This window comes from Saccostrea cucullata, unplaced genomic scaffold (genome assembly GCF_032062105.1).
Source record: "Saccostrea cucullata isolate Sc308-1 unplaced genomic scaffold, CSIRO_AGI_Scuc_v1 ctg274, whole genome shotgun sequence".
Taxonomy (NCBI): Eukaryota; Metazoa; Mollusca; class Bivalvia; order Ostreida; family Ostreidae; genus Saccostrea; species Saccostrea cuccullata.
Genome location: NW_026936286.1, coordinates 587,988 through 660,076, shown reverse-complemented (window position 1 = coordinate 660,076; position 72,089 = coordinate 587,988). Strand labels below are relative to the sequence as shown.

Here is a 72,089-nt window from a genome sequence, read left to right as displayed (position 1 = left end):
GATATGTATATATTAAGGGTAAAAAGCCTCCTTCTATATCCTCTGGCATACATAACTAGAAGAAGAAGAAATCGTCAAGTCGTTGACGAATTTCCACACTTTCCTCTCCATTTTTCGTGGTGAATTTTTGAGCGGTCAAAAGATCAGAGCTCACTTGCTGGATTATCACAGAGGATATGTGTCCCTCCTCTTCCAATCTCTTAAAGACCCAAAGTCGACGGTTGTTCAAGGAGTACCATTTTCCATCTTTCTTGCAAACTCTTATCGGAGATATTTTATCAATGACAAAACGATGCTTTTTACAGGCACTGAGAGTGGAATATATAGTATATCCTTTGTCAAACTCTTTTTTGATAGAATCTTGGCTGTAGAAAATTTCTGACGGCTTCATGTTTGGTGTACCTTCTATTTCAGACTATTTTCCATTTGGATTCCACGAAAAATATACACTCAACATGAAGTTTTTGGTTATATAATCAATTAGATTTGTTATTCAGAATAAAAATAGGCATTCATGTGAAGCTTGCAAAGACAAATAATAGATTTTCAAAAAATCTTGCTCGACTAAAGAAATTAATATCTATATAACATATATCAAGTAACGAATGTTTCGTTCCAATGTATGGTTAATATGAGATTTTAAAAAAACTGATTTGTATGTCCCAGTAATCGGAGATTTGGGCTAGAGTTCTTTTTTGTCTGTCCATCCGTTTGGCTGCCCGACTGTTCTCCAAAACATTAACTTTAGTCTTTGCTCTGAATTTTTCAATTAATACCAATAATTTGCCAAAAACCATGACCATGCAGTTTAACCTATTTTTAAAACCGTTAACTCTGGCCATATTTTCTTGGGCAGTTAATTTCTTGTAAAATTGTAAAAGAAGAATTATCTGTAGTATGAAAATAAAATAAAAACAAGAAAAGGCAGCAAAATGCTGTTTTATTAAGTAAACATTATACAAAAATTTTGATGAGAGGTGAATTTTATTTTTATAGGCTAATTTTACACACAGCATAAATCTATGTTGTACTGCTTTTATTCATTGAGGAAAGTCACCCTGAAAGAAAGAAATCAATATAATTGAATAATGATGTAGCTAACGAGTTCATTAATTTAAACATCATAATAGATTTATTTATATTTCGTTCTAAAAACTTGTTTCCGATCTCCGATCAAAACATTAAAATATGTTTTTAAAAAATTTTTAAAAATATATTCATTACATAGTATTTGCATAAAGTAATCAAGTCTGGATTTTTTGAAAAAAAAATGGTTTGGAAACACAAATATCTGTGAGCTAACTTTTCTGAAAAGGATAATGCTCTCTCTCTCTCTCTCTCTCTCTCTCTCTCTCTCTCTCTCTTGAAGTTGTCTTTTTAAAATCGAAAATTCAGTAAGAAAACATGCTCATTCCATTCATATTCTAACATATGCTACAGTTAGGAATCAGAATTCAGAATTGTAATATATCAGGATATTATTAGAAATATTCGTTTAACTAAATATTTTAAAATAAAAATAGTATTTTTTAGCACATGTAATGGATCCCGAGACAAGGTTTGGAAACCGCTTTTTCCGATTTTTTTCCCTTTTAGAATGGATGTAAATTAGAATTTCTTAAAGATATTCGTTAGCAAAACTACTCAACTAATGTTATGCAGAGTATTAAATCTCAGTGGGACAACTATAGGTTACCATTTTCTGTCATAGGGTCATTGCAAGGGGATCTTTATCGCATATGTTAACGCCATGAAATTTCTCTTTTAAAAGTTAGATATGGATATAATTGTTTAATTACTTCTAAGCAGCTTTAAGAGAAACGATTAATAAACTTACCATGTCTTTTACAATGGCAGCTTTCACATAAACAACAATAGTAACAATCTGGATGATATTAAAGCATCCACCATGAGCGCATAGAATTTGGAATTTTTAATGAACTGTTATAATAAAAAGAGGTTATTTAATCTAATATTTTATCAAGGTCCATACTGAACCTTTCATACTCGCACCTTCTAAAGTATAATTGTTGGTATATTATTACTATCCTGGTCTGTCCATCCGTATTTCATGTTTTCTTTCGGTAAATCCTCTCACAGAATCAGCCGTAATCGATTCGGTTTATGCAAGCTATTCCCACTTTCTGAAAATCAGGTAGAAAAAAGTGAAATTTCACGTGGAAGTAGGTGGAATTTTGTGTGAACAAATAATTAACAATGTTCTTAAATTTAGGTATTAAGTTGCTATTTCTTGTAAGATCTTTTAAATATTTCGAAAATCCAAAATAAATCATATTTTCTCATAGATGTATTCATTATTTTCTGTCTTTAAATGTACAAAATACAGGTAAATCTAAACATCTATTGTTATTTGCAAGTGGGAATAGGTGGAATTGAGATTTTCAAAAAGTGGGGTTGGGGAGGGGGGGGGGTTGACCCTGTCTATAAATCAGCACAGTTCTCTCAGCTATTGCATTTCCACTGTGGTCAATTTCTCATATGTGGGCGCGGTTCACGTGCACAAGCGGCACTTACACGTCTATCATCATGTAAATTATAAGAATTTACTGTCTTACAGTGGTCTTCTGATGTTTTCATAACTTCCATCATTAGATTGAAAAGAAATAGATCGTTCAACTTCTTTTTTCACTATTTTGGGACCTTTGTGGCAAGTGGATTGTTGTGTGAATTCCGACCCGAACATGTCTTATGCAAGGTATCGAAGAATGATCGAGGGAGTCTTGCATCAGGCATCCAAAGGAATATTCATTTTAAATGTTCGGCTTGCAATGGCGATTGAGCGAATGAATGTAATTATCTTCTATTAGAAGCAATGAAATATTTTCATAGTATCATTTAAAAACTGACAAATATCCCACCTAGAAGTTGAACAGTCTAAGTCATTAATTTTCGTCGAGAACGACGAAGAACAATGCAGTCTATAAATAGATCGAGGTCGTGAGTGTGCGTGAAGAAGCATGCCCTCTGGTTGGAGAAAATTGTGCAAATCTTTTTCCCAGAATTCCGATTAACGCAAGCGCACTTGCAGTTTCATCCTTACGTAACTAGTCATCCCGGGGGATGACTAGTAACATGAATTTACTTCGAAATCTCTGTTTGAATATTGTTTTTAAAAATAAAAAAGAAAAGCAAGAAGGCCAAAAGCCGGCGAGCCACACCGACATGCACACTAACTGCAGAATTGAATGTAGTTTTATGGCGACCGTGGTCCACACCATTTAAATGTTCAGACCAGCGAGCACAGGTCTTCAGCTTCATGCACACTAAATCATTTTCTTTAACAACTGCAATCATTATCCTTTTAGTAGTTTACAAAGTTTGGTTATTACGACCATCTTTAAAACTTATGCGCTGAATCGAAATTATTGACTACGGTATACATGTACGAGGAATATTATACATTTATTGACCTAGTTCGAGAGCAACAGTCATTTTGTCGACCTGCGAACCAAAAGGTCGAAGGTCGACAAAACTCATTTTGCCCGAGGACAAGGTCAATAAATGTTGTTGTTTTTTTTTTTAAATACCTTCATTTGCTTTGGGGTTTTTTACATGCATGTATCTTGTACTTCTAAGCAGCTTTAAGAGAAACGATTAATAAACTTACCATGTCTTTTACAATGGCAGCTTTCACATAAACAACAATAGTAACAATCTGGATGATATTAAAGCATCCACCATGAGCGCATAGAATTTGGAATTTTTAATGAACTGTTATAATAAAAAGAGGTTATTTAATCTAATATTTTATCAAGGTCCATACTGAACCTTTCATACTCGCACCTTCTAAAGTATAATTGTTGGTATATTATTACTATCCTGGTCTGTCCATCCGTATTTCATGTTTTCTTTCGGTAAATCCTCTCACAGCGAGCACAGGTCTTCAGCTACATGCACACTAAATCATTTTCTTTAACAACTGCAATCATTATCCTTTTAGTAGTTTACAAAGTTTGGTTATTACGACCATCTTTAAAACTTATGCGCTGAATCGAAACTATTGACTACGGTATACATGTACGAGGAATATTATACATTTATTGACCGAGTTCGAGAGCAACAGTCATTTTGTCGACCTGCGAACCAAAAGGTCGAAGGTCGACAAAACTCATTTTGCCCGAGGACAAGGTCAATAAATGTTTTTTTTTAAATACCTTCATTTGCTTTGGGTTTTTTTACATGCATGTATCTTGTACTGCGTTCCGTGATATAGCGTTTCTCTAGATTATCTACTACTACAGTGATGGCGGAGCAGAGAAAACACTGTGTTAAAATAATCCGCTATTTATTGGTGCCCGCAGTTATAATATACAATATAGATTACAATAATGGCGGAGCTGACAGAGACACGTCTGTACTCTGCAGCATGTAACAGAAAAGAGAGCGAGGAAAGGTATACGTCACGACAGGTGCTGTGACGTATACCAAGTGATCGGAGGTAGCAGGGCAATTCGTGCCCAGTACCTCCACATTCCTCCCCATTTTGAAAAAGGGCGTCCCAGCCCGTTACACAAGGACAAACTATCATGTACATAAAAATTCACAATTAAATCCTAGCGGGGCCTACATTTTTAAATTCAATTAAACATAATCACTATCATTTACATAGATAAACAAGCAAGCATATAATAATACAATATCAATATTACATGTATTTAAGCATTAACGCCATAATAAAAATTATAAAATGAAAAGAAATTAACAGTTAATATCACAGTTCACAGAATCTCACGTCTGTTCCTGGTCCTGGGCGCCTCTCGTCCGAGTCTTCTCGGGTCCACCACTGGGTCCTTCGGGGTCGTCCTCATCAGGTGGTTCCACGGCGACTTCTCCGGTCGGCATCTCCAGATCCGGACATCCGGGCCCAGGACAGACATGATGTCTAGCGTGACATCACGTCCACGACTCCGTCGCGAACGCTCAATCCCGGAACTGGCTCCAACGGATCCTCCTTGGAACTTCAATGGTATATAAAAATCAGGAACATCAAGGATCAATCATAAGCTCAGGGAAATATCCCTGTTTAATTAAAGGATCTGCTTCCCAAGCAGTAGGAACAAACATATATACAATCCAGCTAAAATTAAAATAGCTGCACATGACCCCGCATCCCTGCGGGACATAATCCTCCAAACTAGTCGCGACCAACATCGACGGGACTGCATTCGGGGCAGATATATTGAGGAACTGATTTAGCATAATCCTCACTAATACCCACACACCCAGGATGAAACCAGTCCCGGCAGCTGTCGCACTGCACCATCATCCCCTTGGGATTAGACTGCAAACAAACACAATATTTTCTTGTTTTAGTTCCCCTAGTGGCTCTAGGTCTTTGGGGCGACTTGGGCTGTACGGACTGATCTTGTCTTTCCCTAACCCGTTTACGAGTACCCATATACGGACCTGACTCCGCTGGCTTGGGGCTTACTTTCGGTTGACCCCTACTCCCCGGGCTCTCAGGACTTATTCCCGAGTCCGCGGTCCCCAGCGGTGCGACCACGTCATGTACAGGAGAACTGTCCCCATCTCGGGCTATTGACTGTCCGGGCAACTTATTCTTATAAGTAATCAACCATTTGGGGAGTTGCCTGGACTCGCATCTTTTAAGCTTGTCATGGTGCATAACCTTGACCTCGCGCCGAGATTTGACAACAAATATTGTGTCCGATTTGGCTTCGATTATGATCCCAGGACCCCTCCATACTGACTCTACCTTTTTTCCCGCATTGCGGCGCCAGTAAACCAAATCTCCGACCTTGAACTTGCTGGTACGAACCTTAATGTCATGCGACCTTTTCACTGCCTTTTTTTTAGTTTCCCGCGGGCAATGTCGTGCGCGCTTTGAACATTTTCTTCTAGGTCACGTACATATCTGTCGACCTCACCCTCCTCCCCATTTTGAAAAGACGTGGAAGGCGGTGGGGCGAACATCAAGGTTGCTGGTATATTTACTTCTCTACCCAGCATGAGACGATTTGGAGTATACCCAGTATGGCGGTTTACCGCGGACCGCAACGCTCCAGCCAATGGGCCTAGGTACTTGTCCCATGACTTGGGCTGGCCATCTACGTAGCAACGAACCGCGTCCATTAGGGTGCGGTTATAACGCTCTACCTGGCCATTCCCTGCAGGACGGTAGGGTGTGGTCCTGGCTTTGTGTATCCCTAACATGGCGCAAATCTTACAGAACAGCTCGCTTTCGAAATTACGGTCCTGATCTGTGAAGATTTCGTAAGGATAGCCAAATCGAGAAAAGAAGTCATTGATAGGAGAACGAGCGGTAACTTCTGCTGTTTGAGACGGAAGCGGAATACACTCTACCCACTTGGTAAAGTTGTCTACCATCATAAGAATGTATTCATTTCCGCTATCAGTTCGGGGAAGTGGCCCGAGAAAGTCTAAATGTACCCTCTCCATCGGGCTTCCGGCTTGATAGCTCTTGAGCTCGGATCTGTTCGGCAACGAACCTCGCTTATTCCTCGCACATAAATCACAAGTTTTGACATATAGCTTAATGTCCTTTGTCATGCGCCACCAGTAGAACTGTTGTTTAATGCGCTCCTTAGTTCTCTGGATTCCCTGGTGACCAGAGGACGGTATGTCGTGACATAAGTGCATGATCTCGGATCGGAGACTCCGCGGCACTAGGAGCCGACGGGGCGCATCCGGGTCATCGGGTTCTCGCCAAACAACACCTGACTCGTCGAGATAGAAACAGTCTCGCTCCGGAAGATAGCACTTCTCTTCCGGACTGCAGATAATTAAGTCACTTTCGGTAGGTAAATCCCCAGACTCTAAGTACTGTCTCAGGTATACTATAGCTTCATCATTTTCCTGTTTCCGAGCTATATCTGCGGAACTGTATGAAGATAGCGAAATTCCCGCAGCTTCACCTGTTAACTGACAGACTTGAGGACTAACTATCTCAATCTTGGGATCTAGACTCGACACCCCACTGACATTAATCTGGAAACTGGGAAGTGCAGACGCACTTACAGTCAAAGGAGTATCTTCCCAAGGACTAGAAACAATAGCCTGACGGAGAGTGGGATCTAACGAATCAGTTACCCCCCTCAGCGGACGGACTTTCCGCTGGCACAGGCGTTTCGTCAAAGAGTTGGGACAAAGGAATTACATCGTCTATTTCGGTGTTAAACTCATGCCAGCGCTCGTGGGCTCGGCGGCAATATCGGCACCCGCCGCAGGGCAAATCTTCGACCTTAATTCTCGTCGAGTACCCCTGGCATGAATCGGGTATGTCCCGGGACAGAGCGTCGGTATTCACATGTTTCTTCCCCCGGGCGAAGTATTGTACTGGCTCAGTTCCTCGAGCCATCGAGCGATCTGATTCTGAGGATGCTTGAAGTTCATTAGCCAGACCAGGCTATGGTGATCGGTCCTGACTGTGAACTCGCGACCCAGCAGGTAGTGGCGGAATTGTCTCGTAAACTTAATAACCGCCAGTAGCTCTTTGCGAGTAGTACAATACCTGCGCTGTTCTGCGGATAGCACAGCACTCCCATACCCTATTGTTCTTTCTTTCCCACCCTGGATTTGGCTTAATTCCCCGCCTACGGCATAATCCGAGGCATCAGTATCCAGGATGAAATGACCTGTACTGTTCGGTATCGCTAGAACTGGAGGTTTAGTCATTGACTGAATGAGTTCCTCGAAAGCATTATGCTGCTCGTCACCCCACCGGAAACCGCTTTTTCCGGTAACCGCATATAGCGGAGCCGCAATTCTGGAGAAGTGAGGGATAAAACTACGGTGATAATTGGCGAAGCCGAGAAAGCGCTCTACGCCCTTAACATCAGGCGAAACAGGCCAGTCTCGCACTGACTCAATGTACTGATCCCCCATCTCAACTCCGTGCTTGCTTACGGTTCTACCAAGGAACTCAACCTTAGTCTTGAACAGCTCGCATTTCCGAGGCTTGAATTTGAGACCATACGCTCAGAATCGCTCAAACACTTGTCGTAGTTTATCAAGGTGAGCTTGCGCCGAAGATCCTAGGACTAGGATATCGTCTAAGAAAGCTAAGGCTATCTTCCAGTTAAGTCTGTGCAACACCAAATTTATGGCCCTAGCGAAGGTCGCGGGGGCATTACACAGACCAAACCCCATTCTAGTAAATTCAAATAAGCCGTACTTTGTTATAAAGGCAGTTTTTTTCCGGTCTTCCGGAGCTATTTTAACTTGCCAGTAAGCCGCGTTAGCGTCGAGCTTGGAGAACCAGCGGTTTCCCGCTAGCGTGTCCATGCACTCCTCGATGAGTGGCAGAGGGTACGTGTCCTTGACTGTCACCTTATTCAGGGCTCTATAATCCACGCACCAACGGACGCTGCCATCCTTCTTCCGGACCAGAACTGGGGCGGACGCCCAGTCTGAAGAAGATGGCTGGATGACTCCGGCTTTTAACATCTTGTCAAGATGACCTTCCTCCTCCCCTTGAAATACAGCGAGGGTGCGCCGCATCCGCTGCTTGACAGGAGACGCGTTACCGGTGTCGATTCGGTGTTCCATCTCGGAAAAACTTCCGAGATCAAGGTCATCAGTAGCAAAGACGTCGGCAAATTTTGTGACTAGCTCCGCTGCCTGAGATCTGACTTCCACAGGCGCGGTCTTGCCTAATTGTTCTAGCAGTGGGGCAATATGCTTATTACTGTTTCCACCCTCGGCTGGCACACGACGCACTGTGGGATCGGTACCCTCAACTGACACCGCAGTGACGGCTTCCCCTAACTTGGCACCAGTCTTTATAATGTGGCTTCTGTCAGTCAAGTTTAGTATGCACAGCTTGGCTCCCTTTCCTGCAGCGTTATATGTCCGCGAGGCTACTATACCAGGCGGAAAAATGTTAGCTGGTTCCAGCATAAACTCTGGCATCTCGGAACTAAGGGTGCACTTGGGCAGTGTGCGGAGGGACCCGCACTCTGCGGACTGAAACCGCATCGAGTACTGGCATTGTTTCTTCAGAACTTAGGGCAAAATGCGTGTCTATGCCCTTGACCCTTAAAGTACCTGCTTCGCGTGAAACTTCTGCACCATGTATGCGCAGGAAATCAATCCCAAGAAGCATTTCATCTTGCAAAGGGCCAACATAGATTGGGTGATAAAAATCATAATCCCCAATGCGTAAGTTGAGATTTCCGAGGTACTGGGCGGTCATACCAGCCCCTTCGCCAGCTAGCCTAACATTAGTGTCTCTAACAACTTTGGGCTGCGGCCTCAAGGATTTATAAACATCACTTGAGATTATTGTGATGTCGGCTGCTGTATCTATAGTCGCTTTAATATGCTGACCTCCTATGCATATGGGGATGCGCCACGCACCTGAGCCTATGCTATGACTACCTGACCTAACTGAGGGAATAACATAAGTGGCCTTGATAGTTGGAGTATCAGCAAAGGTCACCCTATCACCACTAGTCGAGCGCTCCCTAGTCCTAGTCTCTGCACATTTTTTCAGACACGGGCACAGGGATTCCGGGTTGCTCCTACGCGGACAATTCCGCCGTACGTGCCCCGGTTCTTTGCACTCATAACAAACGATTGTCCCTGAACTCTTAGAGTGCCCTTGATTCGCTGATTTCCCCCCTATAGGCTTACGTGTAGGGCTACGTCCCCTACTTGATGACGGGTCCCTCAAGGACCCTCGCTCGGGACTTATTCCTCGGGTGCTGTCCTCAGTGTCTCTGGAATAGTATGTTCTATACGAGCCCACATCCAGCGACTCGGAACGGTCCCTGCTGGCACGATTAGAACGGTCCCTTGAGTCCGAGCGCCCTCTGCGTGCCACGTAAAGATCTTGACCTTCAGAATCTGATCTGGCCCGATAATAACCCAGATTTGACGACTGACTCTGGTCATTTTGACGGTCTCTAGATAGGGATCTTACCGCTCTCGGTCGACGGGCTAAAGCTCTGCGACTAAGCTGATAAGTTTTGACTCTCTTAATCGCTTCTTCTAGAGTCCCCGGGGGATTATTAATTAACTGCTGCCCCGCCTCGCCGTCATTACACCCCAGAGCAAATCGGACGACTATTTGCTCTTGGAAAACTTGCGGCGAAGTTCCGCTGCCGAACGCTTTCTGGGCAGTGTCCATTACGCGGTCCCCCCATTACTCTATAGCCTCGTCCGCCCGCTGGCAGATAGAATTAAATTCCAGCTGTGAGGCGGCTCTAAGGGAAGTTTTACCGAATCTCTCCTCCATCCGGAGAACGACCTCTCGGAAACTTAACAGCGCGCCTCGTCGCCTGAGGATATCAAAGTACTTAAGAGCTGCCCCCTTTAGCGTAAGACTTAGGGCAAACAGAGAGTCGGGACCACTCCACTGATGATATTCGGCGATTGTAGAGAACTTTGAATAGAATGGTCCCCACTCTACGTCCCCATTGTACTTCATCCACTTTATTTCAGCTGGAATATTCCTACTCACGCTACTCCATGTACCAGGAGGTATTAAGCTCGGAAATTGGGATGCATCTGCCGTAGTCATTAACGTGTGACCTTGAGGTGACCAAGACCCACCCCCTATTCCAGGTACAAATGACGGTGCTCCCCCTAGTGCCGCCGACTGCCCTACCAACCCCCCATAGTAGCCAGAGCCCTGACTACCCAAGTTAGCTGCACTAGAAGACACAGATGCAGTTGGTGCCGTCACTGGCACATCCATGCCACCCACAACATGACCCGGAACAGAAGGGCCCGTGCTAGGATGTATAGGATACCCCCCGTTCCCTGATAAGAACGAGCCAAATGTAATAGTACTCGGCAAACTCGAGCCAAGACTACTGTAGTCTACTGAAGAAAATGGCTGACTTTGAGATGCGGAAACAGAAGTGACCTTATAGTTTTGGTTAGAAACAGATTCGGTACTAGGTAAATTAGCGACGGGCTGCACTGCAGGACACTGCACTGGCAATGAGCTAGGAACCCAGGGACTCCCCTGGCTACTAGTCATTACAGACGGACTGGCAGTGACTTTGAGCTCCTGTGGCTCAGTTACTGACTGCGGTTTCTCAGACTTCATCATTCCCGCAAGCATTTTAGTTATTTCACTTAGCTGAGTCCCCATGTTTGTTTCCATAGACCCCATTTGAGACTTCATGTCGGTTTTCAGAGCCCCCATATTGGTTTCCATAGATCCCAGCTGAGAAGTCATGTTAGCTTCTAATGAGCCTATATCCCCCTGCAGGGCTCCTACGTCCTGACCAAGGCTATTTACCCTGCTATTAACAGCACCAAGGTCACCCTGAACCTGGGAAATATTTCCCTGAATGTGACCTATTTCCCCTTGCATTCGGTCAACGACCCCCTCCAGGATAGTCTGTCGTTCCTGGAGCAGGGAATAAAACTGCTGGAAACCGGGCGTTTCCAAAGACCCATCAGCTCAGCAGTTCAAACATCGATTTTTTTAAACTATAAGACACACGGCTTATATCTTTGAATAGATCTTATAAAATTGTCCAATAAGCATTGGTATAACCAAGCAATACACCTAATATAACGACTTATTTTTATAATAGTAGGGGAAACACATTTTTAAATGTGAGCATTTGTCATCTAATAATCAATTTCATTTACAGATGTGTCGTAAAATTCACAATATCTCAGTTCTTTGAGATATGACCAAAAACTAATTGGCAGAGATTAAAAAATCTTAAATGTAAATTTAAAAAAATAGGATGGTGGTGCTTCGTGTTATATAATCACATACATGTAGAATTGGCCGCCGAATAGAGATAGACAAAATAAGTCCAGATAACACTTTTTTTCTCGGGAAAACAAATGATTAAGGTAGAGGAGAGATAATTTTGAGCTGATTCGCAGTCCGGATGTCAGTTAAAAAGTCAAAGTCAGTTACGTTGAAAAGTTTTACTCGCAAAATTAGAAATTGTAATTCAACGAGCGACAAAATTGAATGAGGATTTCTCCTTAGGCGTAGTTCCATCTTCAATATTTTGTTAAGTCAACTGTTCAGATAAGTCGTAGAAGCGAAATTGGTTTCAATCAGAATTTAATAACACGACGATATATCTTTTTAAAAAGTGCAATGAGCAGAGGGACGAAAGATAGAGAAGCAATGACGTCATTAAAAAAAGGCGAAAAACTGAGTAGAGTCATCAAACTAACGATAAAATAGTAACTGTTTAAAGTATGATGGAGATTTTTTTCAACACTTCCTGTACCTTTCTGTTTCAAGTTCTTTTAAATACTTTTCATTGGCATGAATCTCATGGCATCAGTTCACTAACATATGAAAACCCACCAATAAACAACTATATTCTCTAATAAAGATGATTTTTTAAAAAAATTAAAACATACGAAATAATTCAAATATTTACCATAAATAATGAAAAATAAATTAGTAAGTATGGTATACTATCACATGTAGAACAATAAATTGCATTTTGCGTTTGTGAGAGAAATTTAATGAACCTACATAATGAAAAATGCATGTTAGCTGGATATATTTTGAAATATTATATCCCATTCATGTTCATGACGTCGCATAAATCAACGTCAAAATATCGCAACGTTAACGTAAACAAATGCTACCTTTACAGCTATATAAAACATAAATAAAGCTCTGTACAGGTATATATTGATAATTTCATAAAAATATACACTCTTTAGAAGAACTAAGAGGAATATGATTAATTTTGACACGGGGCCGAATTTTGCGACAAGTGAACCAGGTTCTTTTGCCCTGGGATTTTCTAAATAATAGAAATTCAATGCAGAAAAATTATACAAGTCATTTTTCTCACATGTGTTTTTAAATGCTAATTATGACGTCATAAACATGTGCATTTTCCTGTATTTTCTTAAAAAGTTGCAGAAGACACAAATTTTCAATGGAATTTTCTTTCAGATAACATGGTCCACAGGCATCGCCCACAAAGATTTTGAGATATGTGATTTGTTATTGAATTTTGCACAAAATATCAAAAAATTAACGTGGGCGACGGCTGTGGACACTGTTTTCTAAAGGAAAATCACCCATGAAATGTGCCATTTTGAGGCTTTTTCTGTTGAAAATAGAGAAATGCTTCACATTAATGACGTCATATTTGCAGAATGGTAAACCTTCATGCCATATTTTTTCCTGATTTATCACAGTCATATATTTTACTAATATTTCAGCCAGTTTCAAAACTTTTTGATGTCATTACATTTTTAGGGCGCAATAAAGCTAAAACCATACCTTCTTCTTAAAATTCCGAAAACTTGTTGCACATCTACAATTTGAATGGGCTCCTGTGAAAAATGCAAGAGGATTTCAAAGAACCCTTTTTTATAATAAAATAAAATTCTTCTTTTTTTACTCCCATTTGCCCCCAGGATGAAAATGAAAATTCAAAAATCTTTTTGCTCTTATTTAGGGCATCACCAATAGTTTGAGGATGAAGAAAGTATGACAGAGGAACGGACGGAACAGGACAAAAACAGTATACTCGAACATAGAAGTAACTAGTACATGTATAGAAATCGTCATTGTACAAGCATTTATAACAGGACTTTTTGATAAATACGTATACTTATATAAAAAAAATTTCTCTTGTGAAAAACGGTTGAACAAAATGACATAGATACTTACGATCGTTGAAAATGAATGCACAAGAGAGCGAAATGAGAGAAAGAATAAGAATAAAACTAACAAGTTTCTGAATTTTTCAAAACTTATTGCTATATGTAGAAATATCTATAAATAGTAGAAAACAAGAAAACATTGATGTAACCATCAATTGTCGCCCGAGAAATATATAAAGTAAACAATGAAAATAAGTCTTGATCATCAATAATAATATTTTGAAAACTTAAAGTCGGATAAAAATCAAACAAAAATGATACCATTTTAAACTTGATCAATTCCTCAAGTAAATGTTGGCTCCATAAAATATAAATTGAAGTTAGACACATGCATCACCTATATTCAAAAATGTATTAATTTTCAATTTTAGAATATAAAACACGAACTGTACAGAGTACGTTTTTATGCGAGAAGAAAAATTCGATGTTCTAAAAAAGGGGACCTGTCGTTTTTTCGATAGTTATTAATGATAAGCAACTTTATTTATTAAATATGAAAAACATATATATTTTTACAGATTCACTTTATGGAGGTAATATATTATGTATCTTGTAGTTTATAATGGGAGAGAACATTCTGATTAACAATATTTTCAATATTTAGAAAACCTTTATAATTCTAAATAAATACTCCCACCCCAATCCCCATACACCAATACTTAAACTTATATGAAAAGAGCAGCCCGGTCCTCCGGGCTGCAATAAATGTAGAACATTGTGCATATCAAATATATATTTCAAAATTTTTGGATATTTACCTTTAGTATTCCCCCAAGGGAAGTTCAGTGATCAATTGCAGTAAACAACACCATTCATCTTGTTCAAAATTACATCATTTGTAAAGTATTCCGATTAGTTTCAAAGTTAAACTGATTTGTTGTTCTTTTTTTAATCCAAATTTCAAAAATTTAAACAGTTTCACTTTGGAAAAATTACTTTAAACAAATGGGTAAATCCCATCATAAATAACCTAATTACACATTTGATTGAAAAGGGAACACATTTGAAGCTTTCGATTTTCATGGCAATTCAAAAATTTAAAATGCATGTGTATATAAACTTAGTAGCTTAACATATAGCCGTATATATCTATAAACCCCAGGGAATTCAAAACATAAAACAACAGATTGTGCCACATTTTTTTTTAAATAAGATGATTTACTGACTACAGGCGAAAAAATCATTCTGTAACAACTGAAAGTCAAACGGGATGACTTCATCATCCCATCATAAATCGAGCATGGCCATAAATTTCCCTTTTTCATGTAGTAATATTTAAATATCACTTGTATTTGTTTATGCCTCTGATAAGATACGCTAAGACATGCTCTGACAAAGATGCAATTTTTAAACAGAGGCAAGCTACTGACACTATCAATATGATGTTACAAGGATTTTAACATCCACGAATAAAGTCTGCTTTTTGCAAATTATACGGTTGTTGTAAACTGAATACTATGTTTAAGTGCGTTTTTATTATATTTTCACATTGATACAAGTGATTCAATCACCTGAAACTATATACGAAATCCAGTCTATGTAATGTAAGTAAGACAACATTATCTTCTGGTACCCTATAATTAATTAAATATTTTCTTTTTTATTCAAATATTTGAAGTATTTATTTAAACAATAAAATGCTTTCTTTGTTTGTTATTACTGGAATTAACGGAAGCAGCTGTTGCAGAAAAAATACATAATCCGCGTAAGCGGGTTATGTAAATTTTTTTGCAATAGCTGCGACCGTTAATCCTAGTAGTAACAAACAAAGAAAGACATTTTATTGTTTATACTTATATCTGTTTAAATAATCATTTAAAGTAAAATTAAAAAGATTAATTATTGTATTAATGATGCGAACGTCTTTATACGTTTCATTGATGGAACAGCCACTGATCAAGAAATCTGTTCAGGCGACATGCCTACTGTATTTCATGCAGTGATTAACGCAATGGGTTTTCTTAAGAAATAAAGGAGAAAATATTCAGCGGATGTAAATATTCCTTAATCATGGAGCATAATTTGAAAAAAAAGTATTCAAAGCAGTATATAAGGATGATTGTTGATTATTATGAATTATTATATAAAAAGTATATTATTACGGTTTTATTTGCTTTTCTACTTTGGAGCTATATTTGCGAGAAATGTAGCAATGTGTTAGTTTAAGTCCTCCTGTCTAAATCATATGTCCTCCTTAAACATATCTTGATCTAACTTTACACAAATGCAATCCACAGCACATAAATATTTTTGTGCCTGTAATTGAAATGTTTTATAAAATTGTTGTACTAGTATCAAAAATTGAACTCATGGTGATTCCTATGTATCCCTAGTTCAAATTCGGTGCCAAAATTCTGGACACCAGAACATGAAACTAAAGTTACAATACTCAAACATAATTATATGTTTTCAAACACTTGTCTCATTTTACATTCTGGAAAAAGAAAAAAGGTGAGATAATATTACAAATAAACCCCCATACTCATTTTGTATCATGGATATTTTCTTGAATTTTTTAATTATAAAAAAAATAGACAAAGAAAAGCAGATCTAGTAAGAAAACAAATGAAGTCTTAAAGAACTGCTCACACGTGTACTTTTGCAGTGTTTCATGCCCCACATGAATACAAATTCATAGAACGAGATTTAATTCAACTTGATCCACTATATGATTGATTTTTTTTCTCTAAATATGCTGAATATAATAATAGCAATGCTCTTTATATGATGATGTTTTTGAATTCATATTGGGGATTTTTTTCTAAAAACTACGTAACAAAAAGAATTTTCTTGTTGAGGCTTTTAAATGTTTAAAAGCTAAACATTTAAAATATCGACGACGTTTTATCAATGTAAGACAGATAAGGTATTCTTCATATTCTTTATCGATTCTTAGTTTAATAAAAAAAAATGCAACGTATTCATATATAGATTTATATTTTTTTAAATATTATAGACGTATAATCAAAAACATATACAAACGGTATATATGATTATATGCCCTTATTGCAAAGGGAAACTTTTAAAAGAGAATATTTTTATCAACACAATTCATTTGATATCAAATATCCATTATCTCTTCTCTGACAGAATTGTGCATAGACTTAAGCTATTTTTAATCTAATTTATGATCTGTCTAATTTTTTTTTCATATTTAGTATATTTTTAGCATTTAGTGCCTTGATTTTGCTAAAGTATATATCTAGAAAGGAGAAAAAAATAACTTCTTGAAATCAAATCCTTTGGATGACGTTATTTTTATGAGTATAAAGTTTGTTTTTTTTTTTGTTCTTTTGCAAAAAGGTAGGTAGGTTTTTGAAAGATTGGTGGAGGCTAAACATAGAAAAAAAATAGAATAGCCTAAATATTATACAAAAAATTTTTATCAGTGAATTCTAATGTAGTTTTAATTTTATTGGCTAATTTTACACATAGGATAAATCTTTATTGTTCTGTCTGCTTTTATTCTTAGGAGGAAAGTCACCCTGAAGGAAAGAATATAATTGAATAATAATAGAGTTAATGGGATTCATTAATTAAAATACCATTATGGATTGATGTAAATTCCGTTCTAAAAGCTTGTGTCCAATCTATATAATACTTATTTCACATGTACTCAAGAGAAGTGTGTTAGATTGATTGTATGTTGTTTTACGTCCATTTACGGAAAGTTTCACTCATAGAGACGTCACCATATACCGGTAAAGGGCTCAAATTCATACATTATTCGGCACTCAGGACCACTTAGAAATAAGGGATCTTTATAGTGCCAAAATCTGCCTTGACACGGGGCCTCGGTTTTAAAGTTATCATCATAAGAACCTGCAACTTTCGCCTCAAAATGTGGAGTGCTTAAAGAGGGAATAGTTACAAAATTATTTTTTTATCGAGTTAGGTCAATCGCAGTCAGGGAAGAAGAGGTTACAAAATTTCTCCTATCGGAAGAAATGTGAAAGTCATTATGTAACAAATAAAGTTCAAAAGAAAACTCAAAACTGTAATATTGTCAATAATACAAGATTTCATTCTGCATTCCAAGAAGGTTATAAATATTACAACTCAATTCTGGACTTTTGTTTTTATTTAGTTGGAAATTTTGGATGGTTTCATTCGCGACATATTCATTTTTGTAAGTTATTCTTCCTATTCTTTTATTCAAAGTTACTTTTGAAATCAAATTCACATTTCTACAGAAGTTGATATGTGTCAGTTGAGAAACTATTTTATCTAGTGGCCGCCAAAAAAGTATCAATTGTCTGTTATTCAAATAACCAGCAGTATATAACTTCCTCTTGCTTTTCTGGTCTCGCTGCAAAAGGCAACTACCGTGCGTGAAGCCAAAATTAAACAAGAGGCCCAGGGGCCACAGCGCTCACCTGAGCACATCAGCTAGGAAAAAACACATATCAGATCAGAACTGTAAGTTAACTTAAGTGGGGCGGAGGTCTTGAATTTTAACCCCCAAGGGGATCATAATTTGAACGAACTAGAATCTACATTACCTGAGGATGATTCCATATAAATATTACTAATCATGGCTTTGAAGTGCTTGAAAAGAAGATTTAAAAAAGTTTCCCTATATATTTCTATGTAAAACTTTGGTCGGCCATTTTGGCCACACAGTTACCCCCGGGGGTCATGACTTGAACAAACTTGAATCTACATTACCTGAGGATAATTTCACATTACTTTCATCTTTCCTGATTCAATGTTTCTTGAGGAGAAGATTTTTTAAGATTTTTCCTATATATTCCTATGTAAAACTTTGATCGGCCATTTTGGCCCCGCCCTACCCCCGGGGGTCATGACTTGAACAAATTTGAATCTACATTACCTGAGGATGATTCCACATGAGTTTCATCTTTTCTGGCCCAGTGGTTCTTGAGAAGAAGATTTTTAAAGATTTTTCCTATATATTCCTATGTAAAACTTTGATCGGCCATTTTGGCCCCGCCCTACCACCGGGGGTCATGACTTCAACAAACTTGAATCTACACTACCTGAGGGTGATTCCACATGAATTTCATCTTTCATGGCCCAGTGGTTCCTGAGAAGAAGATTTTTAAAAAAAATTTCCTATATATTCCTATGTAAAAATTTGATCGGCCATTTTGGCCCCGCCCTACCTCCGGGGGTCATGACTTGGACAAACTTGAATCTACATTACCTGAGGATGATTCCACATGAGTTTCATCTTTTCTGGCCCAGTGGTTCTTGAGAAGAAGATTTTTAAAGATTTTTCCTATATATTCCTATGTAAAACTTTGATCGGCCATTTTGGCCCCGCCCTACCCCCGGGGGGTCATGACTTGATCAAATTTGAATCTACACTACCTGAGAATGATTCCACATGAGTTTCATCTTTCCTGGCCCAGTGGTTCTTGAGAAGAAGATTTTTTAAAAATGCCAATAATTTTTCTCTTATTCATGATTATCTCCCTTTGGAAAAGGGCGTGGCCCTTCATTTGAACAAACTTGAATCCCCTTCACCCAAGGATACATGTACTTTGTGGCAAGTTTGGTTGAAATTGACCCAGTGGTTCTTGAGAAGAAGATGAAAATGTGAAAAGTTTACAGCGACAACAACGACGACAGACAACGGACAAATTTTGATCAGAAAAGCTCACTTGAGCCTTCGGCTCAGGTGAGCTAAAAACAGGTGCATTTTAATAGTATTAAGTTAAACATATTTTGATACCGTCAAAAGCTTTACATTCCAGAAAAAAATTGTATATAGTTACACTAACCATTTGAGTCTTGAATATATGTATGTATGTGTTCTATAGATTAATGAAAACTAGGGGAAATTGAAAATATCATTTTTAAAAACACAAATATTCAGATAAATAAAATAAAAATGTAAGACTATCTTTTCAGTTATTGCAGGGATTGGGTAGTTGAAAAAAAAAGTAAATGTTATTTATTATATTTTTCAAAATAATTGGAGGTATTTTGTAATTAACTATTTATCTGTTACCTGTAATTGTCATTTTATTAATAACACAGAAAAACGTCAGATAAATTCAATTACTTTTCAATTACATTTCAGTTACTTTATGTATATACTCACCAATTTCACATTTTACTTAATATAACGCAACAAAAATAGTTGGTTCTTTTTCTGAACAAAAGTGTACGTTCTGCTTTTTCTTTTAATAAGGTAGACTAAAGTAAAAACAGGTACACTGTTAACAAAAATATATTTAAAATCACACGAAGCTAACATGAATCAATAAAACATCGGTAATTATGTTCTTTACAAAAAAATAATAAAACAAAAGTTTACAATTCAGATCAACTGAAAGACAAAAACCCAGTCACTATCGTTCCTCATTTAAGCCTTAAAAATAATTGTCAAAGTCTTCCACATCTGAATCAACAAAAGGTTGTCTGATCACTACGCTTTCACCTCCATTTTTAGTGGTGAATTTCTCTGCTTGCAGACGATCGCTGCTAACCTGGTTGACCTTTACGTCCTTGATATGACCGTCTGCTTCCAGTTTCCTAAGCACCCAGAGACGATGATTATCTAGGGTGTACAATTTTCCGTCTTTCATACAAACTCTCATCCTGGGAATTTTGTTAATGACATAAGGGTGCTTTTTGCACACACTTACTGTAGAATATATTGTATGACCATTATCAAACTTTTCCTTGATGGAATTTGGCTGTAGAAGATTTCTGAGGGCTTCATATTTAATCAATTTTCAGACGGGTAGTTTCGTTTTCGATTTCATATCTATAGAAAAACTCGTGTTCGATTTTCCGTAAGCGATGCTATCTATGCATATAGAATAATTAAAAGTAAAATAACATACTCAATAATCTTGTCTCACTTTAATAAAACTGAATGACTTTTTCCTTTTGAACAAACTCTGATGGTTTCAATCTGGTTGTCATCGTCCTTTTTACTTTCGATATCAGTACAAAGAATTTGATGTCCGATATCAATTGTCTATATCAGTGTGGGGTTTATTAAATTCAAGAAATTGAATCTTTCTCTTTTAACAGAAAAATTCGAGTTTAAAACAATATATGCATAGCTTTTCGTAGGTAGGCAGAAACCTCCCCAAGACTGGAAATTTGAACACACTTAAGAACTTACTTGGTAATATCTCCTGCTATTTAATGCACATTATATATTCAAGAAACATGTCACATATACAAAGGGTATATATGATTACCGGTATATTGTCCAATTCGAAGATTGAACATATATTAATAATTTCAATTTAAAATATTTTTAAAGCAACTGCTTATATTTCATTTCTAAGTTACAATTATTATTAAACGATTTTATGAATAGTTACTCAATTAAATATATCTTTTGGAAGATTCTTGACGCGTTTTATGCTTTTTATGCCATCTTACTTAAAAACAATTATATGCCCTTATCACAAAGGGAAATTTAAAAAAAAAAAGATATTTTATCAACACAATTCATTCGATACCAAATATCCGTTATCTCTTCTATGACAGAATTGTGCATAGACTAGAGAGAGAGAGAGAGAGAGAGAGAGAGAGAGAGAGAGAGAGAGAGAGAGAGAGAGAGAGAGAGAGAGAGACTTACGAGAGAGAGAGAGAGGTAGAGAGGTGACTCCATCTGTTCTATTGAGGGTGTGTTTTTCTTTTTCATCATTAATTTTAAACATGATATATTTTTTGTGGGTGGTAAAAATGACTCAAGTGTGATATCGCACAGTGCACATTCAGAGGTTTTCCAGTATATCTAGAGGTATGAATATACCGTAAAGCGAGTTTTCTTGGCGGGTGTAAAATTTATTTTGCTGAAAGGGATGCCAATAATTTTGGCGTAATTTATCTTATCGGACACAGGGTTTCAGCTCTTTGCAGATAGAAACTAAGATTATTTCAGATTCCCTAAAAATCAAACAAACAATATTGTTTAGGTTTTACTCCTAAAAATTAATTACTTACATTATACCATCCCTGGACTCCCATATGTTTAATTATTCCTGTTATATATAACTTTACTTATACCATATTGTGTAAATTCAATCAATACAGTTGACGTTTGATCTTAATACAAATCCAATCGGGCAAAATCCAAGTAAAATTACACCATCGGCACGTCTAATTTGGCTTGAAATTACGAATCTTACTAGTTACCTTCAAAATCAAGATTATTTCATCTCAAAAATTAAAACATCGCCACAATTCAACTTCATAAAAATTTTCCATGACATTGTAGCTATTCCACCTAAAAATTAAATAGAAAACATTGGTAATATAATGATCATCAATAGGTCCTAAAGTGCAGAACATAGTTATAAATAGAAAGAATTTCATTGGTTGTCCTTCCCATTGTTATTGAAATTACTTCTAATAACCTCTACCTCAAGTGGAAGTTGGCTCCAAAGGGCAGTAACTCAATTTCATTATTGAAGGAGTAAGTCTTATAATGAAAGATAACTCTTACTTCATACCTGCTATAGTCTTTTTCTCAAAAAGTGGTAAATTATCTTCAGCTCTGATCTCTATACATTGCAATTTATTTGCCTACCGGCGATGCCAGTGTAGTAAAATAATGCATTTTACTATGAATAATGTCACCTATCTTAAAATATAATATAAGGTGACGACGAACCACAAGTTCTACATAATGGAAAAACATGGTACTGGTAACATAAGGTAAATATTTACATAGAGCAATCCAGCCCAATACCGTCACTGAAAATGGTCAGCCAGGTATTTAACGGAAAGCATAAGGTTATTTACATAGAGTAATCCAGCCCAATACCGTCACTGAGAATGGTCTAACCTGACCCCTTGTCCTGCACAAATATTGGAAATCAAGACGGTGGATGACGTCACAGAAGGATAAGGTGTTTAAAAAGCTGCATAACAGTGGTCAAATCTAGTTGAGTCTGTAGAAATTCACTAAAATGTTGAGTAACAGTGATCCAGTTTGGCTGTATCTAGAATAAAATTAATAGAAGATAAATAAATATATCATCTTTTAATATTCAAAAAGAAGAAGAAATTATGCTGAAAGGCAAAAATACTGTAAATAAAAGTTTTTAAATGGCATATGTATGCAATAAAAATTACCTTTTATAAAGAGATTTCCTTCCTGTATGTCGATATTAATTTCTCTCTCTGTTAACTCAAACTCACTGCCATTCTTCCTTTCTTTATCATCCCAGTACACAACCTAAAATATCATTTGTTTGGAGAATTATAATCCTGTTCTTATCAGCTCCTTAGTTTATGAAACAAGTATACAATGTAAAATATAATTCATAGATGTTCTTATTAGCCATAAATAAGTGATGAAATAAATGTTAAATTTAGAAGTATGGCTGATACAGTTATAAATATTGTAACTTAAATATATCTTACATAAATTTCAAATGAACATTTAGGCAATACACTTTACACCAAAAACATTAATATAATCAATGCATAAACATTTAAAAACATGCACAAAAAATAAACATACTACCATTAATAATTAGACAGTGATGAATGCATTATATGAAGAAGAAAAAAGATGACTGATGTATATTCAAATTGTTGAATAAAATGGTGAAATAGTAAATTTAAAGAAGACAAAATCTTGTCACTTTTAACAACTTGAAAAGAATTCAATAATATCCATTTTTACAATTCTAATATATCATTTTACATTCAATCTTAAAGTTCCGTGTCATTGAATTTTTTTCCCATCATTTCTAGTATTTTTGATAATAATGCAAAGACTTTACTTTAATAAATGAGTAATATGCTTCTTTTGTTAGAAAATGGATAATTTATTTTTCTTAAATTCTGATTGTCTATATATGTACTTCTATTTTTTTTTCTGACTGTTATATTGTGCATTGTCTGTGAACATTTTATTATCATCGGCTTCTTCTCTGGAACCGATGAACCAATGACAACCATTTTTGGCATATAGCATCTGTGGGTAAAGGGAAACAAACAGTCAAAAATTGTGAATTTCATGGCCCCCGCCCCCCTGCGGCCTATGGGGTGGGAGAAAAACCATCAGAATTAATGCAATTTTTAAATAATCTTCTTCTTTATGGTTGGACAGCAGTCAAACTTTTGGGACGGCTATAATAATTACAGAGCCCTTTGTAAAAAATAAGTGCCAAATAGACAGCGATTCTGGAGGAAGGGTGGAGCTTTAGGTATAGTCATCATACAATAAAAATGCATTATTTCTTGGAAAATCTTCTTCTTTGCCCATGACTTGTATTTCACGTATTTACTTTTATAGATCCTTAACATTGTTGTGTTGTATTGTATTGTTTTTTTTATTCTCAGGTGATCATTAAGGCCATTTGGCCTCTTGTAAATTTATATAGGATGCTTTAAAAATTTGTTATTAAGTGCCATGCAATTTTGTGAAATAGTGTAAAATTATCATTATTGAAGATAAAATACTTTTATCTGATATTCAATTACTTTGTAGACTCCATTTTCATAACTCCTGATTTTCCCTTCCCATTCTCTATTCTCCCCACTCTCAACAGTCCATGTGTGTAGAATTTCTTTACCAACTAAGTCCTTTGCTTTCAAACTGGACTGTTGTGCATTCCTTCTTAATTTTATTAAATTTAAAAGATTTTCCTGTAATCTATTGCAGTCAAACACCTTTCCTTTTGACGAAAATTGCAGCAATTCTTTGTTTTCTTTGTCAATTTTAAAAACTTTTATAGATATTAATTTGTTTTTTTAAAGCCTCCACTTTCTCCTTCTTCGTCCTCAGCCTTTCTAACTCCTCCCTGATCTTTTCTTCATTCTCCCACAGTTCAACCTTTCTCATGTCCTCAACTGCACTATCTAATTCATTCGACTTTTTCTCCTTCTTTCTTTGTGTTTCTTTTTCTTTCTCTTCCAGAATTTTTGTTTGTTTTATAAATAGTTCTTCCTTCTTCTCTTTGTCTTTCTCCATGAACACCCTATTTTCTGAACGCGCTTTATTAATTATTTCTTTTTGCTCACTCAAATCTTTCTCTTTTAACCAATCATCTGTTTTGTTGTTTGAATATAATATGCAACTTTCGATGGTGTTCAAAGAAGAGGTGGAGGATGCTTTTAATTTGAAATCTAATTGGCCCATCAGTCTTTCAATGCAAATGTTATTTGTGTCACAGGACTCGCATTCTGGTAAATCAGTTGTAGTAATATTAAAATACTTGCCGCCACTTAAAAATTCACTAAAAAGTTTATTACCTTTGCTTTTTAAAACAGTACAAATACGCTTTATAAAAACACATGTTAGATCGTCATTTAATGAAGTCTTCAGTAAAAATTCAAAAACCTCGTCATAAAAATATGGACCATAAAAAAGTGAAACTTCATTATTCAACGCCAACTTTGGATTTTCAATAAACAAATTCAAAACATATAAAAATCTCTGAAATACAGAGCCCATATCTAAAATGTTTCCAACTTCATTTGTTTTTAAAAAATAAGTTTCTGTTATAATTTTGCATAAAATGCCAAGTGATCTTAAAAGAGTTAAAAATGTTTTGTTCTGCAAACATGACATAATAAAATTCTGAATAAGAGTGTAAGAAGTTTTCAAAGAATAAAAATATTGTAAAATAAGTTTATGCATAAAAAAAGTACCTGCAGCATTGTAAAACATTACATTAAAACGATTCCCTCTAAAATTGACGATGGGAATCTCTGCAACACCATGACTTTTCAAATACACTTGAACAGTATGGGGATCACCTACCCCATCTTTGAAAAATATTTTAGAAAAAGATCTCAAAAGATTCAAAGTAAAAGGCTCTTTTGATGAATTGTTAAAACCAGGAAATTTAAAACACAATTCTTGTTCAATTTTAAAAATTTCGTCAATGCATACATCGGAAAAATTCAAGAGGGGGTGAGTAGAACATTTAAAAGAATGAACATTGTGCTGTATATCTTTACTCAAAATGTCATTAACTTTCTATTCAGTGGCACATCTGTCCGTCATAAAACATGAAACATTGTTTAAAATAATATCACAGTCATTCTCTTTCTGAGCAATATCTGATAAAATATCTTTAGTAACTTCTACATATGTCTCCCCCTTCCCATCACACACCTCCCTTAACCCTGCAGATAAAATTTTCTCACCAGTATTAAATTGTATACCATAAAAATGTTTGCCTTTCTTTGTAGTGGCATCTCTGTGCATAGTAATATTTGTATTGTTTGTAAGTTCCTCATTCAAATGACTTCTACTGACAACACCCATTTCACTTGTAAAAATTCCTGCAGTACTTTTTGATGGAAGATTTTCAACATGAATATTAAAAATATCTAAAACAGCTTGAATAATTGGTGCAATATGTACCAGAGCTATATTCCTACTTCTAAAAATATAATATAAGTTTCTTAATTTAAAATTGTAAGGTTTCCCTTTACTGTTTTCTCTAAAATCAATATTTTTTTTTATATGTACAAATTCTTCATCATCAACATCACAATTCTTTTCCTTCTCTGACACTAAAAAATCAATCTCTTTTTTTAAGTCAGCAATAACTGTTTTTACAGTATTGCATTGCACACTTTTGTCATTTTTTTTTACATTTTCTTTTGTCATTTTTTTAATAACATTTTCTAATTTTTTTATTTTTTCATCTTTTTTTTTTCAATTTTCTGTTTGTGTTTCTAATATTAAAACCTCTAATTTTGTCTTTGAGAGCTGCATTCTCCCTCCTCAGGTGCTCAATTACAATATTCTGTTCAGATATAATTTTTGATTTCTCATTCACTGCTTCACTTTCCCGAATTCCTCTCTGTTCTTCTTTTCCAAATTTCTGGCTGTCTGTCTCCTCTTTTCCAAAGTTCTGGCTGTCTGTCTCCTCTCCACTCCCATTACTTTTTATTGAATCTTGTTTAGAATGCGGCAGTTCGAATATATTGCTTAAGTAAGAATTTAATCTGTCTTTGTTTGTAAATTTCTTTAATCTATCAATTTCTCTTCTCATGCGTGTTACTTTGTACAATAGACTTACTCGGTTCACCTTTGTAAATTCGACTTTTAATTTTTCGCATATTTCATGATGTAAACATTTCATATAGTCTGGTCGGTTTTTATGCTTTAAGTAGATTTCATGGACATCTAAGTATGTGAGAACCATGATTATGTGCACAAAAGTGATTGTTAACTGAATTTTTACCATAAATGCTGTGCAAAATGAAACACAAACAAAAAAAATGAAGATTGACACACACACAAAACAAAGACAATAAACTAAATATAAAAGATGAAGAAAAATGAACTAAAAATAAAAGACGAAGACAGTGAACGAAAGAAATAAAAAAATGAAATAAAAATATGATACGTATATAAAAGCAGTTAATGCTTTCTTGACAAAACATGTATTTACCTTCTATGGAAATTTCAGTCACTGTATCACTCTGTAATTTCTCACTGTGTCACTGTAATTTCTAAACTCCTAAAATTAGAGAAAAAAATATCTATAATAACTTTAATTCAGAAGTTCATTGTCTAATTGTCTTCTTTACATCCATATGTATGTAAAAAATACATGTTCTTGTGATTAGTCTAAAAAGAAATAGACTATATCAAGGGCAGGCAATTCGATTTAAAGAAACATTCTGTTTTGACCAATCTTCCTATTCTTTAAAATATGCAATGCTACAGAAAATATTTTACAGTTCAATAAAGATTAATAGCATTAAAAAAATCATTTAAAATGTTTACATCTGTGATATTTCTTCATGATGCCAAGGAATCAAAGAAAATACCAACGGAGCGACCTTCTCGTGCATACATACTTTACCTGTTCTTCATTGATTTAAAATAATTGAACAGGTTTTAACATCTTTTTGACAAAGCACAAACTATATCCAAACAGAAAAATACCTTACACATCACTGTCATCAACATCAATGTCCATCAATAGTACTTACCACGATTTAACTATAGGATCCAATATCCTTCCACAAAATCGCCTGCAGTAATGGCTACCGTGTGCTTTCCGGTTGTTACTATTTTAAGATCAAAATGGCGTAAACTGGAATAGCTAGACATTGCCGTTTTATCGATTCATCAGAAAGGAAGAAAAGGTAAACAACTTAATATTAGATCATATCCAAATGGACCTATATTATCCGGAATGATAGGTTGTGACTAAGGGCAAATATAATCATATATGGTTGAAAGGACCTAAGATATCCGGAATGGAGGGACATAGGGTTACTGAAATAAACTCACTTATCTGAGACCAGGCTCTTTTAAGTGGTGATAGTGCTGCCTATTTTGGCAATTATCAAAATTTTAGCGGACTATCATAAAAACGCCAAAATAAGCCAAAATTAGCACCCCGCTAAAATAACCCTTTACGGTAATTTTTTATTAACCATAAGATTTAGATATGAGTTATTTCTTCAAGAAACCCTAAAAAGAAATGATTTTTGTTATCGGCAACTGGATGGTTTCTCTGCTGGAGATAATATTCATCAATTTTCAAAGAGTGATTGACAAGATCGCCTTCCCTTAGGATACAACTTATCTTCTCTTTCAAACTTTTTTCGATTTGAATTCCACGGAAAATATAAACTGTATATGAAGTTCATGGTTATATAATCAATTAGATTTGTTATTTAGAATAAAAATAGGCATTCCTGTGAAGCTTGAAATGACAAGTAATAGATATTCAAATGTTGCATGACTAAAGAAATCAATATCGTTAGCATATATAAAGTAACGAATGTTTCGATGCAATGCATAGTTAAAATAAAAATTTAAACTTATATATAAGCCCCAGTCATTGGAGAGTCGGTGTACAGTTTTTGATTTGTATGTTTATTCATCCGTTTTGTTGTCTTTTTATCCACAAATCATAACCTTTATCCAAATTCATTCAACGGTTTGTTCGAGGGTATGGTATGTCAAACGTTGCTATATTCGATAATCTTGTGATGTATATTCAAAATCTTGTGATGTATGTTCTAAATCTTGTGATCTATATTCAAAATCTTGTGATGTATATTCAAAATCTTTTGATGTATGTTCAATATCTTGTGATGTATATTCGAAATTTTGTGATGTATATTCTATAATCTTGTGATGTATGTTTAATATCTTGTGATGTATATTCGAAATCTTGTGATGTATATTCTAAAATCTTGTGATATATGTTAAAAATCTTGTAATTTATATTCAATATCTTGTGATGTATATTCAATATCTTGTGATGTATGTCCAATAATCTTGTGATGTTTGTTCGATAATCTTGTGATGTATATTTGAAATCTTGTGTGTTCTACAATCTAGTGATGTGTGCAATTATATTGCATTATGTGTTATATGACGCAACAGTTTTATAAAAAAGTAAGGACAATTTTCATTGGTTAGAAATAACGAAAGTAGCTGGAGCGTTGAATATTGACCAGAGTTAAAAATTGAATCGGGGGTCATTTTTCAGCGTTGAATATTGAACCAGGGGTGTTTTTTCTCCGTTGAAAATTGCGACTAAAAGTCGTTGAATTTATACGCGGGGTCATTTTTCAACAGCTTGATAATTTTCGTCTTATTCCTGATGACTTCAACAAGTTGAAAATTGCCCCTGTTGAATATTGACCCCACCTCAGAGTTTGAACATTATTTGAACTTGGAGGTTGTTTAACGGGATTTATCAGTATCCCTATACTTATATTTCAGTTTCAATTTTTCCCCCTTTTCAAGAGTAATAGAAATAAACCTATCATATGGATATTTGGATCAGTGCACGATTTCAGTTATCTTCAAGCATGGCAAGTCAGTTATTTGACAATACTTTCTAAAATCCATAACATCCATAAATAACTATAAAACTATATATGAATAGGGAATAAAACAAAAATCCTGGAAATCTGGTGTGAAAATTATGATATCAATCAGCCAAATTTGTCCATGAGATTTATTAGGACCTTGCACTCTGAACCAAACGTCTAAACCAGGCATTCCTTTCTGTTGGAAATACCGGTATAATTATTCATTAATATATATATATATATATATATATATATATATATATATATATATATATATATATATATATATATATATATATATATATATATATATATTAGGGATGTCAAATCGGTCAATTTTTAATACTCGGTTACTGGGTGATGCTGATGCAGATCTAACACTATGAGCCTTAAAAATAGTAGTATCAACACCTGCAGAACACATCACTGTTCTTATCCAACGGACAACAGTATCTCTTGATACTTCCTTGTGTGGTTGTACATAACTGATATAAAGTGAATCACTCTTATTTCTAATTCTTGCAGTCCTTGATAAGTATTCACATAAAACAGTATATACACAAAGCCTCCTATCTGGAGGATATGATTTTAAAACCATGTCAGACATACTACTGTTAGGTCTACATGTTTTCAATAAATCACTAAAAGTAAAAACAAAGCTATTTTTTCTTCTCGTCATATTACCAATTTTCATGCATGAAATAGTTTGTACTCGACTTGCACAAGTTAAACTAATTAACATAACTAACTTCAGTGTCAAATCTTTCAAACTTAAGTATTTTACAGGTGACAATTTTCTCAAATACTTGATAACAATAGATGCATCCCAAGTATGTACATATCGAGATTTTGATGGTCTCAAATTTAAAACACCCTTCATAAATCGTATAACAAGTGGATGACATCCAACAGTAAACCCATCAAGAATCAGTCCAACAGAAGATAAAGCCCCACGGGCAGTATTAATAGCACTATACCCTAAACCCAGGCGAAAAAGATGTGCTAAAAATTCAATAACAGTTTCTATAGTTGTACAAAATGGATCAATCGATTTTTCACTACAGTACTGAAACCATCTCGTATAAAATGTTTTATATTGTATCTTGGTTCCCGACTTCCATGATGCCAAAAGTATCGAGGCTGCTTGATGAGAAATTCCTCGTTTTGGTACTGCAACCGGACAATCGACATGCCATCAGCACTAACGAGTCTTTCAGAGGATGCTGCACATCTGTGCCTGGAAGTGTCAACAGATTGTCCATCACAGGTAAAATCACCGGATGATCCACCAGTTTTTCTAACACACGATTGAACCATGCATGGCTGTGTTGGCCACACTGGAGCCACCAGTACACACTCTGCTTGGTCCTGACAAATCTTCCTCACAACACGTCCAATGAGGCTGAAAGGAGGATTAAGATAACCATAAATGTTTGCCCATGAAAAACTAAATGCATTAACATAACGGGCATCTGGATCTGGATGCCAAGAACAATAAACATCAATTTGCTTATTCAACCCATAGGCACTTGGGTCAAGGATACTGTATATTTTCTATATAATGTATTGTCGAGGAAATTCGAACTATACTCGTAACATTTTCTTTCAGTGCACATTGTTAATTTTTAGTTTTATGTAAACCTTTCTGCTTCATATACACCAGAATGTCACAGAAATTTGATTTTATGCACGCTTTAAAATTGACGTATCCCACTGTATACTGAAAAGAAACAAGGCTTGCAACTTCATTTGCCCCTTTCCGTGCCCCAGACTCGATTTTTTCCTTTTTAAAAGTTATATGCGCCGCTTACCAGCTGAATTACGAATCCCAATCTCTCCAGAAAATTCTTATGTAATGATAAAAATCCTTATATTATCACTGACAATATATAATATTTTTAACCTGTATCCTCAATCAAAGGAAATTAAAGTTTAATTGATAGACGGAATGGGGGAGCGTCTTATTGTTCAACAGTGTTTATTAATCGAAATCAATGCGTGACAACTTAAACGAACAATAATAATGTTTAACCTGAAACACAAGTGTATTTAGATTTGGACCCCCCACCCACCCCCTCTTCAGTCTACATGTACTGGTATATATATACCTTTGATTAGATACAGGTTAAAAATATTATATACTGTCAGTGATAATATAAGAAGTTTTAGACAGTTTTAATCGGCATATACTCTGATCCTTGCGATTTTCAGAACTGTAATTTAATTTTCTGTCCGTCCGCCTTGGGTTTCGGATGTTGGAATTCCGGTGACTTCCGTGATTAGACGTTAAAACGAGCGAAATTGGAGAGAAAATAATTGATTCAAAATATAAGATGGATGAAAAGTTTATACCTGAGGATTTTTATCATTACGTAAGAATTTTCTGGAGAGATTGGGATTCGTAATTCAACAGGTAAGCGGCGCATATAACTTTTAAAAGGAAAAAATCGAGTCTGGGGCACGGAAAGGGGCAAATGAAGTTGCAAGCCTTGTTTCTTTTCAGTATACAGTGGGATATGTCAATTTTAAAGCGTGCATAAAATCAAATTTCCGTGACATTCTGGTGTATATGAAGCAGAAAGGATCAGAGTATATGCCGATTAAAACTGTCTAAAACTTCTTATATTATCACTGACAATATATATTATATTTTTAACCTTATATAAAGTTAAAACAGGGAGAAGATGTGTACTCATTTACAGTAGGTCAACAGTGAAGCTCTCAGCAAAAGCCACGACACCTGAATACTGGACAGTGCAGGGACAAATTCCATACGACTTGTGAGAAACCAAAGCCAAGATATCGGGTATAGTAGCTCAGCCCCGAGAATCTTTGTATTTTCTTCACTTTTGCTCGCTGAAGTAAAACGTCCCAGCATCACACGTGGTTGGCACGCCGCCATTTTTTTTTCTACCCAAGAATGCGCATACTTCTGTTGTGGTGTAGAATTGACATGGTGTTATATTAACTGTATGAAACATTTACGCAATATTAATCTACATTAATATATGAGACGTACCTTTGATACTCATACATTTTTTGCTATACAAAGCCACGGAACTGTTCATACTCATAGCATTATGGCCTCTAAAGACTTACCTGTACCAGCCGCTATGGTAGTGAAAGGTGACATCAGGGGCAATTGGAAATTTTTTCAAATCACAGTGGGCTAATTATGAAATTGCCACAGGCCTCGTCAAGAAGGAGCAGCCTATTCGGATAGCAACAATACTGACAGTGATGGGTAAAGACTGTTTCCAAATATATGAAAACTTACCACTCAGTGTTCAAGACAGAGAAGATATTGACAAAATTCTAGAAGCATTAGACGGTCACTTCATGCCCAAAACAAATGTGATCTATGAACGATATATCTTTAATACGGCAGACCAGATGCCTAATGAATCGTTTGACGATTACTTGTGCAGACTACGAGAACTTGCAAAGACATGTGAATTTGGTGATATTATGGACCAAATGATTCGCGATAGGATAGTACTGGGAACCAAGGACCAAAGTGTTCGTGGACGATTGCTCAGAGAATCTAAGCTCACACTCAACAGCGCCATAGACATGTGTAGAACCAGTGAGAGAACTTCCTGTCAGCTTAAGAAACTACAAGGACAGAGTGACACTAATGATAATAATACAGCTCAAGTCAACTATGCAGCAAGAGGAAATAAGAAGCACATGAAAGATACGAAGCAGCAGAAAAAGTCTTCAACAAAGCCACCAAAATACCCAAGCAAAGGAGATTCTAAATGTAAATACTGTGGTGGAAAGCATGCAAGAGGAAGAAACAAGTGTCCGGCTTATGGACAGATGTGCAACAAGTGCAAAAAGAAAAATCATTTCGCTTCAGTGTGTCAGAGTGCTAGCAAGACTGTTCTTCAACTTGATGAAACTGATGACAGTAGTGATTGTGAATCTTGTTACACAGTGAAGACGACACATGGTAAACAGTGGTTTACAAAAGTCAACATGGTGATCGACGATGCAACTCGTCAAGATGTTATCTGTCAACTGGACTCTGGATCAACATGTAACATTCTTGGATTTCGCCAATACTGCATTCTTACCCAAAATGGTTGTCCGCCATTGAAACCAACCAGCAAGGCTCTACGACTTTATGGTGGAACATCAAAGCTTGAGCCCTTAGGTACCGTTGACATTACCTGCTCAGTACAAAGCAACACAGAATGTCTGAACTTTTATGTGGTGGATACAGATCAAACCGCACTGCTCTCGGCTGAAGCATGTGAAAAGTTAGGACTGTTAACTGTGAATATTGTGAACAGTGTTGATACATCAGCTGAGAAGAACTTTGAACCACTGACGCGCAGTCAGCTGTTAACCACATACCATGATGTATTCGAGGGACTAGGATCTTTCCCAGGCGAGTACAAGATTGAAATTGATCCGACTGTTAAGCCAGTTCAGCATCAACCAAGAAAAGTTCATCAAGCCATGAAGCAGGAAATTCACACAAAGCTGAAGGATCTCGAGAACAGAGGTGTGATCAAGAAAGTTACTACCCCTACAGACTGGATAAGTAGTATGCTAACAGTGAAAAAACCTGGAAAGCTACGCATATGTATTGATCCTAGAGACTTGAACAAAGCTATCAAGCGACCGCACTATATCATGCCTACCCTTGAGGACATATTACCGAATCTTGCGTATGCAAAAGTATTCTCCGTCCTTGATGCAAAAGAAGGATTCTGGCACATCAAATTAGATGAATCTAGCAGTTTCCTTACTACATTCTGGACCCCTTTTGGTCGATACAGATGGTTGCGTTTACCCTTCGGAATTTCATCAGCGCCTGAAGAATTCCAGCGTAGACAACACGAAGTGTTGGAAGGACTATCTGGAGCAGAATGTGTGATGGATGATATCATAGTCTACGGCTGTGGACAGACCATGGAATCAGCAATTCGAGATCATGACCGCAACTTGATGGCAGTTCTACAAAGAGCTCGAGAGGTGGGACTAAAGCTTAATAAGGACAAGTTCAAACTTCGTCAGACTGAAGTCAAATACATGGGCAGTATACTTACGGCAGAAGGCGTCCGCCCTGATCCGGACAAAGTTAGTGCCATTACAAACATGAAAAGACCTGAAAATGTGAAAGCAGTGCAACGCTTTATTGGTCTAGCAACATAGTTGTCTAGATTCTAACCTCACCTATCAGAAACCTGTGAACCTTTGCGACGTCTCACAGACAAAGGAGCCATATGGTCTTGGCAATCGCAGCAGGAAGAAGCATTTCAGAATGTCAAACGTCTCGTGAGTCATCAACCTGTACTCAAATACTATAATGTACATCAGGAAGTCACAATTCAGTGCGATGCTAGTGAAGTTGGCCTCGGAGCCACATTACTGCAAAATGGACAGCCCATTGCTTATGCCTCTCGTGCATTATCTAAAACTGAACAGTGTTACGCACAGATAGAGAAAGAGTGTCTTGCAATCGTTTTTGCATGCGAGAGATTTGACCATTACATATAGGGTAAGGATTGCATTACAGTACAGTCAGACCACAAACCTCTTGAAACGATCTTCAGGAAACCTCTCTTGTCAGCTCCAAAAAGACTCCAGCGAATGTTACTACGCCTCCAGAAATACAACCTGGATGTTGTTTATACTAGAGGAAAAGAGTTGTTCATCGCAGATACCTTGTCTCGCGCGACTCCAGAGCAGGCTTGGGGTAATGCTAATTGTAATGGTAATGCATTGCAATGCATTACATGAACTCAAAGTAATGCTAATAATGTGTAATGCCCAACATTTTGCATTACATGTAATGGTAATGTAATGCATTACTTCATAAAACACAGTGTAATGCAGGCATTACATAGCATTACAAAGCATTATTTTTGTATGTACCTAATAGATATATTTTAAGGAATTAAAATGGACATGGATGATGGAAATTTTTGTTTAGGTTATTTTTAATTTTATTTTATTTTTTGCAAATGAATAAATTGAATCAAAAAGTTAACCTATTTGATAAAATTTCTGTATCTATTTAAATACACTTTTTAATATGTTGAAAGTACACTTACCTTACATTTAAATTTTCAAAATTATTTTAGATAAGAATTGATTTCAAAGAATTATATAAGAATATTTTTAAAAGATCTTTTTAAAAAAATTTCATATGAGATACACTAATTAATATACACCGTAAACTGATGACTACCACCTTTTGAATAGCTAGAATGTCATAAAAACACACTTAATATGCCTCTGGGTTATGTAACAATTAAAACAATGCATTGTTTGGAGAAATGCTCCAAATTACCAGTCCCTTTCTCCTGACTGTGTTTATAAAACATTAATTGAGCTGGTCTGGCTTGTACTTACCATGAAAAATCCATTGTATCAAAGAAAATAGAACACAACCAGGCATTCTATGCTTAGGAGATCAAAATGTACATCCTGTCTACTTTTTCGAAAAGGTTGTCAATGCATTTTTTTCATAAGGTACTAATCAATGTAGCCTATATGCATTTTTATTAGATATTTGAGGCAGGAGTTAAAGTGCCCCAAAAGGCAAATTGCTTCACGACATCAATAGTTTCACAACAAGTGGATATTGTACAAATGTTACATAACTAACAATTTTTAAAAGTTTGCACTTTCTGTGAATATAAGTTAATGGCAGTGTAATATATACAAAAACGTGAAACAAATTTGAATTATCACTCATCATGTTTATTTTGAAGGGATGGATACATGCTTAAGAAAAAAAAATCCCAAAGTTTTGTATAAATTTTATTTTTCAAAACCTCCAAAAGTAATGGTAATGGTAATGCATTACTTTACCAAAGTAATGGTAATGTAATGCATTACTTTAAGAAAATATAGTAATGGTAATTTAATACCCAAATCGTTGAAGTAATGGTAATGTAATGCATTACTTTACAATGTAATTCGCCCCAAGCCTGCTCCAGAGTATCATGGAGAGCACACTTCCAAACTCGCTGAGGAGATGGCACACATCCAACAGGCAGAATGGGTTAGAAAGGTCACAGACTCAAGACTGAATCAAATCCGAGATTTGACAAACAAGGATGAGACCCTCCAGTCACTAAAGACAATGATACTTTCAGGATGGCCTGATACTAAGGAAGACGTTCCTATTCCAATACGACCATATTGGAATGTCAGAGACTCTCTCACAGTACAAGATGGTATTATTTACCGCAGCAGCCGCATTGTAATTCCCAAAGCTCTTCGACCAGAAATGCTACGCCGCACTCATTCCAGCCACTTAGGAATTGAGGCTTGTCTACGGAAAGCTAGAGATTCGCTCTATTGGCCTCTCATGAATGAGGAGATCAAGGATTTTGTCAACAAGTGTAGCACATGCAGCACGTTTCAACGGAAACAACAGAAAGAACCATTAATGACACATGATGTCCCAGACCAGCCATGGTCAAAACTTGGAATTGACATCTTTACTCTAAAGACTGAGGATTACCTTGTCACAGTTGATTTTTACTCAGATTTCTTTGAGCTCGACCTTCTTCCAGATACCACGGCAGCCACAGTAATCAACTGTTTGAAACAACATTTCGCACGTCACGGAACACCAGATGTTGTAATTACCGACAACGGCCCGCAGTTCAAATCAACCGACTTTCATGATTTTTCATGTAATTGGGAGTTTCAGCATGTAACCTCCTCCCCGTATTATAGTCAGTCAAACGGGAAAGCAGAAGCAACGGTGAAGATCGCAAAGAACATGGTGCGCAAGGCTAAGAAGAATGGAGACGACCTGTGGAAATGCGTCTTAGATTGGAGGAACACCCCAACAGTGGACATGGCCAGCAGTCCGTCACAACGACTCATGTCACAAAGGACTCGACATTCCTTACCCTTATCGCCGGAACTACTCCAGCCCAAACTTGTGGACGATGTAGCGATTAAAGTTAAGTGCAAGCGACAAAAGGCCAAATTCTACTACGACAAAACTGCTATGGAACTACCAGAACTCGAAATTGGTCAACCAGTCCGCATGAAACATCATACAGAAAAGAAATGGAGTTACGGTACTTGTGTGGATAACATCGGAAATCGCTCTTACATCGTAGATATCAACAATAAACAATATCGACGAAACCGAAGAGACCTTCGCGCAACAAACGAGCCTTATGATGCCACCACTCCGCCGTTTATTCCAGAATTCGAGGATACACTTGATGCGCCCTCAGTAACTTCCGAGAAGTCCAAAGTAAAAGACCTTAAAGTTGCCAAAACACCAACTCCTCAAAAGCCGAGTGAACCAAAGACCGTTACCGCCAGCCCAGTTAACCGCCGAACAAGTTCGCGTGCACCAAGGTTACCAAAGAAACTCGAGGACTATGTTCTGTGAATATGATATTTGTGAAAAATATAATTTCTGTTTTGCAATTATTTTACTGAACTTTTTCATAAGCAGAAAGTTTCATGTGAAAATGTACATGCATGCTGTATTAGTTTTTATTTCTTTATTGCAGAAATACTGATGCTTTATGTTTAAAGATTTGTTTACATAGCAGGAACATTTTGATTGATATTGTGTAAAGTTTAAACTTGTAAATGAGTTTTATTGTAATTGCCATTCATTATCAAAGGAAGGGAGATGTTAGGATGTTAAGTATGTTAATTAGTCTGACCCTTTTGTGTACTTGTGCATTACGTCATCACTTTATGTCATTCAATAAAATGTTGAACTGAAACAATATGCTAGAACTAAAAATCTTAATTACTACAGTGGAGGCAAAATTAAAAATGAAGTGTCCTTATACCACAGAAATGTACAATTTGGTATTAAAGTATAAAGCACCCCAGTGGAGGTAGAGAGTAGACACATCCGGAACACCTCGGGCCTTCCGGATGCGTGGAGACGCTAAGCGTGAGGAAGACTACCCCTCCCCCCTTCCCCTTATTTACGGTAACAGCACTCCATTGATGGACATGAGCTGCATACTATATAAACATTAATTCTTCGACTGCAGCATGAAACATTGCTATGAAATTAGAATTCTAATTCCTTTAAAGTTTTTTCATATTTAATTAAACCCCCCCCCCCCCCCCTCAAAAAAAAAGTTTAAAATTTTTCCTTGCACTTTTAAAAGAGAAATTAATTGTTAACATATTTTTGTTAAAACATTATCCCATATTTAACAATTTTCGAAATTCTTAAAAGAATGGTTTTACTTATAAGTGGAAAACTCACTATTAATTGAATGTAAACTTTTCATTGCAAACATTTTCATACAGGATGAAATTGAACTGCATGAAAAGGTTTTTCATTGAGGCGACAAACTTTAAAACCTTATATTTACATGTAGATCTACGTAATGTTTAATGTGTCCGCAATAAATTGCCATATGCTTTTTGAAACTTTGAATAGTGCATTTTTCCGTCACAAAAAGAAATTCTTTTATACCTATGCATCATCTTTATTTAAGTAATGCATTTAATAGCTACCCATTTTATACGGTATAAATTGGGTTGGGGCAGTTAAGGACGTTCGATCCTGAGATTTTGAGAGTATTTTGGTCAGGTCCTTTATTTATAAAATTCTGCATCATTTTTAAGTTCTAACATTAAATCTGAATTCTACAGTGCAAATTTAACTATATCCAATGAAAAAAACTGCGATTAAATACCATTCAAGTAGAATTAAGCTAGGGACTATATTTTGTGGCGGAAGGTTTTTTAGACGAAAACGATCAGTTTTTCCATTTTGAACTATAACAGTACTGTTAATTTTAGATTCCTATTTTTCCATCCTGGTTGCACACAAAGCTGTTTTTGCAGTGAAATGTGTTATGCTGGTTCTGAAATATTTTATTAATTATTTCTTATGAATTCTATTAACAAAGTGTGACAAATATAATCAATATATTCTGAAAATCCGGGGAAAAATTGAGCCAATTTTAACCTAAAATTGACACTTTTTCAGTAATATCTAAAAATTTTCATCATATACCCCCACTTTTAATATTCTTTTCTAAATATTCAAGATAAATTTGACCTATTTGCTTAAAATCAGAAAAAGTTTAAACTTTAAAATAATTTTCTTGCTTATTAAATTTTCAATGCCAGAAAAGTCACTTTTTATTAGTTCAGAAAGTGCAAATAAGGTCAAACTTTTTCTTCACAGTTTTTAAGTGTCTTTTTTCAAACAAACTTAGAGTTCATTTTGTTTCATGCTTTAATTGAATAAAAATATTGGAGGGAAAACGTCAAAAATTTAATTTTTAATTAAGACACAAATTTCAGTGCAAGAAGGTCATATTGAATGTACTGTAGCGCCAAAAGAAGCGTATTGAACCCCGTTTTTTGATAATTTTAATTAAGCTATGTATGATCAAACTAAAAATATACTTGGCAAAAAAAGTTTAAGACTTTAAATATCAGGATCGAACGTCGTTAATGCATTATAACCCGCGAAGCGTAAACTGTTTCAACCCAGTTTATACCGTATAAAATGGGTAGCTATTAAATTCATTGTTTATAACTTAATTTTCATTCATTTGATATAAGAAAAAAGACGACTGTTCTAACAAAATGACTTCAATTTGTACAAAATCTGAATGTAACTTCAGGCGGATTGATACGTTTTTGACACAAGTCGTGACGTAGGCAACCCATTTTATACGATATGAAGTAAATTTTTCATACAATCAAATAAAGCGTTACAACCAGAATTAAATTATTAAGGAACTGCAGGTACTGTGAGCAATGAGCTCACTAAATGATACCCCCGCCTCCCATATGTGTATAAATGGCAATGTCCATGTTTTGCTATGGGAAACCCAAAATATGTGTCGGATCAAAAAGTAAAATAGGAGGTGCACAATGGCAATATGTAATTAAGATTTTGTGAAAGGTTCATCAAATTTCATCCAGTGGTATAAGAGGAGTTGCGGATAAGAGATGGGTACCCCAAAGCGTAACAGACGGACGGACGGACGTACAGCTAGACGGACGGACGGAGACAGACGGACGGACGGAATTAACGATTACTATATACCCTCCCGCTTTTCAAGCGGGGGGTATAATAATAATAAAATCTAAGACTACGCTATTGGGTGTAAGTGGTTTGTAAAGTAAAGCCTTATAAAACAAAATGTGTTTGTGAAACACTGATACCCGCGACATAAAGATTCACTCCTTACTTCGCGAATCGAGAGCAGACACTCTAACCATGCATTGCGCTACGCGGGTGCAAGCTCCAGACAGCTAAGTATTACGTTACCCCACAACTCCATATTGTCTGAAATACCTTGTTTATTTTTAGATACTTCACAAAAGCTATTTTTGTTGTCTGAGATTGTAGAGCGAAGAATAGCACACTTAAATCTCTAAATTGCGTCTCACAAAAGCAGAGTTAAACTAAGAGAAAGGTAAGTTTTCCGTGTATTTTAATTTAGAATTACTTTTGTGATAATTTGGTTAGAAACTCAACTTTCGTTTTCGATTCCTTAAAAAATTGAAAATAATGAATATCATAACAAATGAAGATCTAAGATATTCTTAAGTCCATTTCATGATGTAAGCTAAAAAGAATTATTTAGGTTTATTTGTAAGTCTATGTAGTCTGTTTAGCTAGTTTACATCTAATACTCCTATAAATTCTGTCTATAGTTTAGCATATAAATTGTTCAGGCATTTTTTTGGGGGGTGTTGCTAAAACGCGGAACGGAAAACGGAACGGAACGGAAAGCGGAAAATTTTTGTCAAACAAATAACATAGATTCGATATAAATCAGATAAAAGAGCAATATTCTTGTTGTAAAAATCATTTCTGATAAAAATTTATTGTAAACTAATATATATTCATGAGTCATACACAACTTCCGTGGAAAAAATGGTACTGAAAGAAATTCGACCCCCCCCCCCCACACACACACACACGATATAAGATTTTCGTGTTTGGGCAAAGGACATATCCCCTTTTTTTGGCTTGTCAAATTTGTTGTATGTTGGAAAATTTTTACTGACACCCCCCCCCCTCTTTCAATTTGTTTCCAATTTCAATGTCTGTAAAGACAAAAATAACTATTTATGATATTCAGATTATGCACGCAGTGTCGAATTCGCGAATCATGAAAGGGGGAGTGGCAGTTTCGGGTCTGTAGGGACCCACAGTCATTAAAAATTGATTTATTAAACCTTATGTATATTTTTGACACAAAAAGGGTGGAGACATACCTATTACAACTTGTCAGACCTTTCCGATGAGCGGGAAAACAAACTCATTTTTTACGGGGTCATTCATATAAACACCCCCCAACATACACACATATGTACCGCAAGCAAAATTTAACTTCATTGAATGCAAAGATTCTGCATCATATCTACCACATGAAAGTTTTCCAACTTTGCATTGTCTTTCCAGAATTTAAATATATAGAAAACCTCTTTATTTTGAATAAAATGTTAACAACCAGTATGCATATAAGAGACGTTTATTCGAGCTTGCCGTAAAGGTTTGCCCTAAACGTATTATCTTAATAATTTTTTTTTTTTACATTTTATTTCTTTCATGGTTCATTTAGATATCAAATATTTGATACCCCGGTCATAAACTTTTTACTAAGGAAATGTTCTTCAAGTTGACATCCTCACACTTTTTGTGAATGTAATTGATTTAGAATGTTAGTATTCAAAAAATAGTACTGAAAGATGTTGGAATTGGAACTTATCCCCCTCCCGAATCAAACTGTTTTCTTTTTGTATTTTTGCTTGTCAAATACTTTTCAAGTTCGTTTATCTCCCTTTTTCAAATTCGATTCTAGGTGACTTATATACATATGTATGTTAGCGATTTTTGTAAAAAAAAAAAGAGACTGAGCATGACAAAATCAACTTGTATTTAATAGTGGGGGGTTGAATATGTACAAGATATATCGTTTATGATAAATTTTGTGTATTTTAAGTGATTTAATCCAAAATAATATATTCCGTTTTCCGTTCCGTTCCGTTTTCCGTTCCGCGTTTTAGCAACACCCTCTTTTTATACCCCCCGCTTGAAAAGCGGGAGGGTATATAGTAATCGTTAATTCCGTCCGTCTGTACGTCTGTCCGTCCGTCCGTCCGTCTGTCCGTCTGTCCGTCCGTCCGTCTGTTACGCTTTGGGGTACCTATCTCTTATCCGCAACTCCTCTCATACCACTGAATGAAATTTGATGAAACTTTCACAGAATCTTTATTACATATTGCCATTGTGCACCTCCTATTTTACTTTTAGATCCGACACATATTTTGGGGTTCCCGGCCACAGCAAAACATGGACTTTGCCATTGTACATGTTACTATATGGAGGCGGGGGTATCATTTAGTGAGCCCATTGCTCACAGTACCTCTAGTTTTTGCATGAACAGTTTGTACCATTGTTTAAAATCTTTCCACCCTCACAATTTTAATGGTTCTAAGTACAAAATGGAAATACATATGTATTTTACTTAATAAAGTTTAAGTTTACAATTATTGCCAAAAAATGTAAAGGTTGTCATATCATTATACCCCCCGCTTGAAAAGCGGGAGGGCATATAGTAATCGTTAATTCCGTCCGTCCGTCCGTCTGTACGTCCTTCCGTCCGTCCGTCTGTTACGCTTTGGGGTACCTATCTCTTATCCGCAACTCCTCTTATACCACTGGATGAAATTTGATGAAACTTTCACAAAATCTTTATTACATATTGCCATTGTGCACCTCCTATTTTACTTTTTGATCCGACACATATTTTGGGTTTTCCATAGCAAAACATGGACACTGCCATTTATACACATATGGGAGGCGGGGGGTATAATTTAGTGAGCCCATGCTCACAGTACCTCTAGTTTAATATATGAGACATTAATAAACGGGCATGTATCTGTGTATATCTCAGCATACAAAAATCATAATACTTTTGTAAACAGTACTAAAGAAAATCTTGTAAAAACTTGTTCAAATGCATGATTTGATGCTGAGTTTCGAAATACTTGCTACTCATAAGCTACTTTTGAATTGTGAATAACACTGAAAGATTTTAAGTTAGAATTACAACAAGGGCACCGCTAAGCGGAGCATCCCCTCGCGACAGGAACTTTACTGGTATTGGCAATATCTCATAAGAGATAAATTCTCTCGAGGGACGTTAAACATGTTAAAGATTAATAGTTAAATGTGTTTTGTTTTATGCCCCTCCCAGGAATTTTTTGCTCATATGAAGGTTTGCCGGTGGAGAGCTGCACATTCTTTACTATAATAGGAACTGACGACCATTAAGCGGTGAGGAATCTTTTATTGGGACATGGGCCCTTGGTTTACACGGTCTCATTCAAACGACCAGTCTCCACGTCCCACAAAGGGATTCAAAACCACAACATAAGGATCAACTGCCTTACTTTTGACAAAATTATTAGTCGACTCGGGTGTTTTTGTTGATCCAATTTTTACAAAAGGCAAAGTACATAGCGTCTTGGTTCAGGGGGGGGGGGGGGTGGTATAACATGGATACCTAATTTTGGGTAGTAAAGTTTAATATAGGATATTAAATTCTTTCACCGGGGGTTGGGGTGTCTATATTTAACGAAAATCAGATTGCATAGCATTGTAGTGGGAAGGGGGGGCATAATAATAATATGCATACGTAATTGGGCAGTTTCCCTTATACCTAGCAGAAACATATCACATATGCTCATTTTAATTCGTTACCTACCTAAGTATATCTCACAGTTCCAAGCAATATGCATTTTTTTCTCGTAATGAAAAATAACACAATATGTACATCGAGAGGTTAATTGAACTTGTGGATTGTATTTACAGCTTTTAGGAATAATGTGCACCCCAAATTCCCAGACACCTGTTGGACTTCAGTAATGAAACCGCGACGTTCATCAAACTCTTTTAATCTGGTTCCCGCAGACTTGGCATGCCTTTAACATTAAACATTAAAACTGGCTTTTAAACTGGTTCCCTATCGTTAAATGGTTATTGTCAACTCGTACATAAAATGTCAGGGTTTCGAGACTGTGAAAACGCGATATCTGAAGAAATATATTATCAATGAACTTGAAAATGGATAGGCTACATCTTTTTATACTGCAACACAAGTATGTAAATGCTGAGATCGGTTAATGCAAAGGTTCTCTGTCAATCTTGCCCACAAATGATTATTGTCAACTCGTACATAAAATGTCAGGGTTTCGCGGCAGAAAAAACTCGATATCTGAAGAAATATTTCATCAATGAACTTGAAGATGAATAGGCTTCGTCCTTTTATACTGCCACACAGGTATGTAAACGCTGAGATTGGTTAATGCAAAGATTTTCTGTCAATCTTGCCCACAAGATGTAACTAACACACTAAAACACATACACACTAACACACACACATACGCACATTGGCGATGCTATATCCCCTCCGCAACAAGTTGCGCGAGGGGATAATAAAGAATATGTCTGAATGAAGAGGTGCCTGAATGAAGAAATCTGAAGAGTAATTGCCCTAGTCAACATTTTTAGATCAAATAAATGATTATATAAAGAAAATATGTATTTTAAAAATTCCTTTACTTAACAATATTTATCATTACACCTATTTAAATGCATCATTCCAAATGGTATTGTTCTATTGGGTATGAATTTAAATCAATCAATAACAGTTTTTGCAAAAACCTATGACATCAAATACCTTAAACAGCCTTTTTCTTGAAAGAATATGTCAAGGGAAGGGAACGCAGAGGCATGTCCTGTTACCAAAGAAACATGGGAGGAACGAGCAAAAATAAAACAGGGGGATTGTGGTGGACAGAGTGTTTATCATTGTCTGTCTGACAGTAAAGGTTGGAAGTGGGAACGATGTGTGGAGAAAACAAAGATTATTAAAGGTAAAGCATTTTCTCTCTCTCTCTCTCTCTCTCTCTCTCTCTCTCTCTCTCTCTCTCTCTCTCTCTCTCTCTCTCTCTCTCTCTCTCTCTCTCTCTCTCTCTCTCTCTCTCTCTCTCTCAAGAAAAGATTCCTTTTCAGTGAAGCATTAATCTTTAGGAGAGGAATAATTCAGCTGAAAATATTTTACCATTATATCTATTTTTACAAGGGTCAACATTTAAAAATCTGAAAAAAAAAATTAACATGAGGTATATTTGACTTGTTTTAGGTCAATGTCCAATTTTTACTGCTGATGGCTACATTGACTGGCAACCATGTAATACTACCATCCCACTGTGTCCAAACAGAACCTATGTGTCTAACGAAGTGTATAAATGTAAGTTACGTAAACTGCTTATTTATCTAGTGTATATTGCCATAATTATCATTATATCTAAAACACATCTAAATCGCCTGTCCGAGATGTAATCGTTATAATAATTAGGTCTTTCCACCTTTCTGTGGAAAGACCTATTGAAATTGTTCTGTTTATTAGGTCTTTCCACCTTTCTGTGGAAAGACCTCTTGAAATGCTTATTTTTTTTAGGTCTTTCCACCTTTCCGTGGAAAGACCTCTTGAAATGCTTATGTTTTTTAGGTCTTTCCACCTTTCCGTGGAAAGACCTATTGAAATGCTTATGTTTTTTATTCTTTTTCTGCCGGACTTTTGAAACCGCAAGACTTATCGGAAAACTTTATAGTTCATGATATTGGATATTGAAAGTTATTCCGAAAAATGACCCAAGAAGTTTGAACTTTGACCCCTTTCGAAGTTATCGCCCTTTACACAAGAAATGCTTGTTATCGCTACTCCTCCGAAACCGTAAACCGTATAGGTATGAAACCTTCACCAATGTCTTTGACTACTTGAGAGGATCTTCCATCTATTCATTGCGAAAGGATCTCATAGACCCCTTATTTGAGTTATTGCCCCTGAAAGTTTTTAAATTTTACAAATAATTAAAAATTTTCAAAACGAGAAGTCGTAAAGACATGGGACCAACTGCATTAGATTCATTGACCTTTGAACTTAAAATTTATGTAAAGGTCAAAGGTCAAGGTCATTTCAAAAATGAGAAATTAAGCTATTTTAATCTGTTTCAACTTATATTATCTGTCTGTGCATCATTAAAATGCACTCTTAAAACTATTTCAAAGATTTCATTCTTGTCCCCTAAGATAAACCTTTTTAAAAGTTATATCCCCTTGTGTAAAAAACCTTGTTATCGCTACTCCTCCGAAACTGTAGACCGTAGAGACACCAAACCTTCACTAATGTCTTAAGGGACTTTAGGCCTAACTTCACTGTATAAGTGCAAAAGGATCTGATGACCCTTATGTGAGTTATTGCCCTTTAACTTCTTTGTATTTACTATTAGACCTTATAACTTGAAAACTATAAGTCATAGAAGCATGGGGTCAATTGCGTTATGACCCTTGACCTTTGACCTTGAATATTCTTTTCAAGGTCAAAGGTCAAGGTCATTCCATTATTTTTTTTTTATTTTCATTTTTTCTATGCTTTTAGACAGTTTTGGTTTCTTTTTCATGGAATTTAACTTTAAGGAGACAGATATAAAACAAATTTGAAATTCAAAGAAGGTGGAAAGACCTCTTATTGTTCTGTGAACAATAAGTCTCCTAGTTATTAGGTCTTTCCACCTTTCTGTGGAAAGACCTATTGAAATGCTTATGTTTTTTATTTTATTTCTCACCTTATGTTTTGACACCGTAAGACTTATCAAAAAACTTTTTAGTTCATGATACTGGATATTCCAAGTTATTCCGAAAAACGACCCCCTATGTTAGAACTTTGACCCCTTACGTAATTATTGCCCCTTTCACTGTAAAGCTTGTTATCGCTACTCCGCAGAAACTGTAAACAGTAGAGATACAAAACCTTCACCAATGTCGTTACTAATTTAGGAGACTTTTCAATCTATTCATTACTAAATATTTCTTTGAGCCCTTCTATGAGTTACTGCCCCTCAAAGTTTATAAATTTTATAAAAAATTGAAAAATTTTCAAAACGAGAAGTCGTAGAGACATGGGACCAAGTGCATAAGATTCATTGACCTTTGACCTTCAAATTCATGTTAAGGTCAAAGGTCAAGGTCATTCCAAATATGAGAAATAAATTTCTCTTAATAGCTCTTATGTCCTTAAACATATACGATCTATCTTATGTCTTTAATATGTACTTTTGAAACTCTTTAGAAGATATAAATCTTGCCCCCTAAGATTGACCCTTTTAAAAGTTGTTGCCCCTTGTGCCAAAAACTCTTGTTATCTCTACTCCTCTGAAACCGTAAACCGTAAAGGTATGAAACCTTCACCAATGGCTTTGCCTAATTATGGGGACTCTTCATTCTATTCATTGCGAAAGCATTCGGTGACCCCTTCAATGAGTTATTGCCCCTGAAACTTTTTGAATATTACAAATAATTAAAAATTTTCAAAACGACAAGTCGTAGAGACATGGGACCAACTGCATAAGATTCATTGACCTTTGACCTTCAAATTCATGTAAAGGTCAAAGGTCAAGGTCATTCCAAAAATGAAAAATTTAGCTCTTTTTATATCTCTTTTGTCTTTTAACATATACTTAATGTCTATGCATCATTAATATGTACTCTTAAAACTGTTTCAAAGATTTCACTCTTGTCCCCTAATATTAGCCCTTTTGAAACTTATTGCCCCTTGTGTGAAAAACCTTGTTATCGCTACTCCTCCGAAACCGTAGACTGTAGAGAAACCAAACCTTCACTAATATCTTAAGGGTCTTTAGGCCTTACTTCACTGTATAAGTGCAAATGGATCTGATGACCCCTTATATGAGTTATTGCCCTTTAAGTTCTTTGTACTTACTATTAAACCTTATAACTTGAAAAGTATAAGTCATAGAAGCATGGGGACAACAGCATTGTGACCCTTGACCTTTGACCTTGAATATTTTTTCAAGGTCAAAGGTCAAGGTCACTCTTTTTTGGTTTAATTTTCATTTTTTCTTTGCTTTAAGAGAGTTCTGGTTTCTTTTTCATGGAATTTAATTTTTAGGAGTCAGGTATAAAACAAATTTAAAATTCAAAGAAGGTGGAAAGACCTCTTATTGTTCTGTGAACAATAAGTCTCCTAGTTTTATTTCTCACCTTATGTTTTGACACCGTAAGACTTATCGAAAAACTTTATAGTTCTTGATACTGGATGTTTAAAGTTATTCCGAAAAATGACCCCCCATGTTTTAACTTAGACCCCTTACGCAGTTATTGGCCCTTTCACAGTTAAGCTTGTTATCGCTACTCCTCAGAAACCGTAAATCGTAAAGATGCAGAACCTTCACTAACGTCTTCAACTAATTTAGGAGATTTTTCAATCTATTCATTGCAAAAGTTTTCTTTGACCCCTTCAATGAGTAACTGCCCCTGAAAGTTTATAAGTTTTATAAAAAACTAAAAATTTTCAAAATGAGAAGTTGTAGAGACATGAAACCAACTGCATAAGTTTCATTGACCTTTGACCTTCAAATTCATTTCAAGGTCAAAGGTCAAGGTCATTCCAAATATGAGGAATAAATTTTTTTTAATAGTTCTTATATCTTTAAACATATACAATCTATCTTTTGTCTGTAATATGCACTCTTAATACTCTTTCGAAGATTTCATACTTGTCCCCTAAGATTAACTTTTTTAAAAGTTATTGCCCCTTGTGCGAAAAACCTTGTTATCGCTACTCCTCGGAAACCATAGACCGTATAGACACCAAATCTTCACTAATGCCTTTAGGGTCTTTAGGCCTAACTTCATTGTATAAGTGCGAAAAGATCTGATGACCCCTTATATGAGTTATTGCCCTTTAACTTCTTTGTACTTACTATTAAACCTTTAACTTGAAAAGTATAAGTCGTAGAGGCATGGGGTCAATTGCATTGTGACCCTTGACCTTTGTCCTTGAAGATTTTTTCAAGGTCAAAGGTCAAGGTCAATTCAATTTTTTTTAAATTTTCATTTTTTTTAATTTATCCTTTTAAGACAATTTTGTTTTCTTATTCATGGAATATAATTTTAAGGAGTCAGATATAAAACAAAATTGAAATTCAAAGAAGGTGGAAAGACCTCTTATTGTTCTTTGAACAATAATTCTCCTAGTTCTTATTTTTCTTCCGCTGATTTTTTGTTTCGATATTTGTCGAAAAGACTTTTTGTTCGTCATAAAGGTCATTAAAAGTTAGGAACAAATTTGACCCAACGCATATGAACTATGACAGCTTTCGAAGTTATTGCCCGTTTTGCAAGAAATGGTTGTTATCGCTACTCCTCCGAAACTGTAAACTGTAGAGGAACAAAATCTTCACCAATGTCTTCGACTACTTGAGGGGACTCTGGAATCTATCATTGCGAAAGTATTTTGTGACCCCTTTAATGAGTTATTGCCCCTGAAACTTTTTGAATTTTACAAATAATTAAATAATTTCAAAACGAGAAGTCATAATGACATGGGACCAACTGCATAAGATTTATTGACCTTTGATCTTAAATTCATGTAAAGGTCAAAGGTCAAGGTCATTTCAAAAATGAGAAATTTAGCTCTTTTTATATCTCCTTTGTCTTTTAACATATACTAAGTGTCTTTGCATCTATAATATGTACTCTTAAAACTATTTGAAAGATTTCATTCTTGTTTCCTAAGATTGATCCTTTAAAAAGTTGTTGCCCCTTATACGAAAAACTTTGTTATTGCTACTATTCCAAATCAGTTAACCACAGAGACTTGAAACTTTCACTTTTATCTTAAGAGACTTTAGGCACAACTTAAATGTTCCAGTGCGAAAGGATCTGATGACCCCTTACATGAGTTATTGCCCTTTACACATAAGTGATTACTATTAAACCTTATAACTTTAAAACTATAAGTCATAGAGGCATGAGGTTAATTGCAATGTGACCTTTGACCTATGACCTTGAAGATTTCATCAAGGTCAAAAGTCAAGGTCATTTTATTTATTTTTTTTTTTTTACATCTTTTAAGCCATTTCTGGTTTCTTTTATTGAAATTTAAGTATAGATAAATTAAATGTTAAATGAAATTGAAATTCAAAGAAGGTGGAAAGACCTCTAATTGTTCGAGAACAATTAGTCTTCTAGTTATAATACACATGGTACACATGTACATAGTCAACACAAGACAGATCATACTAAACCCACTGTCACAGTTTATACAAATCAAATTTTCTTATGATAAAAATTACATTTCAGTTCCAGCGTGTTTTGGTGAGAATATTCCAAGGGCAAAAAAGTGAGTATGGCATGATTTCTTGAAGTTTAAACCAAACAAATATGAAACATTGCTTTCAAAGAAAGCTGTAAAAATTGTCCAAGTTCACCTTTGTGTTTACTGTTTAGCTCATAATAATACTTCATGTGTCATATGTCGTATATGTCATATCTTTTTAAAAATCTTTTGAGTTCTATCTTTTTTATATAACTCTTGGTATTCTCTCCTTTTCTGTTCGTCCCAACCCCAAACATTCTTATTCCACTGTTTTCTGCAAATTGCCACATAAGGTTAAAAAGCAGTAAATGTAAGTTATAATGTCAATAAATAGCGGTAAATTCAAACTGGTATTTTTTTTACATGCATTTTCAAAGAGCTGTTGGTAATCCATCTGCAGTATTAATCGCTTCCACTTTTGTTGCCATGGCAGTCGCAGCCACATGTATTCTTGCAGTTGTGCTTTTTATCTTCAAGCGTCGTCGTACCAGACGTCACAAAAGTTATTGTTTTTATAATTCTGATTTCATTAACTTTTTGGATTTCATTAAAATAATTTTTTGGGGACATAAACATATATATATATATATATATATATATATATTTAATTATTTTTTGCTGTAGATCGAAAAAATATGGACGAAACAGAAACAGAAAGATTATATAAGGGTAATAATATTTTAATTAATTAAATTTATTGATTAATTAATTATAATACGGTTTCCCTGCTTTGTATGTAGATTGTTAAGCAAAAATAAATAAATAAATTAACAATAAACAATGCTGAATGACGTTTTTCATATTAATTATTAGTCCATTATTATACATTGAATTGACGATGGATTTTTTCCGATTATGACAAGGAGCACATGGCGGATGCGACCGGTCAGCAGGGGATACTCACTCCTCCATGGTACCTGATCCCATCTCTGATGTTTCGGAGGTCCATGTTTGCTCTGCCTTTGTTTTGTATTGTTTTCTGGACTTTGATATTGAATACTATTCGTTATCTCCATATCCTTCATGTAGATTTGAAGTTTGAGGTTAAGGGTTTTGATGGCTATGCAAATAGAGAGGAAGTGTATGAAATTTTGAATGCAATTGAACGTACCTCTATTATAAATGCTTGGTAAAACTTTTTTTGTTTGAATTGTAAATATACAGATGAGGAAGATCGCAATGTTTCCAACGGTGTTGAAGTGTTGTCAAGGACAGACGGAAAATCGTTATTTGTACATGGCAAATTTGGAAATTCGGTTTCCAGTACTTCTCATCTTATATTGGAGAAATTTATAGAGAACAATGTGGAATGGAAATCTCTAGAATGTCTTTATACAGATATACCAGAAAATGTGGAGGAAAACACTATAATGTTTGTATATGGTTGGTTTGGAATTTGGAATGATGATCTATGTTCAGTTGACAAAGTCAAAAAGGCATGCAAAGAACTACATGATATATTATGCAAAGAAACAAATGTTAGAATTGTCATTGGAATGAGAACCGAGTATCATAGAAAATATCACACACACGGTTGTTTTACTCCATCAGATTTATTTAGTAATGAGCTTAGCCTGGATGCAGTAAATAATGAAAAAGATAAAGAGCATATAAAGTATTTTATGAAAAAAATCAAAAAACCTTGCAAGAAATCTGAATGTTACTGTCATGATTTGAAGTTTGATAATTTCAGAGATGATCGTGATAAAAGAATTGGCATTCCTTTGAAAATGAATGTTCTTGCGAGATATCATGATATAATTAATGATTACGTGGTTAAACGCAGTCTTTTGAAAGCGATGACAAATCATATAACTACCCTTAGGAGAGACGAGAAAACAGTGGTAATATACCAATGGATTATGTATATATGTTTAAAAGGTCAGTATAAAAGATCAGAGGAACTCGATGAAGAATTGATCAAAACCATGGAATTTGAAATTAGTGGCTTATCTTTTAATGAAAATGAAGAAAACTTGATGAAATACTTAAAGTTCAGAAATTCGGATAAGCAGAAAATGGTACTACCCGAGTCTGCACAGTATGTTTTCTGGCATCCATTTATATACATATGCGCTTTTCATTCGTTGTTCACGACAAATCCAGATATCGCCATGAATTATTGCAATATCGACGCCATTCTGCAACTTGTTCGTCCAGAAAATTACTTAGACACATATTTGGAGGTTCATGCAGATGATGCTATGATTGACCTGTTTAATCAAAGAATTCAGTCAGAAGGTCTACAAGATGTTTGCAAAGACCATCCTTTAATTATTCCATCAGCAGACAAAGGGGAAAATATAGAAGATGTTGAACAGAGCAGCGAAGGGACACCAAGCGAACACGGGTCTTTCACTATAATTTCGCAAAAGGCAGTTGACATGATGAATATGTAACTGTTACATGTATCACATTCAATTCCATGTAGTGAATAATAGCAATAATATTTCAATGTTTATTTTTTATTTTTATATATAAAATACTTATAGATACCAGTATCTTGTAAATAATTCAAATGCTTGCCCTTGGGCGTATCCATAAACTCTTTTGATTCTCGCCGTTGGAATATTTGGCCAGGAACTAGAATATGACCAATCATGGCTTTGCTGCCCTTGAAATATACTTCTGATATATTCCTAAGTAAAATTTGATCGGCCATTGTGGCCCCGTCCTACCCCTGGGGGTTCATCCTTTAAACAAACTTTAATTTACACTATTTAAGGATGCTTCCATATAAATATGATTAATCATGCTTCAGCTATTCTTGAGAAGAAGATTTTTAAAGAATTTTCCACAGGCACCTGACGTTACTTTTTTTTAATAAAAAGGTATACCCATACCTAATAAGTTTATTATTAGGTATGGGTATATTTTCTTTTTTATTAAGAAAAAAGTAATGTCAGGTGCCTGTGGAATTTTCCTATATATTACTATGTAAAACTTTGATCAGCCATTGTGGCCCTGTCCTAGCCCCAGGAGTCATGATTTGAACGAAAATGAATCTACACTACCTGAGGATATTTCCCTATAAGTTTCATCTTTCCTGGCACAATGATTCTTGAGAAGAGTTTTAAAACATGCCACCAAATTTTCACTTTTACTGAATTATCTCCCCTTGAAAAAGGACGTGGCGCTTCATTTGAATAAATAAATGTTAAACATTTTCTTTTCCTTCAAAATATATAGTTTAACAAAAACAAACAAAAACAAAATCGCAAAAATTGTATGAAAAATTAACTATCGTTTTTGTGAGGTAAATAACATAAAAACTGGTCTGACGGAATATGTTTGTAAATAATAGTTGCCATGGTAACGGAATTGCCTATCAAATTAAATATATTTTCTAAGTCAAAAAATCACCTTAAGATATCAGAAAATATAAATATAAACATTTTTTGAAGCTTTTACAGATCCTACCAAACTTACAGATTTCTTAATTGTCAATGGAAGCCATAATTTCAGATATGAAGGAATAAGTTTTACGACGGTTTCCATGGTAACGGAATTCCTATTAAATTTTAATATATTTTCTTGGTAAAGCAATCACTTTGACATATCCCGCAGTATACATACAATCAGTTAATTAAGACAATATAGTTGGTATTAAAATTAAAGATTGGTTAAATGACAATAGATGGCATTAAATGCCAGATTTAGAGGTCTGAAAGAGTATGTTTTGGACGACGGTTTCCATGGCAACGGAATGCCTGATCAAATTGAAATATATATTTTTAGTCACACCAATGCCTTATCCCTCTCCATGATAAAGATAAACATTTTCTGAGTGAGGGTCTGAAATGGTCCATACCATATATATTTCTTTGAAAGGCCTAGCACCACTCGTTCAAAGGTTATGGGCAAAGTTAAAGTGTATAATAGTAGGTCAAACTTCTGGGTTAAGGTCAAAGCGTTAAAGTTGTTGGTATCCTAGGAAAGGTCTTGTCACAAGGATTACATACGTGACGTATGAAATGTCCTAACCCTTACTGTTATAAAGATATGGCCAAGGTTGAAGTATTTTAAAAGTAGATCAATCTACCAGGGTCAAAGTCAAAGGGTCAAAGATGTTGAAATCTAATGAAAGGTCTTGTCACACAGAAATCATATGAAAGTCTTAGCACCAACTGTTTAAAGGTTATGACAAGTAAAAGTAGGTCAAACCCCACGGTAAAGGTAAGTTTATCAAATTTGGTGGTACCCAAAGAAAGATCTTATCACGAGAAATACACCTGTGAAATATGAAAGTCATAGCCGTAGTCACACCCAGTTATGGGCAAAGTTAAAGTTTTGCGGACAAACAGACAGACAGGACAAAAACTATATACCCCCGAAACTTCGTTTAGAGGGGCACAAAAAAGATGAACTCATAATTACTTTCTAAATCTTTAAAGGTACATGGACACATATTTGAAGGTAATATTTTCTATATAATAATACGACTTATATATTTTAATAGCATTTCACACAAAAATATATTAAAAATCTCAATTCATCTAAAAGTTATTGAAACTTCAAATTTTTGGATGGATTTGATTGAAGCATGCTTGCACTTTCACAAATTTTAATTTTATTGCTACGACTTGATGTCTTAACCAAAGACAATGAAAAAAGCATTTTAAAATAAACCATGGCCAGTTGTATGAATTTGGAATTTCTCAATTTATTTTTTAAAAAATGTTGACAGGCTAGCCAAAAAATAGAAATATACAAAACCAAAACTCGTATTTAGGATATGAATTTAGGATACTGAATCTGGATCCATGAACACAGTTGTGATTTGACTATATATTGGATCTGAAATATAGGAAGGCAACCATGCAGGCAGATTGATATATGAATCATGATTCTTTAAAAATACATGCTAATGTCATAGATATTCTATCAAAAAATTTGAATGAGAATTACCACATCATGGCACCCATGATTAATCCAAAATCATTTTAGCAAAATTCTGGGTCGTGTATACATGTATTATCATACAAAGGATGACTGCACTTGAGGATTTACGAAATTTGCATCAAAATAATTTTCAAAACAGACATTTTTCTTTTAATTGCAGGAATGATCAACATCTAATCTACAACTTTATTTAATTACAATAAATAAAAGTACATGTATGTATCTACGATGTACGAATCTGTTTTCTAAGGCGGGGGTCATCTCAAGTTCTTCAATCTCCGTACGATAATGAGGACGTCCACTTTTTACTGACTGTATACATATTCAGTGCATGTTTGTCCAATGTTCTCCTTTTAACAGTTGTTGTATATTTGCTTTGGTAATGTTGTGTTAATTAAGGAGAGACGAGACGTTCCTTAATAATAGATAAATTTTTCTAAGAGTTTATCAATGAAGTATTGCTACTTAAACATGTTTACTCACAAATAATTGAGGTACCTTACCAGGCATTTCTGCGAGGTACCAGGGGTAGGTTTCTTATATAATCCTTTGGGGAAGAAAAATAATTTTCGAATTTCAAAGTTTTAAGTGTTTGGATGTTCTAAAAATGTTTAGAAACTGCTTTAGAAATCATAATGTTATTAAAATTTTGAACATTTTACATACATTTCGAAGATATACAAAACAGATTTTGAGGAACGTCTCGTCTGACCTTAAAAGGAGATTTATAGACAAACATGCGCTCGTTGTTTAAAAGAGAGAAAAAGGGCTTCTTATTACACTCGCTCTCTCTGTTGTAACCAAGGGCCGTGACGCGTTATTATTATAATTTACCACGTGATATCTTTACTCAGGTAATTTTGTGAATACAAACTTCCGTCACATGACTTATTGGTAGCATGTTTTGTGCTAACTAGGACAATGTGCTCGAACACGATAAATAGTCAGCCATAGAATTAAAATGTTCTTTGCTTATATGCATGGTCTCTTACTTTATAAATCTTTGTAAATAATGTACTTGTGCCATACAGAATAAATAGGAGGTTGAAAAATAGAGATCTCGTATTTTTTAATACAAGTCATTGTTATTCATCCATCCTAATTTTAGTTCCATTCTTACAATATGTTAGCTCCGCCTCTCATACATACTTAATGTTCATTCAGGGGCAGGTAAGTGTAAATGGTCTGTACTTGGTAATCGTAAGACAAAAATTTGAAATTAGTTATTACATAACAGTCTAAAATCATTTTAAACATTAAAGTCTCTAATTGACAGACCTCTGTACTAAATATATTGAATTGAACCTAGGTTAAGATTTAAAAGCAACAGAAGCTATCGAAAAAGACCCAAAACACAGCCTTAAGTGCAGTCATCCTTTGAGATTCATCTAAAATGTAGACTATTTCATACATTGTGTAAAAAATTGATAAGTCTATTAATTATAATCTGGTCAACTATTTTGTTATTTTACATTGAAAAGTTATTAAAACATTTAGGAAATGCAGAAATAAGATAATTTGAGTTGTTTTCTGTAGAACGTTATCTACTGGAAAGCACTGATTATTTTAAGTGTGAAAGACCGATCAATTGTATTCTTATCACTGGTTTCATTAACTTAAAGCTGCAATGAATTTTGGAGCTACAAATCTGTTCCCTTCTCAATAATAATAAGTGTGATTTTGTTTTTGTATTTTTACGATGGGATTTACGCATTTGTTTCAAGTAAATTTTCCTTTTTGATTTAAATCATTTGGGGGGAATTTTGGATTAATTAACAACTTATTCAATCCAACTATGAAGCTACAAGTAATTCAAATACATTACAATTGATGTAATTTTAACAAGATGAATGATGATGTAGTAATGAAATTGATCACGGAACTTTCTTGGAGGAAATTCCAAATATTTAAGGAATAAATATAAAATATATATGTATAAGGACATTAACCCCGTGGGGATCCGGATTAGAATAGGTCCTCAGTACCCCTTGCTTGTCGTAAAAGGCGACTAATTGGGGCGGTCCTTCGGATGAGACCGTATAAACCGAGGCCCCGTGTCACAGCAGGTGTGGCACGATAAAGATCCCTCCCTGCTCAAAGGCCGTAAGTGCCGAGCATAGGCCTAAATTTGCAGCCCTTCACCGGCAATGGTGACGTCTCCATATCAGTGAAATATTCTGGAGAGGGACGTTAAACAGTATACAATCAATCATATAAGGACATTAGAATTCTGCATTTTGCAGGCAAATTCTTAAAGATGTGGAAACTTACGAGTCTTATTTTTATCCTTTCTTTAATAACAATGGCTTGTTCGTCCAGCATTTCTGATTGTGAGTATCTACATTCTTCTATACATTTCCTTCCTTAATAAATTAAGCATTTTAAGTTGTAATTTTCCCCCATAAATGTTTGCATCTTCATGATTTATACAATTTTATGTTTAATTTCAATTTTTAGAAAATTCACTATTAACTCTTAAAGATGCATAGACACAAATTTGAAGTAAAAATGTTCTCAAATTTTCTGCATAATATCACGACTTATATATTGCAATAGCATTTCACGCAAAAATATATTTAAAATCTTATTTCACCTAAAAGTTATTAAAACTTCAAATTTGTGGATGGGTTTGATTGAAACGTTCTTGTACTTTCACAATTTTCAATTTTATTCTTAATACTTAGGAAAAGTGGCAATATTGCTGTATATTAATTAAAAATATTAATCGATTACTGTTTGTTACCTTCATCTTTTACATTCGAATTGTCCATAATATGACAATTCTCTCCTTGCCCTTGATAACTCAGTAGGAGTCAAAAATAAGAGTAGAAATGCACAGGGTCATTTTAAGATTCTCTCAGGGGCGCCTTTACAACAATTTGTCAAATTTCTATGTTAACACTTTCACGTAGAAAAAATAAGATTTGTTTAAAATATCAACCTGAGGACAAGAGGAGGAAACATCAGACTTACCGGTACAAAGAGTAAAGAAATGACTGTATTCATGGATACCTGATATGGCGGTGCTCTGTTTGACACAAATGAAAAACGCAGTGTTGCAATTTGAATGGTCATTTATTAATAAATAAATGACAAAGCAAACAACATAAGTCAACACATAGTATAATTGACAATACCAATACAATTAAACACATTGCGTAATAGATACAAACGCATATAGCAAAAAACATCATAGAATCTTAAGTTCACAATATTATTCAATGAGGTACGCAAAAATGTACAGTAAACAGAATGCGTATTTATTAAAATAACATAAAGCTTTGACATATTTAACTAAAGTGTTTTAACTCTAATTACTAGAAGTTTATAACATTAATCTCATGAATATATACTTACCCAAATGACCCTTTTCTTGGATGAAATATAGCATGTCGATATGAGAGAGATCAATGTTTCATATACATGTATGTTGTTGGATGTAGAATATATTTTCCGAGAGGAAATGGATTTTTAAAAAAATTTTCATTAGGTTGTTTTTCTTTTTTGTATTTTTTGCGCCCGAATTTTTTCGGTGCGCATATTGTTTTTGTCCTGTCTGTTTGTCTGTTTATCTGTTTGTCTGTTTGGCTGTCTGTCTGTTGTCAACTTTAACCTTCGCCAAAACTTTTGAACCGTAAGAGATAGAGACTTCATATTTGGTATGCATACTCCTCTAATAAAGTTCTTTCAAATGACATCAAGGTCAATGACCTTGTGACCTTGACTGTGACCTATATGCTAAAAATAGCTTTTTCAATTGTTTGTCATAACTTTTGAACCATAAGAGATAGAGACTTCATATTTGGTATGCATACTCCATTAATAAAGTTCTTTCAAATGACATCAAGGTCAATGACCTTGTGACCTTGACTGTGACCCACGGTATATGCTAAAAATAGTTTTTTTCCTCTTTTTGCCATAACTTTTGAACCAAAGGAGATAGGGACTTCATATTTAGTATGCATACTCCACTAATAAAGTTCTTTCAAACAACACCAAGGTCAATGACCATGTGACCTTGACTGTGACCTATATGCTAAAAATAGCTTTTTCCACTTTTTGCCATAACTTTTGAACCATAGGAGATAGGGACTACATATTTAGTATGCATACCCCCCTAATTAAGTTCTTACAAACAACACCAAGGTCAATGACCTTGTGACCTTGACTGTGACCTATATACTAAAAATAGCTTTTTCGAACTTTGTTGACGCCTGGCGCATAGTGTTTCACAAACACATCTTGTTATTTCTTTTTTTGAAAATAAATACAGTTTCATGAATGAAATAAATTTTAAATCGAACTGCAAATCTTTGAATAGTCTAGTTATTACATTTTCGTATACTTTTGTCTCTATCAAAAAATGGGGGGAAATTACATTGGATAAATCAAATACATTTTCACAACTTTTTGAAAAATAATAGATTGTAAAGTATCTATACAGTACTTAACAAATAGGTATTCTTTATTTGCACTGAGTTTATCGAGATTCCTTTTTCTTTCGTCATAGCAGATTGACTCATAGCATTGGCTTTTTGTTCTTTTTTTGTTCTTTTTTTTTTATTTACATCTTTTTTTTGCAGTCGATACAAGATGTCAAGAGATATGCAAAAGCGGAAAATGTTACATTGGTTTTGATGCTAAGACGTTTTGTTTATTTTGTTGTACCCGATGTGGATGTGAAATTGTATGGGATCCTAGGTAAAATCTTGGTAAGTTTTATAAGAAACAAAAACATGCGCAGTGATTTTTATGCCTCCCATGAGAAATATCAGCCTGAAAGTGCAGTGAAAAACAACCAAACACAGATATGCAGTTTTGTCGAATATGTCATTTATTCAATGACATATAGTAAAATGTATAACAAATCATGAAGGGGGATCATCTAATATTAAACAATACAGGTTACATGTACACAGGTGAAAGGTACAAGTGTGATCCCCCTGAGACTGACTAGAAATTTACATGCAGTGAACATATCAGAGTACATGTAAATATTCATAAAATATAACATAAATGAGTAAATCCTTGGGGGCGTCCAAACAATTGCGCCGAGACTGACTAGAAATTTACATGCAGTGAACATATCAGAGTACATGTAAATATGCATAAAATATAACATAAATGAGTAAAATCTTTGGGGGCGTTCAAACAATTGCGCCAATCAAGAAACATATGACAAGTTAGTTAGAAAAATACAAATCTGGACTAAAATGCAAAATATAAAACCAAAAACCCCAAAAAGGAAAAAGGGTGGGTGGTGTTTTTTTTCTTCAATGCACTGCCAGGCTAACAAAAAATGGCGCAACAAAATCAAGGATTTTGATTGGATAACTCTGTCAAGCAAAATAAGGTGCGATTTCGCAATGAAAGGTTCTATGATAATTGCGCTGCGATAAGGGCGCATATCCTGCAGACTGCGCAGGGATATGCAGAATTCTCCTTCACCACCAAGTCACGTGGGTATCACGTGAGATATGCAAGCCTACTCCCAGATCAGTTGCGCGTTTATTCCCAGATCGAGCAGAAGTGTTTTTTTCATTGAAAGTGGTTATTAATTGATTTTGGATATCGTAGCAATGTCAGTGTTACAAAAACTTTCTGACGAGTTTGGAATAAGTACCTTGGACAAATCTAATGACGCCACAGTTCATGTAGAGGCTGATGTTCATGTTATTGAAGATAACTTTGAAAATTCTCCTACTAAAAAACAGCCAAGCTGTTTAGGAGAATCTTCTTCTTCTCCTGCAATAAAGCAGCCAAGCTGCTCAGGAGAACCTACCAACCTACGAGCTTCGTTCGAAGAACGCCTCGTAGAAAAGCTGCTTTCAGCGCAATCTAAGCAGTTCCACGATATGCAAGAGTTTGTAATGGCTGAATTAAACGCTTCTAATGAGCGTTTAGATGAACTCTTGTCTGATGAGATTGATGGGGAACCACCAGCAAAGATGAAGAAAGTGTCTGAAGATTCTTCTGGAGAAACTGCAAAAACGTCGGAAAATTCCATCTTGGAAAAGTTATCTAAACAATTTGATGGTAAGGATAAGTTTGGATTGCCGATCGGAGATGAGCTTGCAAAAATTTTGAAAGCTATGTTTACTGGAGACAAAACTAAAGCAAATGAAGAGAAGAAACGAGAAGAAAATTATGAAAAATTCAAACTTCCTCAAAATTGTGAAATTTTGTTGGTACCTAAAGTCAATAAAGAAATATGGCGATCATTACCGGCATCTGCAAGGAATTCGGATCTTGACATACAAAAGCCGCAAAAACTTATCGCAAATGCCATGGTTCCGATAATTCGAGTCGTCGACAATCTCATTAAAACGGACCCTCATGGAGATAATGCTGGAACAAATGAGACCGTTAATCGGCTCATGGAGGCCATATCTATGATAGCCATGGCTAATGATGACATCAATCATGTGCGCAGAAATTGCATTAAGCCATCTCTGAACGTGGAATACTGATCTTTGTGTTCATCACAAAATGCCGTCACCGATAATTTATTCGGTGACAATATCACTGATCAGCTTAAAAGCATTCAAGAAGCAAATAAAGTCGGGAAGAAAATAAGTGAAGATCGCACAAAATCTGGCTTTTTTCATGGAAATCGGAAGCCTTTTTTAGGCTCAAAAAATTCCTGGACGATTGGATCCAGGAAAAGAGGAGGGGAGAAGAATGTTCGCGGAACCTTCCGCCCCTACCGAAGGAACCTGAGCAAAGACAGTCGTCGGCAATAAGTCAGGTTAGTGAAAAATTCACAGAAGTCACCAATGACTTACCAATTGCTGGTAGATTACAGCATTTTTTGTCAAATTGGAAGCAAGTAACTAATGACAAAGTTATTTTAGATATTGTGTCTGGATACAAATTAGAATTTTCATCGTTACCTTTACAAAATTCTGTTAGAGAAACATTTGTGAATAGTACACAGTCAATGTATTTGGACTGTGAAATACAAAAATTGAAGGACAAAGGTGTAATTCGGAAAGCTGTTTTCCGTAATGATCAATTCATTTCAACAGTATTTCTTACTCCTAAAGCTGACAAAACATTTAGAATGATTCTTAATTTGAAGGAACTGAATGAATTCATTGTATATAAACATTTTAAAATGGAAAGTTTCAGTAATGCACTTTGTATGGTTACCCCAAATTGTTATATGGGTACGATTGACTTAAAAGACGCTTATTATACTGTTCCAATTTGCAACGCAGATAGGAAATTCATGCGGTTCATTTGGAAAGGGCAGCCTTGGGAATACACCTGTTTAGCAATGGGATTAAGTTCAGCACCTCGTGTTTTCACTAAACTATTGAAACCTATTTTGTCTGATCTTCGTTCAAGAGGTCATCAATCAGAGATGTATATAGATGATTGTTATGTACAAGCTGAATCTTTTGATATGTGTTTGGAAAATATAAATGACACTGTTGAAATCTTAGAAAACTTGGGTTTTGTCAACAACCGGGAAAAATCTGTCATGATCCCAGCAAGAACTGTTACTTTTCTCGGATTTATCATCTGTTCAGAAACTATGACTATTAAGATTCCGCCTAAAAGGATAGAGAAGCTCAAAGTTAAAATAGATACGATTTTGAGTAAACGAAGAAATTCCATTCGAGAAGTGTCAGAATTGCTAGGCATGTTAAATTCTAATGTCCTTGCTTGTCCCTTAGGATCCTTGTATTGCAAGCGCCTCGAAATTGAAAAGATTCAAGCATTAAAAATAAATAAAGGAAATTTTGATTCGGTCATGTGCATATCTGATAGTTCTGTTAGTGATCTGAAGTGGTGGTATGAAAGCATAAAATGTATGAAATCATTCACCTTCTCTGGAAAGGTTTACCGATGCTTCTCTTACTGTTGGCTGGGGAGCAGTTTTGGGTGATGTACGGACTGGGGGACCCTGGTCGCAGATTGACAGCTCTAATTATCCTCATATTAATTATTTAGAACTGTTTGCCGTGTATTTAGCTCTCCGGTCTTTCAAGAATAAAATTAGAGATAAGCATTTGAAACTGCACATTGATAATTCCACGGCCGTAGCCTGCATAAATCATTTTGGATCAACTCAGTCCGTGATTTGTAACCAATTAACGAGGGACATTTGGCTTTTGGCTTATCGTTATAATGTGTTCCTTACCGCTGTCCATATCAAGGGCTCATTAAATGCTGTAGCCGATTTGGAAAGCCGTAAAATTCGCGATGACACGGAATGGATGTTAAAAAGAAAATTGTTTTTGAAGATAACCAGTATCTTTTCTCGACCAGTTGTCGACTTATTTGCATCTCGAGTGAATAATCAGTTAACTAATTACATATCATGGCATCCTGATCCGAGTGCTAGTGCTACTGATGCTTTCACATGTACCTGGAATTTGTATTCATGTATATTTTTTCTCCATTTAGTTTGATCCAGCGGATTCTGAAAAAGATTGTGGAAGAACAAGTACCAGCTGCAATTATTATTGTTCCAGACTGGCCAACAGCGAGTTGGTATCCATTCCTGATGAAACTGTGTGTCGATGCACCTCTTATTCTTCCTCAGTCCCGGGACACATTGGTATTACCTCATCGCCCTCAAGAAGATCACAAACTATACCCAAAGCTGCGTCTTCTGGCATGTCACATATCTGGAAAATGTATCAATCCAAAGGTATTTCAGAGAAAGCAATTCCGGTTCTTATGAACTCTTGGAGAGCGTCAACTAAAAAACAGTATGATTCGCATATGAAAAAGTGGCTAGAATTTCTAAATCGCAAATCTATCCAGGTATCTGATACTTTTTCAATAACAGTTGTCTTGGATTTTCTTACCGAACTTTTTGATAAAGGATATTCATATACAGTAGACCTTCAGATATCCGGACGCCAGATATCCGGATGCTTCAGTATCCGGACGATTTTTCATCGGAACAAAATTTTAAAATGTTACTCTGTCTTGTTTAACTGATGATTCAGATATCCGGATGCTTCACATATCCGGACAAATTGACTGGGAACCAAAGCGTCCGGATAAATGAGGGTCCACTGTAGTACGATAAATTCCGCCAGGAGTTTTCTTAGTTGTTTATTACCACCTGTTAATGATGTGGCTATTGGTTCTGATCCGCTAATTAGACGTTTCATGAGAGGAGTCTTTATCGACCGTCCTAATTTACCGCGGTATACAGAGACTTGGGATGTGAGCACGGTCTTATCGTTTATTCGCAGTATGGGTGAAAATGAAGTTTTATCAGTGTTTGATTTGACATTGAAGCTTGTCATGCTATTAGCGTTAGTAACAGGACAGAGAGCACAAACTTTGTCACTTTTACATTTAAATAATATGCATGTTTATGAAGATAGAACTGTGTTTTGTGTAAATAATCTTGTAAAACAATCTAGGCCATCTTATCATATAAAACCAATTACAGTGTTAGCTTTCCCGGATAAGATGCTTTGTGTTGTGTCATGTATTAAAGTGTATATAACAAAGACGGGAAAATATAGAGGCAATGGAAATAGAAAACTTCTTTTGACAACCCAAAAGCCGTTTCGAGAGGCATCGAAGTACAGTATTTCTCGCTGGATAAGAACTCTGTTATCTAAATCTGGCATTGATACCAGCAAGTTTTCTGGACATAGCACTCGCGCTGCTGCAAGCGCCGCCGCACGTTCTTCAGGGATTTCAGTTGACAATATCTTATCACATGTTGGATGGTCTAATGAGAATACATTTGCAAAATTTTATGACAAAACTGTTTTATATAATGATAAAAATTTTCAGTCGGCAATTTTGTCTTCAACATGTAGCTTAGATAATATGAATATTCAATAAATTTTTGAAAGTTATAGGAATTCTTCTACTTTGTATAATTCCTATTTTCAATATGTGAATATTTGCTTTAAACATCTCACGTGATACCCACGTGACTTGATGGTGAAGGAGAATTAGAAAATTAAAGGAGACTTACCTGTAAGGTGAACTTTAATTAAAATTCTCCGAAACACCAAGGAACGTTGGGTATTACGTGCCCACCCTTGATCTCCCTCCCATGGGAACTAGGGTGATAAATTTTATAATAATAGATAAAAATGTAGCATCTGTAAAATTGCTTATTATCAAGAATATTCACATATTGAGTTAAATACTGATCTGGGAGTAGGCTTGCATATCTCACGTAATACCCAACGTTCCTTGGTGTTTCGGAGAATTTTAATTAAAGTTCACCTTACAGGTAAGTCTCCTTTAATTTTCTAATCATCCTTAGGTGTAAAATATAATATATTTCTCATAGCGGCATAAATTGAATTATCTGTGATAATATTGTTTTATGCCTCCCATGAGAAATATCAGCCTGAAAGTGCAGTGAAAAACAACCAAACACAGATATGCAGTTTTGTCGAATATGTCATTTATTCAATGACATATAGTAAAATGTATAACAAATCATGAAGGGGGATCATCTAATATTAAACAATACAGGTTACATGTACACAGGTGAAAGGTACAAGTGTGATCCCCCTGAGACTGACTAGAAATTTACATGCAATGCTTACACAAAAAAAAAAAACTTGAAACATTATACTGAAAGTTTCCACAAAAACTTGAAACATTGTACTTAATGTTTCCACAAAAATTGAAATATCATAATGAACGTTTTGACACAAACTTTGAAACATTATACTGAATGTTTAAGACAAAAACTTTGAAATATAATTTACAATGAATGTTGTCACAAAGACAACTAGTGCTAATTGTAACGGGGACCGTTACAGATGTTCCCCAAACGCTCCCCAACTCCATTTTGATGCCATATCCCCTGTAAGCTTCATTAAATAAGACAAACTCTATGCATTTGAGACTTTGACAACGTTTACCCAGAAGTGTACCAAGTTTATTCAAATTTTAGCATTGCACGCGTGCGCGTGTGAATGCATATGCGTAATGACCATATCATATTGTCTACAGAATTTATATATCTTAATATACTAAATATTAAAGTATTTAATCCAAAAGTATTAAAAAATACGCTCATTCAAGTGTATTTTTGATTTTACTCATTTCACATGCACGCACGTGCATACATGAGCATGGTGACCATACCTTCTTGTAGAAGTCCATTACATCTATCTATGTTCTAAATCCAACCCCGTTTGGTTGAAAACCAAGGGAGTTATAGCTGTTTAAAGTTTCAGCCAATGAGATTGCAGCACATGTACACGCACGTGTATGCATGTGCATGTTGACCATACCTTCTTGTAGAGCTCTATTATATCTATCTATGTTCCAAATCCCATCCTGTTTGGTTGAAAATCAAGGGAGTTATAGCTATTTAAAGTTTTAGCCAATCAGATTGCAGCACACGTGCATTCACGTTTTCATGATAATTGCTATATATTGTATTGTAGAACATCCTAAAGTATGCCTATGTTTTAAATTTCATAACATTTCGTCAAAAAACAGAAAAGATATTGAGATTTTTGTTTCAGCCAATCAGAGCGAAGCGCACGTGCATGCGCGTGAGATCTTGCTATTTTGACCATGTCATATTGTCTATGCTACTAATATATCTTTATATTATGAGTTTCAAAGCATTTCATCAAAAATGTGAAAAGTTACGCTTATATCAATTAAATCGGTCATTTTACATGTTGCACGTGCACGCTCTTGCAAGCACGTGCGAGCAAAATGACCTTCGTTCTGCAAATTTACATAACATGCCTACTGACCCTAAAAAGGTTTTACCTAAGTCGGATGTGTAGTTTACAAGATCACTCCCGGACAAAAAAGTACCCAGGAAGAAGAAAAATAATAATAATAATAAGAAACAGAGTAAAAACAATATGTTCCCCAACTTCGTTTGGGGAACATAATGAAGCATACTGAATGTATCTTCAAAAACTTTAAAACATTATACTGAATGTTTGCACAAAAACAATGGTACATTGAACTGAATGTGTTCCCAAAGTTTTGATATAAAATACTTAATTTCCAGGAAAACTTTTAATCATTACACTGAATGTTTCCATCAAAACATTAAACATTCACAAAAAACAAAACAAAACTAATCGAAATTATACTGAATGTTTCCACCAATATTGCAACAATATATTGAATGTTTTCACTGGTATCTTGAACATATTCTTAATGTTCATACTAAATTCTTTTTTTTTTCTTTACCATTACCAAAGTTTCTACTGCACATTGTACAAGTGAAACAATATATTGAAAATATAATTGACATTGATTGCAATATTAAAACATTCCCTGATTCAGATTTTTTTTTTTTTTTTTTTAACCATTTTTCTCCCAATATTTCTACTTAAAGCATAAAAGAAACGATATATTGAATGTTGCAAAACCCACTAATAAGGATTTTGCTGAACATAAAAATACATTTTAAAATTGCCGAGTCTTCCTTATAGGGATAATAATGCCCCTTAAGAATTATATGTATGGCAGCTAGTAAATAAACTTAACATGTCTTCAGATACCTGGCAATTACCAAATGTTCCCTGTTTCTAATGGTGCAAAAAATGATTATCAATTTCATTGATATCTTCGCATCATTAGAGAAACTGTGTTAAACATTCTTTAAATTGTTAACTGGATATGCAAAGTATTGTAAGGAGCAGTATCGGTTTTCCGTGCTAGGTGTGTTTTTTGCTGCATTTGGGTTCCTCCTCCGCTTTGGGGGCTGTGCAGATTTGGGTGGCGATTTTCCTCTCTTTTGCCTTGGCATTGTCCCTGTGTTACATGAGAAAGAATGTAGAACACATAATCACATTAAGAACTACATATACTTGTAGCCAATGTGTAAAAATATAATAATTCTTGTAAATTATCTGACAGCCCTTGTAATCAATAATGTTAAAATATCCTACCAAGCATAAACCAACTGGTATATACACTTATATAACACAAAAGCCTTAATAATAGGCAGATAACCATGGTAAGTATTCAACGAATCAGAAGTTCCCAAAGGCTGCATTAGGACAACAGAATTGTAGATGCCATGTGAGCTACCAACAGAGACATTGCACTTTACCCCTACTTGCTGTTTACTTTTCTCTGTATTATCATGACCCGACTGATGGTCACATTACATTAAACATCTACAAATGTATACAGGGACAAGTATTGGCACTTATATAACCCCAAAACCAACTGTTATACTGAACAGATTCATGCAGATCATACTGGGTATTCCTCTATATATATAAACACAACTAGACATGCTAGAAGCACCAATGGACCCACCTGTTATACAAACCAATTGTTTGGTAATGCTTTACATGTTTATATCAAGTGACGCTATAATCATAATAGTTCTATACTGAGCATTTATAGAGTGATGTCATAATAATACAAATGCTATACTGAGCGTTTTTGGAGTAACCGTGGTAACGCTATAAACCTAGTAAATTTACTAATAATTTTTAGAATTATGTTATGATTATATTATGCTATACCGATTTATAAAGGGAGGCTATAAACATAAATCATGCTATACTATGATTAGTATGATTAGTATTATGAATATATAATATTCATATATTATTTATACTGAGCATTTTCCGATTGAAACTATGAACACAGAATGCTATACTGAGCATTTATAGATTTATATGATGATGCTGTATTGAACATCATTCAAGTTGACCAAACTGTTATACTGAACAGTTATACATTGATGTTTCATTGTTTTACTGAACATCACTTAAAGACAAATCATGATAAGCAATGCTATACTCTGCATTTATGATTTAAAAGATGATGCTATACTGAACATCATTCAAGCTGCCCGAACTGCTATACTGAACAGTTATACATTGATGTTTTACTGAACATCACTTATAAAAACAAATCATGATAAGCAATGCTATACTCGGCATTTATGATTTAAAAGATGATGCTATACTGAACATCATTCAAGTTGCCCGAACTGCTATACTGAACAGTTATACATTGATGTTTTACTGAACATCACTTATATAGTACTCGCTTCTCATTATATCGCGGGTTCCATTGTCTCGCGCTATATTCCAAAAATTCAGATACACAGCTCATATCCTTTCTATTTAAATACTATCTGTTTGTCGTCCGATTGTAAACTTTTGTGACGATTAAAAAGTATGGAACATGTGTCAGTAATTTTTTATTCAAATAAAACGTAATTTTACAGATTTCCATTACCGTTTATATCATATTTAGATCATTGATTTTATAACCTAGTAAAAGCCAGAATAAAGTTCATGTTTCGAAAGTCTTTATTTTGTATAAATGTTAATGTTTAATGTAGAATTTCACCGTAAATATAAAAATAAAAATTGAAGTCCATGTCAGCCACAAGTTTCCATGTTTTCCTATACCGCGATACTATGAGACTCTACAATTTAGGAGGTACCGGGTAAATAAGACTTCCCGTTTTAAAAATAGACAACAAATTAAACAATGCAAACCTGAGAAATAATTTGACGCTAAAAAGTTAGGCCATAGATTGGTTTATGATTAGTATTTGATGAAAGTTAAAGTAAAAAAATTGGAATAACACTTTTTATGCAAAAGGATTAAGTACCGCGATATTATGAGACACCAGTATAAAAACAAATCATGAAAGCACTGCTATACTCGGCATTTATGATTTAAAAGATGATGCTATACTGAACATCATTCAAGCTGACCGAACCGTTATACTGAACAGTTATACATTGATGTTTTACTGAACATCACTTAAAGACATGCAGCTTAACCATAATGACGTATGAATAAAATAATGATTTAAAAGCTGCTCCAAATATGTAAACATTAAAACATTATTTGTTTTGTTATAATGACCAAAACAATACTGCCCTTAATTGACGGGAATGCACAAACACTGCATTCCTAGAACTTCTCCAGTGCATGGGCGAAAGCGGTCCCCGTGTTTCAAATTCTTCATAGGGGGTTGTCGAAGTGAACAGCAACTGCCAAAACACCATCTGTGCCTCCACCGAAATAGGTTCCCCGATACGAGGATAGTTTCCACGGCATAAAATTGATAAATTACAGGCACCGATGATTCTCCCCTAAGAAGTTGACCAATAATTGATCTTAGACCACATGAACACAGGTCCCTTTTTGCATAAACATTTTTTTTCTTCAATGCACTGCCAGGCTAACAAAAAATGGCGCAACAAAATCAAGGATTTTGATTGGATAACTCTGTCAAGCAAAATAAGGTGCGATTTCGCAATGAAAAGTTCTATGATAATTGCGCTGCGATAAGGGCGCATATCCTGCAGACTGCGCAGGGATATGCAGAATTATCCTTAGGTGTAAAATATAATATATTTCTCATAGCGGCATAAATTGAATTATCTGTGAAAATATTGTTTTATTGTAATTTATATATAATTGAAAGGAAAAAGAAACGCAGGGTAAACTTTAGAGGTGAAATAATTTTATCTTTCTTTATACATTTTCCAGTATTTCTATCTAAGTTTAAAATCATAAAAAGGTAACCAAAATCTCGTCTCATTTTATTTTGCCTTACAATTCATGAATTATTGGAACTCATATGAAAATACCCCAAATTTGAAAATCGAAAACTCTCATCTTCAATTGTCTCCCAGCGTATCTGTAACAGCCTTGATTCTCCTTTGCATGGATTTTATCAATGTGTTAATCCTTCAAATAGAGATCCCAATGTCATTCAACTTTTTTAACAAGGCAGCCCTAAGTTGAAAGAGACCAACTTGGGCAATTCGAACCCTATCATCCACCTAGTCCCTTAGATATTGCATAAGAAAAAGTTTGACTTAACGGAGACCAGTTAAGAGGGTATAATTGTGATGTTTGCGAGAAAGTCCTGAAAAACCATGGCTATATTTGGTCGGGGGCACATACATGTAGGCCGGAAAAAAAACAAACAAACGACGCGCGCATGCACCAGTGAGAGGAACACCAATTGATGTAAAGTTGACTGGCTCAAACACTGATTTCAGTAATCAAGATTCTCGTCTGATCTGTTTTAGAAATATTCGGTCATGCGGTCAGAAATTTATCCAATATAACGTTACCGGGTACTACCGGGTACCCTGCGTTTCTTTTTTTCTTGTCTGTATATATATATATATATATATATATATATATATATATATATATATATATATATATATATATATATATAATCAAAATTAAATCCAAGATAAACAAACAAGTTTACGTTTAATTTTTTACACTAAGCGCTTTCGCCGTTACGGCTCTTCAGAGTGTAACAATGATAATAAAAACAATACAACTTCGTTGTTATGACGTCGTTATTATGACGTCACAAAGGCAGCGTTATACATTGGCACAGGTAAATGTCAAGATACTTGAGGAAATAACAGGTAAACTCTTTACCTTAGACGACAAAATTGAGAAACTTACTGATATTGTCGAGAAATTAGAGAGACATATTCAATGTTGTGATGACAAACTTAACTTTCTTATTAATGATCGTGCTGAAAATTTTCACAACGTGGATTTATCAAAGAAAAAGGAAAACATGAATTACAAATCTAATGTGGATTTCATTCTACAAAGTAGATATGACAACAATATCATTTCTGCAATGTATCGAGAAAAACGACAAATGATTCAAAC

General features: G+C 35.1%; 3 protein-coding genes and 1 pseudogene across 3 annotated transcripts; 3 read left to right on the top strand and 1 right to left on the bottom strand.

Moving 5' to 3' along the window:
• Window positions 1-22,291: 22,291 nt before the first annotated feature.
• Window positions 22,292-25,027, bottom strand: LOC134245237 (golgin subfamily A member 6-like protein 22; annotated as a pseudogene).
• Window positions 25,028-45,072: 20,045 nt separating this feature from the next.
• Window positions 45,073-50,628, top strand: LOC134245236 (uncharacterized). The gene is made up of 3 exons (XM_062727511.1): window positions 45,073-45,258; window positions 45,528-45,635; window positions 50,552-50,628. The coding sequence occupies exons 1-3, from the start codon at window positions 45,090-45,092 to the stop codon at window positions 50,593-50,595; spliced, it is 321 nt and encodes a 106-aa protein (XP_062583495.1). The 5' UTR covers window positions 45,073-45,089; the 3' UTR covers window positions 50,596-50,628.
• A 325-nt stretch (window positions 50,629-50,953) lies between these two features.
• LOC134245235 (uncharacterized) lies at window positions 50,954-53,004 on the top strand. Its single transcript, XM_062727510.1, has 3 exons — window positions 50,954-51,069; window positions 51,192-51,236; window positions 51,732-53,004. Exons 1-3 carry the CDS (start codon window positions 50,994-50,996, stop codon window positions 52,964-52,966), a joined length of 1,356 nt encoding a protein of 451 aa, XP_062583494.1. The 5' UTR covers window positions 50,954-50,993; the 3' UTR covers window positions 52,967-53,004.
• Window positions 53,005-60,910: 7,906 nt separating this feature from the next.
• LOC134245262 (uncharacterized) lies at window positions 60,911-64,312 on the top strand. The gene is made up of 2 exons (XM_062727566.1): window positions 60,911-62,217; window positions 63,885-64,312. Exon 1 carries the CDS (start codon window positions 61,049-61,051, stop codon window positions 61,937-61,939), a length of 891 nt encoding a protein of 296 aa, XP_062583550.1. The 5' UTR covers window positions 60,911-61,048; the 3' UTR covers window positions 61,940-62,217; window positions 63,885-64,312.
• Window positions 64,313-72,089: the final 7,777 nt, after the last annotated feature.

What these genes read in the sequence shown, in the direction of transcription:
- LOC134245262 (XM_062727566.1), top strand. Translation starts at nt 61,049, where the DNA reads ATGTCAGTGTTACAAAAACTTTCTGACGAGTTTGGAATAAGTACCTTG.
- LOC134245235 (XM_062727510.1), top strand. Translation starts at nt 50,994, where the DNA reads ATGGCAGTCGCAGCCACATGTATTCTTGCAGTTGTGCTTTTTATCTTC. An exon ending in TCGTACCAGACGTCACAAAA is followed by an intron (nt 51,070 to 51,191) that starts GTTATTGTTTTT and finishes TTTTTGCTGTAG; the next exon opens with ATCGAAAAAATATGGACGAA. An exon ending in AACAGAAAGATTATATAAGG is followed by an intron (nt 51,237 to 51,731) that starts GTAATAATATTT and finishes GTAAATATACAG; the next exon opens with ATGAGGAAGATCGCAATGTT.
- LOC134245236 (XM_062727511.1), top strand. Translation starts at nt 45,090, where the DNA reads ATGTCAAGGGAAGGGAACGCAGAGGCATGTCCTGTTACCAAAGAAACA. An exon ending in GAAAACAAAGATTATTAAAG is followed by an intron (nt 45,259 to 45,527) that starts GTAAAGCATTTT and finishes GACTTGTTTTAG; the next exon opens with GTCAATGTCCAATTTTTACT. An exon ending in GTCTAACGAAGTGTATAAAT is followed by an intron (nt 45,636 to 50,551) that starts GTAAGTTACGTA and finishes ATTACATTTCAG; the next exon opens with TTCCAGCGTGTTTTGGTGAG.